The sequence below is a fragment of the Cydia pomonella genome, chromosome 3, assembly GCF_033807575.1.
Source record: "Cydia pomonella isolate Wapato2018A chromosome 3, ilCydPomo1, whole genome shotgun sequence".
NCBI lineage: Eukaryota > Metazoa > Arthropoda > Insecta > Lepidoptera > Tortricidae > Cydia > Cydia pomonella.
Genome location: NC_084705.1, coordinates 33,718,498 through 33,790,586, shown reverse-complemented (window position 1 = coordinate 33,790,586; position 72,089 = coordinate 33,718,498). Strand labels below are relative to the sequence as shown.

Below are 72,089 nucleotides of genomic sequence, written 5' to 3'. Positions count from 1 at the left end.
ATGGTAAGACCTATCATTTTGTACGGATGCCTGGCATGGTGGACAAGGACACTAAAGAGCACATGCAGGGAGAACCTTATGAAAATACAGAGAACAGCATGCATGGCTATTACCGGGGCGTTTAGAACAACGCCAACAGCGGCGATGGAGGTACTGCTAGACCTCCCGCCGCTACATCTGGTGATACAATCTGAGGCGCGGAAATCGCTACACAGGCTGGCTCTAACCGGCCTATGGAGCGATAGCAAGCCAAAGACTAAACACACAAACATGGAATGTGACAATTTCATGGAAAGGATAACGAATATGGGCTGCGATAAGATGCAACCCAAGTTTGTGTTCCGTAAGAATTTTGAAGTTAAAGTTCCAACAAGGGCTGAATGGACCGAAGGTCTTCAAGCACCAAATTCGGATGAAAACGACATCATATGGTACACAGACGGGTCCAAGACAGTATCTGGTACGGGGGCAGGCATTTATGCAAATGACTTTAGTTGTAGCATAAGCATGGGTAATTACGCTACTGTCTTCCAAGCCGAGACGTACGCTATAATTGCCTGTGTGCATGAGAATATAGTTAGGCAAACCCAAGGGAAGAATATCTATATACTCAGTGACAGTCAGGCTGCACTCAAGGCGCTCAGGGCGCCCAGAGTGGACTCTAGACTGGTGTACAATGGTGTCCAAGCTCTGAACGAGCTTGGAAGACAAAATAGAGTGCAACTGGTATGGATTCCAGGGCACGAGGGATTCATAGGCAATGAAAATGCAGATGAACTTGCCAGAGCCGGATCCGCAAGTAACCACATAGGTCCGGAACCATTCGTGGGGCTCTCACAGGGAACCATTATAACGGCTATTAAAGACCACACTAGGACGAGACACCAAAAAGAATGGGACAGTCTGACGGGTCTAAAGCACTCAAAGCTCTTCATACAAGAAGTAGACTCCGGTTGGAGCAAAAAGCTATGGAAACTTAGCAGGAGACAACTCCAAATTATAACAGGGGTGTTTACGGGCCATTATGGGGTCAAAGGGGTTTTGGCCAGGATGGGACACTCTGACAACACCGATTGTCGAATGTGTGGTGAAGAGGAAGAGACAGTAACACACCTAATGTGTGAATGTCACGCCCTCGCCAGACAAAGAATGAAAGACTTTGGAGCAGGCTATCTGGAACCAAAGGAATTCAAAAGGCTACCCATAAGCTCCATCATCCGACACATGGAAATGGTCAAAAAGGCTCTTGAGTAGCTAATGGGTCTTTCCTTAGGGGGTAACTACACAAAAGATCCCTATGGGTCGAAGTGTATCCGCAAGGGCCCCCGGTAATCAGAAGATAAGATAAGATAAGATGTATTCTATGAACCGCATTAAGATTTTTACACAAAAATAGAAAAAAAAAAACAATAAATTTTGGGGGTTCCCCATACTTAGAACTGAAACTCAAAAATCTTTTTTCATCAAACCCATACGTGTGGGGTATCTATGGATAGGTCTTTAAAAATGATATCTCTTTCTAATATAATTTTTTTCTAAACTGAATAGTTTGCGCGTGAGACTTCCAAAGTGGTAAAATGTGTCCCCCCTCCCCGTAACTTCTAAAATAACAGAATGAAAATCTAAAAAAAATGTATGATATACATTGCCATGCAAACTTCCACCGAAAATTGGTTTGAACGAGATCTACTAAGTAGTTTTTTTAATACGTCATAAAATTAAAAAAAAAATGTTTGTTTCATCAAACCCGTACGTGCGGGGTATCTATGGATAGGTCTTCAAAAATGATATTAAGGTTTTTAATATAATTTTTTTCTAAACTGAATAGTTTGCGCGAGAGACACTTCCAAAGTAAAAAAATGTGTGTCCCCCCCCTGTAACTTCTAAAATAACAATGAAAAATCTAAAAAAAATATATGATATACATTACCATGCAAACTTCCACCGAAAATTGGTTTGAACGAGATCTAGTAAGTACCATCGACTTAGATCTGGAGTACATTAGGAGTTATGTTGACCAACTCCTGACTCCATCATGAGACCCTGGACCTCATCTAGATCGATGGTGTTCGTTGGGGTAAATCTATTGAGCCTAAACGCGATGAAGTTACGATGAGTAGATTAGGAGTTCTGGTGACCAACTCCTGACTCCATCATGAGACCCTGAACCTCATCTAGATCTATGGTGCTCGTCATGGCAAATCTTTTGAGCCCAAACACGATGGAATTATAATGAGTAGATTAGGAGTTCTAGTGACCAACTCCTTACTCCATCATGAGACCCTGGACTTTATCTAGATTGATGGTGCTCGTCAGGGCATATCTATTGAGCCCAAACACGATGGAGTTATGATGAGTAGATTAAGAGTCCTGGTGACCAACTCCTGACTCCATCATGAGACCCTGGACCTCATCTAGATCGATGGTGTTCGTCAGGGCAAATATTTTGAGCCCAAACACGATGGGATTATAATGAGTAGATTAGGAGTTCTAGTGACCAACTCCTGACTCCATCATGAGACCCTGGACCTCATCTAGATCGATGGTACTCGTCTGGGCAAATCTATTGAGCCCAAACACGATGGAGTTATGATGAGTAGGATAGGAATTCTGGTGACCAACTCCTGACTCTATCATGAGACCCTGGACCTCATCTAGATCGATGGTGTTCGTCAGGGCAACTCTATTGAGCCCAAACACGATGGAGTTATGATGAGTAGATTAAGAGTCCTGGTGACCAACTCCTGACTCCATCATGAGACCCTGGACCTCATCTAGATCGATGGTGTTCGTCAGGGCAAATCTTTTGAGCCCAAACACGATGGGAACATAATGAGTAGATTAGGAGTTCTGGTGACCAACTCCTGACTCCATCATGAGAACTTGGACTTCATCCGGGTCAAAAATAATAATGCAAACCCTAACGTAATTTCAAGTAAAAGTGCGTTTTTCAGAAAATCGCAGCTAAATAACACTAGACCCTACTGATAGTTCCTGCCGGTGAGTAAGGTTGCCAGAGCTCAACGAGGGTGGGAGGGGTTAGGGTCGGCAACGCGCATGTAACTCCTCTGGAGTTGCAGGCGTACATAGGCTACGGATACTGCTTACCATCAGGCGGGCCGTATGCTTGTTTGCCACCGACGTAGTATAAAAAAAAAGTAACACTGAAAATCCATCAATAAGCGAGAGTCTGTTGTTAAGCATACTGTAAAAAATGAACTTTTTTAAGATTTTCTAATCGCAGTATATAGCACTTCTCGGAACGCCGTAGCTGATTACGAACGCAACGAATGCCTGACAATCGAGCACAGGTCCGTCCTCTAAGCGCGCTCCGCGCAGAATGAGAGCGTGGCGTCAGTGCTGCGTGATTTATATGTGTTTAAAAAAAATATAAATTTACGGCAATGTAGGTCCCATAGTTATAATTTTTTTTATAGGTTAACATAAAGTTACAGTTTGCTATAATTTTATTTTTAAAGCAAAATATGCGTACAATTTGCGTTAAAAAAAAAAATTAAAAAAACCCTGTTTTCGCCAAAAAAATGAAGAAAAGTCGGAAGGTATTTTATCAGTTTTTTCAAATGATTCTTCGATTGTTAATCATTCCAGCCCCTCGTACGAAATATGTTGAATCAAATTGTAGTCATTCATGTACCAAATGATTCTTGTTTACAGCAAAATTGAGAACCGAAACACCACATCTCACTGCAAAATTTGGAAAAGACTCCCAAAAAAACTCATTAAAAAAGAGGTTTAAAAGAGAAAACGAAAATTTGGACTGTTGGAGCCCCTAGTTTAGGAAACGATTATTTAAGTACGTTACCAGTTTTTGAATAAATACTAATAGTTACGTCGTAATCTTGAATGAAAAAGGAAGCATTTTACAAAATACGCTTGTCTGTAGGAATAAGGCCTCTTAAAAGGGATTTGGTTTTGGTCGTTAGATTTATTTGAATTGCTTGTATGACACACCATACAAAGCCAAATTAAGGGTTAAGAATTACATATCGCTCCTTGAACAACAAGGTGTTTAGAATAACACCAATATTTCATTTATTTCTCAAGGAGCGATATAACGACAGTTGTTTTACAATTAGTAATAGAAAATAACACAACCAAGCTTTTCCTACTCAAATAATGCGTTAAACATGAAACCTTAAGCTCCGGCTTCACGACACTCGGGCCGAGTGGCGCGGCAGACCACTCGCCGCAAATGTTGTTCATTGTGACATTAGAGGGCTCAAGTGAGTAAGTGGGCGATTTCCTTTAAATCGAACCGTTTACGGGAAATGGATGCGGGCTGTGAAACAATAAGACTCATTAACCTCTCGGGCGGTAATGCACTGCCACCCCCCTCCCCCCTCCTCCTGCCGAGGGCAGAGCACACCCCCGCCCGTCACGGATCAAACGCTCTCGAAGGCGCCACTCCAGTAATTGTTCGTCGATGGGCGCACGATTGGCAGCAGACCGAGAGCCGAATGAAGAATTTTATACGCCTGTGTATTTACTGATTGAAATGTTCTGTAAGTTCTACAGTCGAATTTTGAATTTGACTTTACATAGATACTCGAAGACCTGAGATATTCTCGTTTTTATCGTATACCGCTTACAAACAAAATGACGCGAGACCGAGAGTGACGCATGACATGATAGACAATAAACCCGAGACGAAAGAAAAATCTCTCGAATCAGAAACATCAACCAGATATTAACTGGGAATAGCATTTTGCCAATTTATCCCGACCAGCGGCAACCATCGGCAGGACGTGATTGTCTCCGGAGGGCGCCGTGGTCCGGAGGGCGCCGTGGTGAATGTCATCATCGATCCCAGTGCGCCCTCAAGAACGGCAAAGAGGGTGAAACGCCGGAGTGGGTTTAGTGGGTAGGGCTAAATTCTCCCCCCCTCTTGCCAGGAGAGGGGAAAGGAGTGGCGAGTCCCACACACCGTGCGTAAATGCATTCCCATTCCGTCAAAAAAAAAAAAAGACGTGATTGTCTACTATTGCAGGGGATTAAAAAACGTATTCCAGCTCCTATCCGGGAACCCAGTGTTCTCTTTCTAGTCTGTTCGTATATTCAATAAGCAAAGATGTTAGCGATGGCCGCTCGCAGTCGGTCGGCGCGGGTACCGGGCGCGCGTCGCTAAGCGGATAACGCGCGACGTAATGGCGACACATTATCGGCGCGACGTTTTCCTGCTGCGACACCGTGCGGCTGCGGCACAGTCTAGAAAAGGTGACATTCGGATGTCAACTGCAGCTGCATTACTGTTGCGGTATTACTGATGCGGCCTTGGGTCGAGCACTGTATCGGTCAATTTCCTTGAGTTTAGACGACCGGTTTGGCCTGTAGTGGCCAGTGATCCTGCCTACGAAGCCGATGGTCCCGGGTTCAAATTCTGGTAATTTGTGTGTTGAGCATGGATATTTGTTCCTGAATCATGGGTGTTTCCTATGTATTTAAGTATTTATAAATATTTATGTATTATATATATCGTTGTCTAAGTACCTATCCTCAATACAAACCTTATTGAGCTTACCGTGGGACTTAATTTGTGTAATAATGTCCTATAATATTTATTTATTATTATTTATAATGAGTAACTTATTGAACATCAATGCCGCTGTAGTAGTGTCGTAACAGTAGATTATGCAGCTGCAGTTGACATCCGAATGTCACCTTCACCTTACGCAGTGCGACGCTTTCCCAAAAGAATCACAAAAAGTCTACTGTAGTTGGTGTCCTCCACGATGACGCGCAGATTTGTCAAATTTAATGTTTATTAACATGCCAATACGAGTCAAGTGTCTTCGTGAACGACAGGTTCTATACTAGGAATTTATTTATTTAAACTTATATAGAACATGAACAAACAGGTATATATAACCAAGCCATATATGTTGACAAAGAACTAGAGTTTGTGAAGTTAGGGCTTGTAGAGTTAGAAGTTGGCTCTACAAGAGATCTGATCAGTTTTTGACAGTGCGAGCCTTATGGTCTCGTCTTGGCTACATTTTACATGAAATATTTTTGATGGGATACATTTTATTAAGATTCTTTACAATGCGTATGTAGGCAGAAAATGAACAGTTGTCATAACAGTTTCGCCTTTGGCTAGCTAACCTTATTCTTTAGCTTAGTGACAGACGTCAAACGCCGAAAATGGCGGACACAATTTGTTCTCGATAGCCTGTCTAGCACATATATGTCAGTGACTGCCAACATTAAAATTCAAACATTTAGTGTGCAAGTAGGCGTCACTAGGCTCTTTCACAGGTGAATACAACATCATGTGTCACACAGTGACACACACATATAGATACAGGTGAGTGAGTGATATACAGGGTGTACATTTAGTTACCTGCAATAATTTACGGTGTGAATATACACATAGGACATACTGAGCATCTTTTATTGGGGCCAACCACGAAATCGCGAAAATAATGGACTCTCCCGTAGAAAATGTGAACATCGGACCAGCTACAATCTATGGAACAGCGAAATTTTATTTTCATGATTTCGGGGTTGGTCCCATAGTAAAAGTTGCTCAGTGTCAATAAATAAATAAATATGAAAGGACATTTTTACACAAATCGACTAAGTCCCACAGTAAATTCAAGAAGGCTTGTGTTGTGGGTACTCAGACAACGATAACAGAAATATTTGTTTCTGAGTCATGTGTAATAGCAAAATCAGTTGTATGAAAAATGACCCCCAGGTATTGGCTGTAAAAAAATACATTATGTCCACACAAGAACATCACAGTTACAGTCAGATCATAGCGTTGTCGTGCATCAACGTCTTCTGAGCACCCGTGTGAGCAAACTTTAAATATAGGTATTCCATTGGTCTGAGCAACGTGCGACACAGTGGTACGATACGCCGCGACACCGCCCGACACGCACGGCACGACATATCGAGCTGCGGGGCGGCGGAGTAATCTCTTCGGTGTTGAGACTAAGTACTCGAGACCTAAATTTTAACAATACGGGGATCGACCGAGTATGGAGAAATCCTTTTTTGCGCGTTGAGTTCTTAAGGTAGGGTGAAGCGGAGTCCGTTTAAATATGAAACAGCTCTACTAGGGTGTTGCATCACTTGTAAGTGGGGGTTTTCAGAAAGAATGTACCCGTTTTGCCTTAATTATTTTTAAATACAACATTTTTTAGGCAGTTTTGTAACGGTCCATACAACATGTATGGTTAACTGCGTTACAAAACTGACAGAGAGAGACACTTCCAAAGTGGTTAAAATGTGTCCCCCCCCCCTCTGTAACTTCTAAAATAAGATAATGATAAACCTTAAAAAAAATATATGATGTACATTACCATGCAAACTTCCACCGAAAATTGGTTTGAACGAGATCTAGTAAGTAGTTCTTTTTAATACGTCATAAATGGTACGGAACCCTTCATAGGCGACTCCAACTCGCACTTGGCCGCTTTTTTGTTGTTGGCCTGATTCGATTATGGGTTCTATAAGTAGGTATCAATTAATGTATTGTTTTGGGATTAATGGCATTAAAGCGATAAAAAAAGTCAAAAATGAAAGTCCGACAACCGTGCTTGACGCCATGTCTATGTAGCAGTCCTCGTTCCATAATATCGCTACTTTGACCTTGAAATGTTGCGTTTATGTACGAGTAGTATAATGAAAGGGACTTTTTGCGAGTAATCAGGCCCTGGTGTACCAATAGAGAGCCTGAACTTATAGGCTACAGAGGCCTGCCATCGCATTTTAGCGGCCGGCTAGTGGGTTCTGTTTGTTCTGAGACTTCTGAGTTCCGCGATCTCAATCACCAGTGGTCAGCCACAGTAGTGATGGGTAGGACATCAATTTAAAATGAGTTTGTATGAGTACCTCATTCTCTAAAATGAGGTGTTACAATGTCTTACTTCAAATGAGGAGAGGTACTAGCACTTTTGCAGCATCGACTATTCCATCAACTCCAACGGCAGCAAACCATATTTAATGTAAATACATATTTAGGCATTGCTAAACTTCCTTTTAAATATTTACTTGGAGTGCAATTCTGGAGGTTTAAAACAGAACTTTTAACAACAGAAGACATACATTTAAGAATCAAACTAAGGAGTTAAAGTACATACATCCTATTGCAACTTAATATGATGCTTTTATGAAACTTGTTCTAATTTAGCAGTTTATTATTTTTATTGTTAGATTGTTCAGTATCAATCCTTGCTACTTGATATCATTTTAAGTTTAACATTCATATATTGAAATAAATACTAACCATAAACTGCCAGACAAACAATTAACAAACTAAGGAGAACAAATCCAATATTTTTTGTACCATTATTATATAGAAATTACTAACTTACCACCTCATAATTTAACAGTAATAATAGCATTGTAATATGATAACAAACGAAAGCCTCAATAACGTTCGCGCGGTAATGCCACCGGCGTGTAATATACACTTGATTTTTGTATGCAAAAGACACAAAGAAAGACCCACAGCTATATTTTATCGCGAAAACAATGTTAATATATTGTTATTTTGGTATAATTATAAGAATGGTCACTGATCACTATTTATAAAACACAACTAAAGATTACGAACAACTTTTTCGAGTTTCTCGTACTATAAATATGTCAAAATCATAAATGATCGAAATACTATACGAAGCACGTTAACAAAAAGTATTACAAATTCAAATCGTTAAAATGTACATGTTTATTTCACCTATACAAATTATATTTACTTTTTTATTAATAAACTAATGTAAAATATCATATTTTGTGTACGCCACTATATTATATTTCAATAATTTAAATAATATTTTGGTCTCTTAAACGATAACTGTTTCTAACTAAGCTAGCTTCGTAAATGCCCAGTGAGACTTGGTTGGCATTTCAATCGCTTATCAAGTAACCATTTCACTGTCCAGTCTAATTGATTCAGATTATACATGACACCAGCAATATGAGTCTTGAGGTCAGGTTATACTGGTATGCGCGTTAGTACAATAATAGCTAACAAATATGGAGGCCTACCGCGAACCACGAAGTTTTGCTTTGCTGTCGCACTTACGTATGAAATTACAAGTGCGACAGAGAGAAAAAACTTTCTTCGGTAGGTTCTTTGATGACTTAGATTTTTCGCTTTTGACAAGTAACTTAGCAATGCTAGGATCAAAATGACGTAATATGTATGTAAGCTTGCGGACGCTTACGCTTGTTTTCTTTCGTGTTTCATTTTTAACGTATTTTCGATGAGGTGTTATTGAAGCACGGCGCGTGTCTGTCTCACTCCCTCTTTCGGTAAATCTAATTCATTGTTTCATTTTGAAAGGATTTTTGAGGGATGTCACAGTGAGGCGAGTGAATAAACACAACGCATTTCTCGGTGGACCTTTTGTCCTTGCAATAAGGTTTGTAGTTGGGCAGTTGATAGTGTGAGCGATGAATGCGATGACGTCAATGACTCATTTCTTCATTTGAATGTCGGCGAGCACCGAGCGCCTCGCGACTCTCTTGCGAGTTGTGAGGAACGCGAGTGAGTTTGAAAGGCTGAGAGTTTTTTTTCAAATTTGAAGTGTTTGAATGGTTTGAGTGGTAAGAGCTGTGTGTGATGCGCGCGAGTAAATGAGTAAAATTAATTGAGGAGTGATGTATGACATTTATGCGGTGTGAAGTTCTGCGACAATTTAACTAAATGAGTGGTACAAATGAGGTGCCTCACGAGTGAGCAACTCAACACTAAGCCACAGCCACAAGTTGACCACTGGGTGGTTAATGTATTTAAATCAATTAAATTCAAAATAATGTAAATATTTGAAGGTGCTTCATTTAACGACTTACATATCATTTGAGAACAAAAAATGACTTCCTATCTAATAAATGGTCAGCCTCCAAACTTACGGACTTAGCATCACTTTTATGGGTATAATAACTATTGTCCATTTAATCGCGGTATGAGTCGGTACGAAATTTTGCAGTCGGCTGCTCTACTATAGTTTGTTTACAATTTGTAGAAAAAAAAAATTGAGGTCATGTATTTTTATTGTGTTTAAATTTCCTAATTATGCATTTTAAATATGCATACTCATAAAGTATGTTATACAACTCGATGTGCGCCATCATCCCTATTCCTTATCCAATTGTTTCAGCCGACGCTCGTCTGGAGCTGGAGTCGTCGCTCAAAGCGTCGCTAATGGCCGCAAACAATTACGAGGGAGAGCCGAGAGAGCTCTAATTTGGCGGCTTCCTTCCTTCCGGGCCTCCCCGGAAGCGAGCTGATCTGATCGCGACTTTCCTGCGTCTGTACCGCTACTGCAAAGTTACTGTAATTAACTATTCTTGAAATAGGGATATGGAAGAAATCTTGCGACATTTGAACACAGTCACCGACCTCTTCTTATTGGGCTTGCCCCATACAATATGTTTCGTTGCTATAGGATTAGCTTCCTTTAGGATAACTCACGCTAGAACGATCCGGGTCCAGACCGAGGCATCCGACACTTGTTTTCTATGGAAAGCATCCCGGGATCACTGATCACCCATCATCGAACTCGTGCAAAACGAAGTTATGGACGCCTCGACCCCGACCAGGACTGTTCTTGAGTGAGTCATTCTATTAGTCAGTTTGTATGTAGTGTGGTGGTTTGTAGAGAGAGTTGGCAGAGAAGCACCCAATGCGGTGTTTTTGTTTCAAAAGCGATTTTTTCTGAATTTTGAAGATGTGATTTCGTTAGCAAACGCCTTTGTCGACTGGCAGATAAGCCAGTGGTTCCTAACCTTTTCAGTCCTACCACCCCTATGACTAACTAGGGAACCCGATTTTACCTCTACTCCCAATAAATATCAATATTCTTTCTTATAGGTCTAATTTCTTTTATATTTAATTCAGCTTATTACCCCCGTAAAATACCAGTTTTACCCCTACGAGGGTAATTATCCCCAGGTTAGGAACCGCTGAGATAAGCGATTACTTACCATCGATTGAAACTGCAGTAGAAAGAAAACGACCTGATCTATCTGATGATACTAAGAACGAGATGATCAACATTTAACTATTTGTGCTCCTGAGCTATGTCCCGTGTTGGCGCGACTTTTTACACTCTCTAGCAACAAATGGCATGTTCCATCTTCGTGGAAGACGACCCAAAAAAGGCGATAGATCGGACCCATCGAATTACAGGCCTATCGCTATTACCTCCCTTCTCTCTAAGGTCATGGAGCGTATAATTAACGTAAAGCTCTTGAGATACCTATTAAAAGAACACGATCTGATCAGCAACCGCCATGGTTTTCGCCACGGTCTATTCGACTGGTGATCTTCTAGTGTATCTCACACTATAGGGACCGCTATGCGTTGTCAGCATTCCGCGCGCCTACGGAAGGTCCGAGCAGCATAGCTCGCTCCTCAGTTGTCTCCCGGTCGCGATTGTGGAAATACAAGTCGTAATAAGTACTCCTGCATTTCTTATTATACACTCCCAAACACACACACACACACACACACACACACACACATAGCTGTACACACATCGCTGGGCTTCGGCCATTGGGAGTCAAGGTGAAGCCACGGTGGTGAGCCTGTGCGCGCCCCCACGGTGTGTGCGGCGCCGGCGCCGACCGCCGCTGCTAGCCGAACGCGCGCGCTCACCGGCCTCCTGCGCGAGGTTCCGTGGACGAGAGCCCTGCGCACATGTTGCTACCCGGATTGTTGTATTCCATTGTTCTGAGAATGAATTCATTAAAGTCACTTTGTTTTATGTTATAGTTCTTAGAATTAATTATATTTTTGCACCTAGGCTAATATTTGCTACACTATCGCATTGGGCAACTGTCATGATAGCTGTAACGTTATTGTAAATAAATAAATGTGTTAATAACTTACGGTCAGTGTTAAAAACTGATTCGCTATGGTCGGCGGGGCGGCCAACAGTTCCTCCAAGTGCGAGACGCTCAGTAATCGCACAGATAATGACCACTTTGATGTCAGTCGCGGGGGGCGTCGTCGCACAAACGTCACTTCATTTCCGCCGATTAGGGAGCTCTGGGAGCAGGGCGAGAGGAGGGCAGGGGGGATAATGGTCGCTATTATTTTACGTTCCGGAGGGAGTTGCGGATACAATTGGCTTAATTCCCGCGAAGAGCGACAATGGAGCGCCGCGATCGAGTTAATTGGCTGGAAGAAGCGAGGCGGCGGCGGCGGTGGCGGTGGCGCTGCTGAACGAACAGATACCTATCGATACTTTACTTTCTCGGACGTATGTAGCTAAATACAAAACTGATGTAACATGTAGGAAGGTGCACGAGTTCAGCTTGGACAAAAATACTTTCGTCTCTCCGGGTGTTTTCCTCGACTGGTCGCATTTCTAAACTAATCCTTGTAAAATGTTTGAGAAGATTCGATAAATATAAATACATATATAGATTTTTTAGTCGATTCGGGTTTTGGATTTTTTTATAATGGCAGTGCCACGGTGACCTCTTTGGGGGTTGGCGAGGTCACCGGGCCACTAATCTTTTTTTTTATGCTCATGATCTTCATAGCTATTGCTATGGTTGCCATCCGTCCCGTAGGTATATACGGGACTGTCACCGTATTTAAGTATCGCGTATTGCGTCCCGTTTTGTTTACCCGAAAGATACAAAGCGCCACAACAGCAAAGCTATGTGAATATGTATTTGTACCCCCCCCCCCCACCCCTTCTCTCTCCCGTAACCCATAATGCCATTACTAACCCATTATCTTGTATCAGTTCCTTATCAGATATCTTTTTGGAGGTATTTAATCAGAGAACAATATGTATATATGTATTTGTATATAATAGATTGTAGAGTTAATTATTAGTATCTATCGACTAGGGGTCAAATAGCTAAGATGGCTGAAGTTAACTCATGTCTCCTTGCCCACAACATATATTATTTCCAAGTAGGTACCTGTGTAGGTGACCTACTGATCGGTCAAACTCGAGATAAACAATATCAACAGGAGATTCACGAGCCAGGAATAACAATAACTCCAACCCTAAACACCTCAGCCAAAAATGTTGAAATAATCTTGATTTTGACTTAAAAGGGTTTACCACTAGAGGACTTAAATATTGTAATTGTTAAACAATCACTTCTGGAAGTTGTTTTAAGCTTCTTATCTTTTTGTACACAATGGGTAAGCCGGAATGCAATTCGTTTTGTTTTTTAGGGCATTCAGTTTGTTTAAAATAGTATCATGACGTTTATCATTTCTGTTCTGATATCCACTGTCCGTACATCAATAACTAACAGTCTACCCACTCTTATGAGATGGAGGCCTATGTAGATAGTAACGGTAGGGGAGCCCAAGGGGATTTTTGTAGTTCCTCGAGCGTGTCAGGTTAAGATATGAATGATATCTTGCTACCTGTAGAGTCTACCTTAACCACTTTTAGCCTGTTCTCTTAGCTGTTAACAGGTGGTTCGAATCTTCAGATTTGTCAGTGTCAAATGTGACGTTTCTTCAAACAAAAACGTCACTTTTGCACTGGCATATCTCATCCATATTTTACGTATCTTAAAGTTCGGATCGGGCCGTATAGAAGGTAGTCTAATTTGATACTATTAGCTTAGTTTTATTTACGTACAATTAGTAGCAAATCTCCGAAACTTTAATTTAAATACATCTTAGTCAACTACGATCACTTGTAGCGTAACTTAACGTATCTTAAGTAGTATAGTAATACTTATAGTGAAATTCGGTAAGTTACTTATTTTAACCGGTCGTAATGAATAATTTACGAAGATATCACCGGTTATATTTATATCAAATGTAATGTCATACGTAATGATTCATAGTATTCATACATTGACTTTGATGCGCTATTATTAGATAAATAAACATACGATATCTATACTAGGAAATGATTTTATATTTACACCGCCATTCTCGTGGTGTATTCGAACGTCTTCATTTGTAAAATCCCTGATGCTAAAACTGCGAAGAGATGAATGCAAAAAAAAAAAAATATATAATCAATAATCGCTTCTCAGAGTCGTTTTAAGCCTTTTAACTCCTCCTCCATTGTTTCCATGGGCAGCTCGTAATGCAACGAGCACAAAGAGATTCAACAGAGTCGTAAGGACTTGCGAAGGATAAGTAAAAAGTGGGAAACAATGGGACTGATCAGAGATCAGGCGCCGCTCACGCAAATTGGAATATGAAAGGACGGAACAGGTAGCTAGGACTGTAATCTGTAGGTAGGTAGGTAAGACAGTGTCGTGAGGAATTGTGAAAGATGAGTGTGAGAGAAACAATAGTGGCCAGTGATCAGGCGTCGCGTGTTATGGTCTGGTGGAGAGACAGGGATATGAAGCAGGAAAGGAACAGGTAGCTAGGACAGAAGGCTCAAAATTCAAAATATTATTTTGCAAGTAGGCCTCAAGGGCTCTTTTACAAGTCAATACAACATTTATAGTAACATGAAAATAGTGACATGAAAAAATAAAAAATAAAAATAAATAAATACAACAGCCAATACCTGGGTAAACATTACATTATAATAATCTTTAAATAAATAATTACTACAATACAATAGAGATGTATAGTCTCCATGGTTATGGCTCTAAGCTTAGACAATATCGTAAGAATTTGTGAAGGGTGAGTGATTGGGAAACAATGATGACCAGTGATCGGGCGCCTTGAGAGTAGGATGGTGGAGAAGCCAGGATTTGAGAGGCGGGCAAGGAGTAATAGAGTTCATATAAATAAATAAATATTATAGGACATTATTACTATTTATTACACAAATTGACTAAGCCCCACAGTAAGCTCAATGAGGCTTCTGTTGAGGGTACTTAGACAACGATATATATGAATATTTATAAATACTTAAATACATAGAAAACATCCATGACTCAGTAACAAATATCCATGCTCTTCACACGAATAAATGCCCTGACCAGGATTTGAACCCGGGACCATCGGCTTCGTAGGCAGGGTCACTTCACTACCCACTAGGCCAGACCGGTATGGATAAATAAAATAATATATGCATTATTAAGGTGTTTCGTCGCTAGCTCTTGCGTTTTTACACACATAGGTACTCCACTTACAGGAGGTCGGTCGAGCAGAAGGAGCGAAGCTCTTCCTTTTTCTGTCTGAGCGGCGTACTCGTATAATACCAATGCGAGAGTTCATGCCCTATGTCTTCTCCACGTTGACCTTAATACATTCATCATCGTTAAAAGTCGATAAGCAATATTTTTCTATAAAAACTAATTTTTGGTATTTGTATTAGAAAGACTGAAATCTTTAAACTACCCAGAGAAAACAATGTTTCGGTCAAATACTGTAAGCAGTAACTATAATCTTATCTTAAAAGAACAAGTAACTTGCATCAATGTCATCATCATCATCAAGGTCATGTATGAAGGACCTGGGAGTCACCCATGATTCAAAGCTTTTATTTGATACTCATATAGATAATATAGTAACTGGTGCTACCAAGACTTTGGGATTCATAATGCGTAGTTCTTTACATTTTACCCAAATTAAAACTATAAAAGTTCTTTATTGTACATATGTCAGAAGTAAACTTGAATATGCGTCTCAAATTTGGAACCCCAGTTATAATATTTACATTAACAGAATAGAACGTATACAGAAAAAGTTTGTAAAATACCTCTGCTTTAAAATGAAAACTCCTTATAATTCATCCAATTATGAGAATATTTGTAAAAAACATCACCTTATCCCACTACATAAACGTCGACAGATTGCAGATATTACTTATATACTTAATATTTTAAATGGTAACATTGATTGTCCTGAATTGCTCGCTAAGCTCTCCTTCAATACTCCATCTAGGTCTAAAAGATACTTCCCTCCCCTCTCAATTCCTTTTTCATCACGTAATTACAGAAAGAATAGCTTTCTACTACGAGCTGGTAAAAGTCTAAATGAACTAACGAAGGAGCGGGATATAGACGTTTTTAATAGCAACATCACAACTATAAGACGGATTCTAACAGACAAATTACTTGAGTGAGCGAGTCGTATGTGTTGGCATATTATTGTATCGATTAACGTATTAAGATTACTAATAAGTTTTGGTTTCTTTGTTCAGTATATAATATAATAAGTATTAATATTTAAAAATATTAGTGGTAACACGTTGTAAAAAAAAAAAAAAATCTAGTGCTAACCACCAATTATCTGTTAACCTGTTGCTACCGGTGGGAACCTATAATTGGCTCTTTGTTATCTATATATATAACTATAGCTACAATCTATAGCTGTTGGTTCTCCGAACAATAAATAATAAATAATAAATAAATAATCAATATCATACACAATGAAGCCATTAAAAATACATATGAGTCCGAGTATCTATGCACGTTCTTATGACTCTACAAATAAGATCGTGTCACATATTTTTGCACGGTTTGAGGTGCACTTGCGAAACTAGTAAGTTAATTATGGTACCTATTAACAAGGATTGACCAATGACCGACTTCAAAAAGTTTTGTAAGTTTAAAATAAGTTGTGAGTGCAAGTTGTGAGAGCCGGCCGTAGGCTGGAACGGGTCTAGCGCGACAACGCGGCGGGGAGTAGAGTCCCTCGCTCCGCTCGCGCGCTCCAATCAAACGCTAGGGGCGGCGATAAGAGTAGGACGTGCGATGACTGGCCTTAAAGTGCGAGGAGGACGGGTGCGAAGGCGGGCGCGCCTAGCCACGCCGTCGTCATCAGTCAGTGACAGTTGCGTGGCGCGCGGCGTAGCCTGCGAGTGACGGTGAACGAATGGTTGAGTGTTGTCGCGAGTGAGTGAGTGTCGCCATCGACATCGACATGTCGTCGCCGCGGCGGGCCGTCTACAGCATCGACCACATCCTGGGCCGGCGGCCGCGCGGTACATATCATGTGACTCAACATACGACACCACCCACACTACTTGTGGACGATAACTATGCCTAAGTCGTGATTCGTGAGTAGTGGAGCCGACAGCGAGGAGTCAATGTAACCTTAATAGGGCAGAGGTCGACGTCAGTTGATCGCTTTTCCATACAAACTTACAAACGTAGTCTCCATATCCTCTCCGGACATTAACATGATCAAATGCCCCTTCGTTACAGCTACGGTTAATATACAATCAATTGTGGAAAATATTTTCCATATTGTCAATAACCAGGGAGGAAAATGGAGAGCACGTTTGTATGGAGAAGCGATATCGTATATCATTATCGTTTTAATGCTTGCATCAAGTATACAAGGTTTACATTGGGTCTCTTGTGCCCACGGGCAATTTTGCATGGTCTAGGCGTGCGAGGTACGGATTGTTATAGGCAGGTGTGCATTATATTACCATGATAATGATTATGAGAGAGTTATTGGGCTTATATCCAAATTTAATTATCGGCAGCTCGTAACAGGCGTATTTAAATATAGGCACATAGGTGTTTAGCATAATACGATCGATTATTATTTGTTTTTATTCTACTTACGCTTAGTATTAAATCTTAAATGTTGCTAACTATTATGTACTAATGTTGTCTATTGGTATAAAAAAAAATGTTATTCGAAGTACATTCTGTCATTAACTGATAAAGTTAGTATTGTAATGTACCATCGCGGTCCGTTTCTACTGAAGTTTAATAAGCGAATTGGTACTCCGCGAACTGCATCTCCCTCTCGCACGTTACTTCGCCGTCGAAGTCGTATTGACGAAATGACGGCAGCAAAGACAAAGCGCGGGATACATTTTATTAAATTACGTAAGTGTATGTGCTCAGTGATACAACAAGTTACTGTTTACTTAAGGTCCGCATACAATAAGTCGGCGGTCCTGATCCGGACCGCTGAGATGTAGACTTAATTCATTGATAAATATAATAATTTCAATTAATAATTGCTCGTGATGTTAATCCGATTCATTTATTCTCTACTACTATTATTGTCTATAAATTTATATTTATTTATTTCATAAGATTAAATTAACGTATAAATTATTTTAAGCTAATCCATATTAATTTATTGACTAAGGTCAGGTCATAAGTTCGGTCACAAAGATTTGTACTGATAAAAAAGCTATAGGTACAGAATACAGATTTCTTACTATCCACATACATATATAGGTTGACAGCTTATTTAATGCTGAATTATTTAATAAATTAATTTCAAGTAATTTGCTGTCTCAGATTTGCATAATAGGCATGATAACAGTAATTGAAAATCACTAAAATATGGTATTTTGTTATTGAAATTTTAATCATAGAATTCTAAAAATGCTTATAATTTTGTATTAAGTAAGAGATTATTATTTATTTTGAAAAAAAATAACTGAAAAATACGGACGCGCGCCATGATATGTTAAACACCAATCAGAGCGCATGACGTCACACTTGTGTAAACAAATACCCATAACGGCCATTACCCAAATAAAGTGATTCTTTGCGTTTTTATTTTACGTCGTTCGGTTACGATAGTCATATAAGTCATGGAACAAGTGAAATAAATACTCACGTCGAAATGATCTTCACAAAAATAAAGATTAGTACTGGGTGATATTGATGTTGCATTTCGCATAACAAGTTTAAGCCACTTGTCACGAATTGTTTTCTGTTGTGGGACGAACACGAACAACTTATCAGGTGCTTTAGTTGATGTGTCACGTCACCACAGCACACTGAGGGCCCGCGCAGGACTTGTAAACTTTTGAATTCATGTTTATTCAATGAACAATCGAGCATCTAGGTATCAAACGTAACGTCAAAGGGCTGCGTTCTGTTTTTACAAACGTGACGTCACTCGGGACGCCATGACACTGACAAGCGTTTTAGCGCCAATTCTAAAATTAAAAACTAAAATGCATTTTTTTTCCTACTTAACTGTTATTTTCTCTAGAAAAATCTTATTGGTTGTACATAATAAATGTTTCTAAACATTATAGAACAGTTTTTCAAAATGTTTCATCCTGCTTATTCTAGAAAAGCATCTATTATAGAAGAGCATGAAAAAAATACTCGACGCGACAAGGTGATTTTGATCCCTATTTATTTATTTTCCATTTTTACATCGTGAGGCATTCTTATATTAAACTAATTCTATACACTCACGTATTTAAATACATATATGTGATGTATTTAGATGTGATGTGTATGTAAATACGTGAGTGTAAACCGTAGGAATAGTTTAATGGTTGAATATTACATAAAACATAAGCTGGATCTTTTACCTCTCTTAAAATATATAATTCATGTTTATTAGACTGGACTCCCAAAATGACAACTGTACGTGTTTTCCCAAACCTACTCGTTGAATCTTCTTCTTCCTCGCGTTGCCCCGGCATTTGCCACGGCTCATGGGAGCTTGGGGTCCGCTTGACAACTAATCCCAAGATTTGGCGTAGGCACTAGTTTTTGCGAAAGCGACTGCCATCTGACCTTCCAACCCAGAGGGTAAACTAGGCCTTGTTGGGATTAGTCCGGTTTCCTCACGATGTTTTCCTTCACCGAAAAGCGACTGGTAAATATCAAATGATATTTCGTACATAAGTTCCGAAAAACTCATTGGTACGAGAGCCGGGGTTTGAACCCGCGACCTCCGGATTGCAAGTCGCACGTTCTTACCGCTAGGCCACCAGCGCTTTTTTGAACCTACTCGTTGAATGGCAATCTGAAACCTACTCGTTGAATGGCAGTCAAAAATTAGCGTGTCACTGAAAAGTACCCAAACGGCCCGATTCGAAGAATGAGATACGATAACTCTTTTAGATATTGTTTGTTTGTCGTATAATTGACAGAAGCGATTCGGGCAACTAATGTTACTTTGACGTTAGAAATATCGTAGATAGATCTTACTGGGATCACAGCGGTATCGAAATAAACGTCAATTTTGACATGTCGTTTAGTTATCAATCTTTCCAAGATCTTAAACGTGTCTTAATCATTCTACGAATCGAGCCGTAAGTTTGAAGAGTATTAGCTGAAGTATAGACTTGTCGGAGAACTAAATGCTGGTGAACGATCTAATAAATAGGTTAATACAAATAATTACCTAATTGTAACTATTTTATTAATGTGACACTGATTTTTAGGGTTCCGTAGCCAAATGGCAAAAAACGTAACCCTTATAGATTCGTCATGTCCGTCTGTCTGTCCGATTATGTCACAGCCACTTTTTTTCGAAACTATAAGAGCTATACTGTTCAAACTTGGTAAGTAGATGTATTCTATGAACCGCATTAAGATTTTTACACAAAAATAGAAAAAAAAACAATACATTTTGGGGGTTCCCCATACTTAGAACTGAAACTCAAAAAATCATTTTTCATCAAACCCATACGTGTGGGGTATCTATGGATAGGTCTTTAAAAATGATATTGAGGTTTCTAATATCATTTTTTTCTAAACTGAATAGTTTGCGCGAGAGACACTTCCAAAGTGGTAAAATGTGTCCCCCCCCCCCGTAACTTCTAAAATAACAGAATGAAAAATCTAAAAAAAATATATGATATACATTGGCATGCAAACTTCCACCGAAAATTGGTTTGAACGAGATCTAGTAAGTAGTTTTTTTTTAATACGTCATAAAATTAAAAAAAAAGTGCGATGAAGGGTTCCGTACCATTTATAAATGTCATATTCGCTTATCAACGTTATTTCTAATATTATACAAACGCATATCTAGTATCTACCTAGGTTAATTCATCAATGTCAAAGTTAATACTAATGGTTGTGCTTTATGCCAATCCGAAACTCAATCAACGATTTAATGTCACATTTTTCTACAATTATTCACATTATAAAATAACAAAAGATGAAAGAGGTCATATATTATTGAGGTTAGGTATTTCTTCCTGCTCTTAGCAATTAGGGCAAGTTACCTATATGTAATTTATATATTTTTTTATACTACGTCGGTGGCAAACAAGCATACGGCCTGCCTGATGGTAAGCAGTCTCCGTAGCCTATGTACACCTGCAACTCCAAAGGAGTTACATGCGCGTTGCCGACCCTAACCCCACCCCCCTCGTTGAGCTAATTGATTTAATTAAGCTGATTGATTTATGATAATTTTGCTGCCTTAAAATTGAACCTTACACGATATATCTAACTAGTTTTCTGTGAACGGAATGTTCCTCAATATTGAGAAAACAAATGTAGTAAACTCCAACTTAGGGGTCATCCATTAATTACATCACACGATACAAATTTTGGATATTTTTACTCCATACTAATCTTTGGAGTGGACCTCTGGAATACTGCTGTATATAGCGATAAAATATTCGAGTTATAAAAACGTGCAATCCGCATAATGGCACCGAAAACTCTTGACCACCCGGCGAAGGAATTGATCATTAACCTTAAAATATGAAAATTACCTGGTATGTATATATACTTGAAGCGTGTAAATATACAAGACAGAACCTGGCCTGGCTGCCTACCAACGGGCAGTTGACAGGAAGTGAGACGCGGAGAAGGCGACCAACTGCGGGTGCCCCCGCGCCCGCGCCCGCGCCCGCGCCGCCGGCTCGCCATGTCAACAAAACCCCTTGACGTGCTCGGAATAAAACTATATAACTTATTTAACGATGATATAAAACTAACACCGACCGATAAATTGTTTGCAATGAAATTAAAGACGATATTAATACAAACAACTTGCTACAAAGTTGAAGATTTTTTTCTTCGACTACAAGTAATTGGCCAAGTAACTACTAGGTCTAGTAAATGTATTATTGTCGAATAATTCATTTATTAATCATTATTCATGATGCCATTTTTATTAGAAAGTTGTTTACATGGATGTCGGGCTTGGCGGCCAGTAATCGAATCGCTCATTTTTGGAGTATTAAAACTCGCTTTGCATCACTAGAATTTCCCCAAATCAATGAACTGTACCATATGATATTAAGGAAAGGAGATAGGAAAAATATACAGCGTTTAATGCTTTTTTCGATATAAGTGGCTGCTGTTTTATAATGACAGAGACAGCTCTGCTCAACTTATTACATAATTATGTATGTTGACCAATTGGTGAACATGACACTTCCAGCCAAGGTTCGAGTCAACTGTAAAAGCCAAGATTTGCTCACAGCACACACTGGCATTGAGCCGTCGGTAATGCACGAAGGTACCGTAGTATTACGACCCAAAAAAATTACATTATGGAAAAATCATATAATGTCAAAAACTCAAACAATTAATCAGAAAATAGGCCATAGGGTCAGTATTACATGACTCATTTTTACAAGCAAATAAAATAAGGATAAATTATAAAATAAGCTTACAAATGTGGAATCAATAAGATAAATATATTAGATAATTTATTAGATGTATACAGTGTCTAAATGTCATTCGATAAAAATAAAACTACGTACAACAGACAAATACTAAAATTATTTAAAGTGTTGAGGATGCGAGCTTGCGGTGGTTGTTAAAAGTCCAGAAAATATGCCAGAATGTTTATTACACTGTTATGCTACATGAATTATGTTAAGTACAAATGTTACAATGTTAATGTTTAAAATTGTTAGGAATGCATCCGGTCGCGACGGTTCCGAAAAGTGCATTGACTTGTGCAAACGGCCGCATCGCCAAACTAAACTGGGTCGCGGGCGCCTGTCACGTGTTCACGTGTTCGGTGCATGTGCACTGAACATCTTGCCGAGGGCAAAAGATAGAAAATACGATATAAATTTAAATTATAAAAATCATAAAATGGAAGTATGTCAATAAAACGTGTACAAATGTTGTATAAAATCACAAATAAAAATGTATAAAACTTAAAGTCCTATAAAGAATTGTTATGTTCACATAGAATCGTCACTAAACGCTATTTTTCTTAACACTGGGGTCGTGCCCCTCTCTGTATAGAGAACACTCTCGCGGTCATTTATTTGCACTCGCGCACTTTCACTAGGCTCACTAGATTCAACACAGTCGATGTTGCGCCTGGAGGGCTGCGGCTGCGTCCCAGCTTCCCGGCTGGGGACCTCCTCGGCCGCTTGTCTTGACGTTGCTGCTACAGCCTCTCGTTGCGACTGCATCCTTCGCCAGCCGAGGAAAAGGATTATTATCGCTCCAACTATCAAAATACCGTAGATGAGGGTATAGTGGTGTATATCATGAATGGATACCCCATTTGATAAGGGTTGTTCTTCTTTCATCATCTTAATTTTCTGCTCTATGCTTTCCCTTAATAACGCAGTGCCATCATCTTTGCCATCTGTGGTCGTTTCCATCTCCATATTCTGAACTGTTATGTTAATTACGTGATTAATTGGGGCAATATTCGGAACTTCTACATCAGGGCTTATGTTGAGTGTGCTCTCCTTCTTGTTGTGGGTGTATACAGTCAAGTTTTCCATTTTTACTATGCAACCTTCGGGAATGTTTATAATGTTTGCGCCAGTCAGCTGATGTGCGGTAACTTGATCTTTACACAAATTTCGTAAGTTACACTTGTCACAGCAAAAGGATAGGTATTGGTTTATCCTTGACAAGCTTATCCATTTGTTTTGGCAGGTAATAATATTAGTTTTACACCTATCTACGGTGTTCACTTCTCTTACACAAAAGTCGAGGTCGCTCTTCATTTTATAGATAGGGCTGGTCAATTGACATAAATATGTTGTTGAGTCACGTGACATACAACGTTCTAACTCGTTTGTTGTCATAGGTAAGTAGGAGTCTTTTGGAAGGTTCATTGCGATATGTTTTTCTATAGGTATCGCCACTAACATGTTTTTTCCTACTTGTCTAGGTATGGCTTGAATGTTATATAAATCGAAGTTGTCTCTGCTAATTAATGGGACGCGTACTTCCAAAAGGATGTATCGTTTTGTCATGACACATTTAATTCGCAGTAGATGGTAAATGTTTGTTAAGTCAAGTTGAATGTTATTAATAGGTAGTGTTAGTTCTTTATCCAGCTGTCCCGATATGATGCTTAATTCATTTTGTAGTTGTTGCGGGCTTATCAAGTTGACGTTCATATGCCCATTGTGTATATCGGTAATTGTATCCAGTAGTGATATTTGAATACCTTTTAAATGTGTCAGTATGTTAGTCGCGGCCATGGCTACTATCATAAATTCTGCTGTGACATCAAGTTCATTGACTTGTTTTGTTATGGCGAATGAATTCATTTCGAGACGTGTTAAGTGGTTGTTTATAATCTTATGTTGTTTTTGTATGGTGTTTTCCGTTCTTTGTAGCAAATTATACTCTGCTTCAACCACAGAGGTTTGATTTTTCCATAACTGGGCCAAATGTCTTTGATTTTCTCGTACTAACGCAATGTCTCGTTCATACTGTTCCGCGAATCGACTGTCTAATACTCCGAACAGAGTGTTCGCGATATTCCCGACGCCGTTTACGAAGCCGCGCCTCCTTCGGGCTCGAGTGTGTAATTGTTGTTTCAGCAAAACTTTGTTGTTTTATTCAAGCTCCTCGAAACCGTGACGTAACTGTAACATGATGATTTCACAATGCGACATAGGTTTTATTTGATTGCAAATACTATCTAAATGTTGGAAATATTTCGTAAACGCAATAGCGCCTTCCCAGTAAGGGTCTAGGTTGTAGTAGGCTATTATCTTCCATTCGTCTCTGATTATCTGCATGTTGGCAACTTTGTCAAAGTAAAGCGCTTGATTTTTTGTTAATTGGGTTGTTTGCATGCACGTCACGTGGGTAGCTAGGCTTATTATGTAAAGAAACATCATAAGTAGTGATAGTACATAAGGTTGTTGTTTGTTTGTGTATGTGCGCTGTTTCTTATTGTTTTTCTGTTCTGAGGCCTCAGTGCTCACTGGCGATTGTTTGTCGATAGGGAGAAGGGATAATTTTGTTACGGGCCGTTTTAACTCGCCGTTTTTTGTTTTTAGGGTAACCACTCTGACATGGCCGTCCTTGCCGGGATGTATATCGATCACTCGTCCCATAGCCCATTTTCCGGGTGGAAGGTTGTCTTCGTGGATTATAACCATATTTCCTATCTCAATGTTTTGTTGTGGTTCTTGCCATTTTGTTCGCGCTGTCAGTTGTGCTAAATATTCTGTTTTCCACCTTTTAAAAATGTCTTGAAATATTTTTTGGCTCAAATGCCATCGGGTGCGGGCGTCTTCTGCTGTTTCTATTACTGTTACACCGGGCCTTCCCGGCGTTAGGAAATGATTTGGCGTTAAGAAGTCGAGGTTGTCAATGTCGTCGTTAAGTGCGCACAATGGCCGAGTGTTAAGGCAACCTTCTATTAAAGTCAAAATTGTTGAGTACTCTTCAAATGTTAATTTTTGTTCTCCTACTACACGTTTTAAATGATGTTTCAGGCTTCGTACAGCTCGCTCCCATATGCCGCCCGCGCTTGGCCACGAAGGTGCATTAAAGTGCCATTCAATGTTCATTCCGGTAATTTCGGATAAAAAGTTGTTATCAGTTGCATGTTGTAAATGTTGATATCCTTCTTGAAGTTTCCTGTTTCCCCCAACAAAGTTCTTTCCATTGTCGCTATACATGTGCGCCGGTGCTCCTCTTCTAGCTGCCATTCTCCGGAGGGCTGCCAAAAACGCTGAGCTTGTTAAGTCGCTTACCAATTCCAGATGTACAGCCTTCGTCACCATACATATAAAAATGGCTATGTACCCTTTTAATGTTCTTGCTCCTCGCCCTTTACTTGCTTTTATGTCTACTGCTCCCGTATAATCCACCCCCGTATGATAGAAGGGTTTGGCGGGGTTGCACCTGGCCGCGGGTAAATCCCCCATGAGTTGGTGTTGTTTCTTTCCCCCTTGTTTCCGGCATGTTACGCATTTAAGTAGTTCTCTTTTCACGGTATTATATCCTCCTGTTATCCAGTATTCCTGACGCAGGGCGCTCAAAGTCAACGTAGCTCCCCCGTGCAATGTTAGTTTATGTGCCTGGTCTATAAGTAGAGTTGCCAAACGAGACTCTCTTGGTATAATTTTTGGATGTTTCATCTCTTCGCTCATCCAGGCTTGATCTAGACGTCCTTTAACTCTTAAAATTTGTTGTTGATCAAGAAAAGGATTTAATTGTTTTAACTTACTCTGTTTTTGTACACATTTGTGCTTGCGTAAGTGATCTAATTCCTCTCCAAACTCACGTTGCTGTACATGTTTTATTATTGCTAATTTCGCTTTCCGTATTTCTTGCAGTGTCAGATAGCTTGGCCGATATTTACGTTTAGGTGTCAATGCTCTCTGTATCCATGCTAATATGTGTATTATTTTTTCTAATGATCTATGTTTTTGTAATAATTGTTCTATAATGTTTTGGTCATTATCTAAATGTTGTATGACATTAGAATGAAATGTTTTCTCCTCGTGATCGGTTAAGAATGGTTTTTGTTCAATGTTTTCTGGCCGGAATGTAGTTAACCACGTAGGCCCAGATTTCCATAAGGATTGATCGCTTAGCAGTTGAGAGGCGTACCATCCTCTACTTGCTGCGTCCGCTGGATTCTCTTTCGTGTTTACATAATGCCATTGTTTTGAGGGCATGACGGCTGTGATCTGTTTGACTCTGTTCGCTACGAAGGGTTTCCAGCGATCTGGTTCTCCTTGAAGCCATCCTAACGCCACCTTTGAGTCGGCCCACCCGTAGGCATTTATTTCATTATTTTCGAAGGCTCGTTTAACTTTACTCATAAGTTTCGCTAGTAAATGCGCACTGCTCAATTCGAGTTTCGGTAATGTTATTTTTGATTTCAGTGGTACTAGTTTTGTTTTGGCTGCCACTAGCACTACCTTTTCCTGGTTCTTGACGCGTGCATATATGACTCCTGCGTACGCGGCTTGAGATGCGTCGCAGAATCCATGTAGTTCGATGACGTCATGTTTGCGGCTATTCAGCCATCTCGGAATCTCGTATTCGTTAAGCTTATGGAGGTCGGTTTGCACCTTGTTCCATTCCTTATAAATGTCTTCGGGCACTTCTGCGTTCCATTCCATCTTTGATTTCCACACACTTTGGAAAAGTAATTTCATTTTTGTTACTACTGGAGCTACCCACCCTAATGGGTCGAATATTTTCGAAATTTCCGACAGAAGGGTCCTCTTTGTTAGTTTGTTGTGTTTGGTCATTTCATATCGAAAGGTAAATGTATCTTTTGTGGGATTCCAACATATCCCTAGAGTTTTGGGAACGACATCTGATTTAAAATTAAAAATAACGCTGTTTTGTTGACCTGTCATATCTGTTAATAACTCTGTACTGTTGGCTGACCACTTGCGTAAGTTGAACCCTCCAGTTTTCAATAACTGGTCTAGGTCTTTAATTACGTTCTTTCCTTGTTCTATAGAGTGTACTCCGTGGACTAAGTCGTCCATGTAGAAGGATTGTTCTAATATTTTTGAGGCTTCCGGGAAGTTATCCCGTTCGTCCTGCGCCAGCTTCTTTAATGTCATCATGGCAAGAAATGGACCTGCTTTCATACCATATGTAATTGTTTTCAGTTCAAATGTTTGTAGGGGTTGTTTAGGGGATTCCCGCCAGATTATTCTTTGTAGACATGCATCGTCTTCGTGAATCAAAATCTGCCTGTACATCTTCTCTATGTCGGCTGTGAATGCATACTTATATTGTCTCCATCTGAGTAGTAAAAATTGTAAGTCTTGTTGTAAGTTAGGACCTTTGTACATTAGGTCGTTAAGAGAATACCCTGTTGACGTTTTTGCCGACGCATTAAATACGACTCTATAACGTGTAGTTGACGACTCAACTCTCTCAATTCCATGATGTCCTAAGTAACATTCCACAGTCTTGTTACCGTCAGCTGGCATCATATGTTGCAGCTCGGCATATTCATTCATAAATGTTTTATAATCCGATGCTAACTTTGGTTGTTTCTCAAACTTTTGTTCTAAATTTCGAAATTGAGCTATGGCTTTTTGTTTAGATTCTCCGAGGTCGTTCTCGAAATTGGGTTTCATGGGGAGCCGCACCTGGTATCTCCCATCTTGTTGCCTAACTGTTGTTTCCTGAAAATATTGAATGCATGTTACTTCTTCCGCAGATAAATCTTCCTCTTCGGTTACATCTTCTACCTCCCAAAATTGTTGTAAGTCCTCTAGGTTGTCTATCACCACGTTACAGTAGAATGTGTTTCCTTCTTGTTTTGGCTTCCCACTCAAAAGCCATCCGATCCGAGATTGTTGTGCCAGAGGCTGGGTAGCATCCTTGCCTCCACAATTCTTAATACCTTCCAAAATAATGTTAGCGTAAACTTCTGCTCCAAATATCATGTCCACCTTTCGACTAATGTTGAACTCCGGATCCGCCAATTCAATATTGTTAATTATGGGCCATGAAGGTTTACTAAATGTTTTGTTAGGTAGCTCCTTAATAAGATTGTTTACAATTATTACCTCTGCAATAAATGTGTCATCGCTGTAGTTCGACTTGCATGTTATGTTTATTTTGCCTTTAAATTTATTTTCCCTCTCACATACTCCGAAGAGCGTTCCTCTATGTTTTTCTCTCTTGATTCTCAGTAATTGAGCGGCTTGTTCTGTTATTAAAGAAAGCTGACTCCCTGGGTCCACCATCACCCTCATGTTGTGATACGATCCGTCAGCACCCATCACTTTTAACTCAGCTGTAGCAAGAAGAGTTTCTAAGTGTTCATTTTGTGTTTGTGCCACATGCGCGTTGCTACTTACTTGCTCCTTATTTGCTGACGTCGTGGCTGTGTTGCTCTTTGACTTACTCAATGCATCATGTAAAATAGTGCTGTGCGCAGCTTGACAGTTACGACATCTTTTTGTCGAGTTACACGTTTTTCCATTATGCGAAAACAAGCAATTAATGCATAATGATAACCTATTTACAGCATTTAATTTTTTGTCATTTGGCATCTGTAGAAAAAATTTGCAATTATAGATTCCGTGATCTCCTTTGCACAATGGGCACCTGAAACCCGATCCTATTGGTTTCGCAATCGCGGCGTAATTCCCATTGCTTTTGTAATTGTTGGTTGTATATTGTACTGGTTTTCGATAAGATGAAGAATGCTGTTGAATGTTTGTTGAATGTTGTGCGTTAGGTTTTTGTTGTCCGTCTTGCCTTCTCCTAGCTGACGTTTCCAGTGTTGTAAATTTGCTCTCTAGGAAGTCCAAAAGTTCTTGTAATATTGGCATATCTCTTGTATTTTTCAAGGATTCTAAATAATCCGTATAAGTTTCCGAGTCTAACTTCTGTCCCAAGATATGCACCAAAATTGGATCCCAGGTTGCTGTATCGATCCCCAGATTCTTGATGGCATTAAAAGTTTCTATAGATACATCATGCAGCCTCTTAATTTGCGCCATAGAATGTTGTTGAATGTTTGGTAAACCGAATAGAATGTTCATGTGCGAGGTAAAAATCATTCTCTTGTTATTATAGCGATGATTGAGTATCTCCCAGCACGTCACATAGTTGTCAGATGTTATTGGTAAATGTTGTATGAGTCTTTCAGCCTCGCCTCTGAGTTTAGCCTTTAAAAATTGCATTTTTTGCGCATTGGACAATGCGGGATTCGCGTGTATAGCCTCTACAAATAAGTCTTTAAACGATACCCACTGGTTGTAATTTCCGCTGAAAATTGGTATTTCCAGCTTAGGGGTCGTCTTCTCCCTGTGCGATACTGACCACATCTTAGTGTTAATTGTTTTCTTTAAGGTATTATATTGTTTTTCGTAGGAAGCAAAATTCTCGTCGTATGTTATGTTTTCACCATTTAACTCACTATCGATTTCTAAGTGAAGTGTGTCGATCGCTTCCCATCTAGAGTTTAATGTTTTAAGAGCATCTTCATACTCCCATTTTGCAGTCAAAGCTTCTATGTCAATGTTAGCCACTGTTCGTTGAAATGCCCTAAAGTTTGCCTCCTGCTTACGTAGCGTCTCATCTATCCGACTGTATACCCCATGACTCACGTACTCTTGTTCGACGGGTTCCCTAGACGAATCTTTGTTTCGTGAGTCTAGCAGTTTTTTACCAGTGCCCGCTATCCCCGTTATCTCCTTCGGTTGCTCCGCCCTTAGGGGTACCTTAGGAGTCCCCCCAGCAGTAGTGGGCTTGTTCTTCACCAACTCTTCGGTCATCGCGTTTTTACACTCTTTATATTGTTCTTCAGTTCTTTCATACAGTTGTTCCGTAAAATAGGGATCCGTCCTAGGTGTTTCCGTAACCACCCGATCGTGGTTAAATTGAAATTCTTTCCACAATTCTTCCAGCTTTTTTAATTTCCGCCTAACATACTCCGCGTTGCTTTTTCTGTCTGCCCCATCTTTTTTAAAGTTTGTTAAAACAGTCCTAATTTCCTCTGCTAAAATGAACTGGTTGTTCACGTCCGTCATGTTTCTTCAGTAATATCGCCCAAAGATGAAATATGGAAAGATCTTACTTGTATTTATCCTGTTGTTAGCGTCACCTGGCCGAATGCTACTGCTGCAATTCGGCTTCCTCTGCTGTTGCTGTTTCCACTGCAAACTGCACCACTCAAATGTTTTGCTAGTTCTTTGCACTTCACTCGCGTACACGTAGCCCGATGGACAAGTACTGACGCGCGCGAAGTACTTTTCTCGAAGGACCAATGTTGAGGATGCGAGCTTGCGGTGGTTGTTAAAAGTCCAGAAAATATGCCAGAATGTTTATTACACTGTTATGCTACATGAATTATGTTAAGTACAAATGTTACAATGTTAATGTTTAAAATTGTTAGGAATGCATCCGGTCGCGACGGTTCCGAAAAGTGCATTGACTTGTGCAAACGGCCGCATCGCCAAACTAAACTGGGTCGCGGGCGCCTGTCACGTGTTCACGTGTTCGGTGCATGTGCACTGAACATAAAGAATTTGAATTTTTATTATTTATAAGCCTCCATAAGTGTCAGAGCTAATATATATATATATTTTTCGATTATAAAATTATCGTTACAGATGTAAAAGGTCTCCAAGAATTGAATTCCTATATAGGTAATTAAAAGATAAGAAATGAAATCATACAAACAGACAAGAAGCGAATGAAGTGTCTCGCATTAATGGCACTTTTTAAAATTCAAAATTCAAAAGTAAAGTTACATACTTATAACATAACATGTAGCCGTGTAAGCTTAAACAGACCGGTCTCCACAAACAGCACCCGTTCACGGTATGACGCGTATACTCACAGTGTTCCTACAGTTGTATTGTAGTATAGGCACGTGTAATTTAATAAATTGTAATACAATTATACTAGTAGTTTATCGCGACTTTTTATATTATGCACGGAAGTTTTAATAAAACTGGTTTCCAAACTTTGACCTCTCTTTTTTACCTTCTAAGTAATGATCTTATTATCATTATCTTTGTCATCATGATATACTATTGGTATTGAAATAAAAACCACGCTTACTGAATGTTTTTATTATTATACTGGGATTAGGTGAGGCGGCCGATTGCCTTTAAGTATTTGCTAATTTGTATTACTTTGAGGTGTTATATTAATATAAGTTTTACTATCTGTTCCCCTTAACTATGTGTAATATTACGGGCGACTCAGTAATCGTAGTCTTCTTGCAAAAGCATTAGATCTTTGTATGTTGGTGATATGGATAAATTCATAGTTATTTATTGAAAGATTTCAAATTATTTATTATGTATTTACTATAGTTTAAAAAGGAGCCGAGGGCTTCTTCTTTTTCCGTAAGCTTAGTTATATTAAACGGGTCTATGTTGTGCTTGCTGCATATTGTGTCGTGAATCGTTCTTGCGTAAAGGGACCTTGGGGAAGTTTTAATAAGATGTTCCATTGTTTGCTGTGTGACGTCGTCACAGGGACAAGCGTCATTGAGAATTTTATGAAAACGTTTTAAGTAGAATTTGTTATAGTCAACGGTTAGAATTTGTGTCAGCTGAAATATGATGGTTGTGTGTTTGCGTAACATGTTTATATCGTCCAATGTGGGTAGCCAGTATTTTACGTGTTTACCTGTTTTGCTGTCAATATATGTTTTATTATGGTGTGTGTGCATTTTTTTCTTAATTTGGGCTTTATGATACGAGAGTGACAAGTGTACATAGTCCGGTTGCTTGTGAAGTGCGGCCGTATGCTTGGCTGCGACGTCCGCCCTCTCATTGCCATCGAGGCCAGCATGTACCTTAATCCAACAAAATTGGATCTCCATCTCCCCAGACTCCCTGATGTTGTTTATTATTTTGTGAATAGCATTTATATTCCGGTTAGACAGGTCCATCAGGACTGCTTTAGAGTCTGAGGAGATGGTGACTTTCCTCAGTTTCTGGGTGTAGGATCTTAGACATGCCTGTTCGACGGCCGGGCACTCAGCCTGAAATACGGTGCAGCTACTGTGTAATGTGAGCTTTTTTATATAGCTCCTACAGTCAGGGTATTAGTCAATGATGTAGGCTGCACCGATCAGGACGTCGTGCCTGTTGCCGTCGGTGTATAGACGATGCATTTCGGGGTCCTCATAGTATGCCTCCAGATCATCACGTGTTACCTCGGGTTACCTTGGCGCCCAACGTGGGACCACATTTAAAACTTTCGCGTTTTGAACTCATTTCAAAACATGTTTCAAACCAGGTCTATCGCGAATTCATATTTTTACCTTTATTTTCAACACCACGCCAGTGAAATCTTTATTTCCAGCACCACGCCAGTGAAACCTTTATTTCCAACACCACGCCAATGAAACCTTTATTTCCAGCACCACGCTAGTGAAACCTTTATTTCAACACCACGCCAGTGAAGTCTTTATTTCCAACACCGCGCCAGTGAAGTCTTTATTTCCAACACCGCGCCAGTGAAACCTTTATTTCCAACACCGCGCCAGTGAAACCTACGTTGAAACGTCGGAAATAAAGGTTACAAAATATATTCACGATAAATCCGGTTTTAAAAAGTATTAGCATAATTTAGACACAAAATAACTATGCATTTTGAGTGTTGGATCTTTTTTGGCTTTGGGTTGGCTACATTATCTTATGTTGTGTCATAAATGAACTTTAAAATATGCTTTATCAGCATTAACATAACATCTGATATATTTTACTGTATGTTCTTTTTTCTTTCGAACTTTGAGACCTCAATTATTCTGGGCACTAATGAACTAAGTGTTTCCGAACCTAGGGCCTATTTTAATGGCTTCTATGTATTTTCATTTTCAGTTGTGTGTTTGTTTTTTTTCTCACTTTGTACGCATGTGTGTGTGCGTCACTGTTAGCATTTTTTTTATATACTTTGTAATTACTTGTGAGTTCCTGTAATTGGCTCTCTGTATTAATCTTGTTGTCCTATTGTAAGTTTAAAGCTGTTGGTTCTCCTGAACATAAATAAATAAATAAATAAATTATGTTTCACAAAGCTATTTTAAAAGATTTATGCTTTCAACAACAACGTAACGAATTCAGTATTGATTTACTTATTTATAAAATGTGAATCAAATTACTGAAATGTGAAAGTACTTACTGATATTTGGAACAATCCTTCGTACTTATGCATTATAACGCTACATCAAAGCAAGCAGATCACAAGTCGTTAGGTATCATTATTTGAACGGATTGGATGCATTGAATCCATTATGATTGGGTAAATCCCCACTCGAGCGCTCTATACAGAGCGCACGCAGCCCAAGCGGGGATATGGACGTTATTGCCATTTAGCCCACAGGTAAGGTCACAGGGAACAAGCATGTTGACAAGGTTTTTTGTGGTATTAGCCTTCTTCTTCTTTAGGTACCATATCCTCTACGGGTGTCGGCTACCGTAGTCCGGAACTCTTCTTTATTCGCAGTCTTTCTGCCAAGCGTGGCAGCGTCCATTCCCGTCCAACTCCTAAGGTTATCCATCCAGATAGTTTTTCTTTTGGTATTAGTCTACTTAAACATATTTATGAGAACTACTGCACCGAAGCAATTCTAAAATCAGTCGTAAGATTAAGTAAATGACTAATGATGAATAAAAATTAGGAGATTTATATTTGTTTCGTGAAATATTCCGTTACCCACTTAGGTAGTCGCCCACACTGTTAACTATACATCGGTGGACTTTATTACAAAAGACATCAGGTCCACCGATGGACGGTTAAAAGTGTTGCTGTATGTTGTACTTACCTACAACATAACAGTCGCCCACTCTGGGTGCACATTTTTTCTGACTGACGAAAGTACTTTTTGTTTTAGATGCAATGGTTGCAAGTGTCTCTAATGATTTTACAACGCAAGCCATGTTATTTTAGCTTCTTATTCACTGGCAGGTCACGACGTAGCACCGGTACTACAATAATCAGCATACGTACCTATTTTCCAAGTTAAATGCCGATAGATAATAACATATCGGGCATCGACGCGCGGAGCCGCGACATCAAACGAATACCAGCGCGGCGAGAATCTCATTACTCATTGTGTCGCCGCCGGGAGCTCCGGCATCGTCACCGCCGCTCGAAACTAATAATTGTGTATAAATGTGCAGAAACGTAATTATTACAATAACGATTTATGATACTTCGATACACTAAACGTAAACAAGGTATGTCATACAGAATACATATACGGCGCCTATTGTAAAGTGCGAGGAAACGTGAAAGAAAAGAAGTTATGACAATAATACCTAAGTAAGTTAAAACATGCGCCTTAGGTCCGCTCGGAAATCTGATCCCAAGAATTAGGCTCTTTAGTTTCAACAAATAAATAATTTGAAAGAAAACTAGTCTTATTGGGTTTCCGGATTTCTGACAATGTTTTCCTTCGCAAAAAACCTAAATTAATTAATCAAATCACTGAGTGCAGAGAGCTTTCCATCGTTAAATTATACTTATGGACGAAATACGTATCACAGTAATGTGTATCTTTGTGAAGAAAAATATATAAGTAACTGTTTGATGTCAGAATCAGTGACTCTAAGAGGGACCTGAGGGACACATATACTATATAGGATTAAGTTAAACTTACCGAAAACCGATCTAGCGTTATCTCGGCTAAATTCATACTGTATGGCTATTAAGATAGATAATATTCTCTCCGATACATTTAAAGAAATGCCTTTGATTATTTTTAAGAAGTTATTTAATTGAACATTTTTAATATTCTGTCAATTAATTCATGAACAAACGTAAATTGTAACATTAAATTTAATATTAATAAATAATACTAATAAATATTCTTTATTTGCTTAAAATATGGTACAATGTATGGTATGGTGGTATTTCTATCACCTATTCGAATATAATTGTAAAAGAATATATGTCCGCCATTTGTATTGAATTGAATGGAATTGAAATATTTATTTCGAACTTGACGTCCATAGGGTTAGGTAACAATGACTTATGTATCTAGAGTTAGTATTACAGTTAATTAGACAAAACAAACAATTGGACAAAACAAACAAAACAAATTGTATTGTATTACTTATTTATTAATTTTATTTAAAATCGAATTGATAAATCATTATAATAATTATGTAAATGTAATTGCATGAAATTATAAATTTAAATCGTAGCATGTAAGTTTAGGTTTACATCTAGTGCGAGTACATAGTTAATGTAGTTAGTATAAAAACAATATTTGTACGCCAGTCATGGTAAAACAAGGATCGTTCAAAAAACAAATATGCAACACCTGTGTATATACGCCTGTTTGATACAAATAAACATTCATTTATTCATTCATTCATACGAAATACAATAAGTACCTATGTACCTATTAGATATGCCACGAATAGTGGTTCTGGTCGAATAGTAGCCGAATATTCGTGGCATCTTTACTACCCGTTACGATTATTAAGAACTTAAACCTTTACTTGATTCGATCTAATGTGCTTTTATCTTGTTGTCTCTTAAGAATCATAATGCTTTTTTTCACGAGTTCTTAATAATCTTTTTGTTTCTTATTTTAAACATTTATTATTAAAATTAAATGGCCTCGTTTCTGTCACTCCTTCGGTGGCTGTTTTAATGAGAGTTTTGATGAGTTGTAATAGTAAATAACAGTACCAAATTTTAACCCATGAGTCCCATTACAATAAGATCTTTACTCAGATAAGAATAAGATAGTGCGTAAGTAGACCACAGCAATGGATTTATTGATAATTAAAATTATTTTTTTTCGATAGTTCTATTGTTAGCACTGATTTGCTCTGTAATGTCTGTTAAGTTTCAATTTGTACTTGTTACTAAAAAATCTTCTAAACTGGTCAACACATGTAAATCAATTATAATGGCAGCGAAGTGATTAATATTGCCGGTAACAAAACAGTAACATTATGAGCATTAACGTCGCACAATGCTGAGCCCTTCGCTTTGTGCCTTAATCGCGCAACAATTACAAAGCCGCTGTAAAAATAGAATTACTACAAATAAATAGTGCTCTTAAACCGAGTGACGTGAAGTGATTTGTAAAAAGCGTTCTTAGGGGTGCTGCTGGGTGCACCCTAAAGCGAGGGGATAGGGAAGGGAATGGAGTGCACACAGATGTAATTAGTCTGGTGGTAGTTCTCAGGGATGTAATTTGCTATTTATTCGGCGCAGTCACCGTGATGCTCCAGGTTCAACTTCAATACGTTCATAATGTGTGATATTTCATTTCAATTATAATTATATTTTGATCTCAGTTCAGTAGTTGCTAATAGCATTGCTTGTTACTTGTGTACCTTATTTTATTTACCTTTGTGTTTTGGGTCATTATTTGTTTGACAGACAGACATTTGACGACCTTTAAAAATGATTTTGTACTCAGTATCTTACTATTAATTTTAAAGTTAGATTCTAGAAGACGCAACATCTCTTGCGTGGATCGCAGAATCTGAATGGTTTAACTTTTGAGAAAGAGATAGATGCTCCACTGAAGTTTTTTCACATAGGTAACTGTAGTCTTGGTTTCTCTTTAATTTCAAGGGTTTCTCCAAATTCTTCGTAGATACTTAATTAGGTTAGTTTAAGCACGGGCTAGATGGACCAAATTAAAAATCAAACATAGTTTTAAAGATTTGCATTTTCTGTTCTGTAGGTACCGAATGTATACCTATTGAAACCAATTCTCAAAATTCCGATTCAGATAAAGTACTTCGCGGGGCCAATATAAGTCACTACCCAGAATTGCTATCCAGCATCCTCAACTTTTGGGAACAGAAGATACTATAACTTTTATATTTCAGTGTGTATGACCCAGATAGATATCGTAACAGTAACAAGTAGACGATTGAGAGCGGTGGGAAACTGTTCACGGGAGCCGGGACTCGTGTTTACTCGATGTCGAACATTGTTTGCGCATTAAGCTGGCTTACACGTTAAGCCCAGATAGTTCACATTTAATTTAATACCGTTACTATTAAATTGTATTTATTGTAATTTATTTACATGGATTGTTCTCCCCTCAGTAAAAAGTGGAGAGGCGCTTAACTGCGAGTGTGTGCTCTTTTAAGTTGGCGATCAATATACGCATTGTACGCGACCGTTGACTGCTTTTGTGTTTGGCGCATTATTGTTGATCTTGTCAGTCATGATCACGGCGGCTCGGGGTCGAAGTCGATTCTGTCTTACGAGGTCAAATATAAAGGATGTTTGTAATGTATATAGTTTCGACCACGTTTCTATACTTTCTACTATTTTAACTAGGTCAAACACAAAACTGTGTTCACGTAATTTCTGTAGATATACCCAAAATAATTGATGTGTTGTCTGAATAAATATAATTCTATTCTATTCTATTCAAAAGGCTATAAAGGTATATTTTCTTATTTAACACTTATCTGCTGGTAAAAGGTACTCCTTTTATGTGGATAAGTATGATAAAATCATTACCTACACCTACCTACCCCACCTACCTACCTTACCTATTGTCCCCAGCTACTAACTATTGTCCACTGGAGAGAAAACTTGGGTATTCATAAGAACTGTACAGTTTTCAGGTTGTAGGCATGTAGGTAATTTTATCATACCTATCCAAACAGTATCGTGTTTGACCCAACTATTCAAACAACCGTAGAAACAAATATCTATTTAAACGCCTGTGCATTCCAATCTATTTCCTCACGTTCCATGAAGGTCTATTTTCGTATTTTTTTTAAATAACTGAATGCTCCTGTATTTCGTATTAGTATATAGCTAGTCATTGCACTTTTTTCTAGGTAGGTGAAAGTTATTATAATTTTCATAATAAAGGATGACTCACTCAATATATGTCCGACATCTGGAGCACGGTAGTGCTCCCGCCAAGACGAGCCAAGCGAAGCGCGAGAGGGCACTACCTCCTTTTTTTTGAAGCGCTTCGTCGTTTTTTTGATCCTTTATCACTTGCCATTAACCAAATTCTCGGAATATGATTTCAATAGTGGACTTATTAGGCATAAAAAGATTCAATTGCATAGCTCTTATACCTACTTGAGATTTTATTATTGATCCCTCAGTATCTAAAAAAAATCTGATTTCGTCACTCACTCACTGAAGATCATCAAAATTTTTCCTGAGCTATAGAAATTTACTGAAATTTAATATGTAAGCTAGTTGATACTAGCGCGAAGCGCGAGTTACTCTTGAACTGCACAAGAAACTTGTCAATTTCATAATACGTATTTTTTTACATAATAGAATTAGAAACACTTTATTGCCAAACTTAGTTTTTACAAGAACAGGTTGCTACTCAACAGAGGCGTAATAATGGTTACTGCTTTCTATGTACCTAATAATAACTATAATCACTATAGCGTGGAAGTGGAAACTACTTTTATTGTTCATATTCATAATATATCTATACATAATACTGAATAGCTACAAAACAGTATAGTTTCAGTGCAACTGACTCAATTGTTGAAGGGCCCGTGCCCCGTACGAAGGTTAATATCGGGAAATAAGTCGACTTTTCTTTCTTCTAGTTTTCAGTCGGTGACTTTCAACAATCGTCTTTGAAAACTTCTATTGTCAATATTGTTTTAACAAACACTAACATTTCCGTTATACCGACACTATTGTGGTCATTATACGAGATTTGCTTTTGAACTTCCAATTTTTTTTTTCGTGCTTTCTTAGTTCATTGATAACATTATCTTGGCTCCACTCAAGTACACTAACTTGGCATACTTACACTATACACGTACCTTCTATCTTGTATCACACACCAACTCACTCCTCTCTCCATCCACAGACCACGTGGAACTCAAGACCGAGAGCCGAGCGCACACGCCGTCCGACTCGGAGCTGGAGCTCGAGCACGAGCACGAGCACGAGCATGAGCACGAGCATGAGCGCGAGCACGAGCAGGAGCACGAGCACGAACGGGAGCAAGACTCAGCACGGGAGCCGCTGGAGCTGGACTCATTAGACACCGGACGACCGAGAAAGGTAATTTGCTACCGACGCACGAGTATCTACTTATTTTCTAGTCCAAAAGAGAAGATGCATATAGGTGAAAAAGAATTGCACCATTGTCAATATCTCTATTCAGCAAGTCAAATGAGGAAATTACTCGACAAACTGAACTTAAGACGGTCCGTCCCCGCACCACCCGCTACCCCGCTCACTGCCGTCGTACAACGTGAATTTTGTTTCGTTGCACCGCAACGAGGTTCAAAGAATAAGATACAGCCCAGAGGCGCCTGGTTGGCGCGATACTCGTATTTGTGTAATTTTGCATGCATTTAGTGGAGGTCGTAAATTATAATAAAAATAACTATATACACAAAAATAAAATACATCTGGTGTTGCAGGTGTCCATGGGCGGCGGTAATCGCTTAACATCAGGTGATCCGTCTGCTCGTTTGCCTCCTCTATCATAAAAAAAAATACTCTTGCGCATTATATTTTACAAGCCTCAATTAGCTAATTTATATTTTATCCGATTGTTACAAGTAAATAACGAAATCAAAACCACAGATAAAGATTAATAGCTAGAGCTAGGTACTACATTAGGCGTTTAGTGCGTTTACTGCGTTTACAGACAGTTTTTATCTCCTTAATAAATGAACTTATAGATTAAGTATTACATTTTTGGAATTGTTATGTAACTATCAAACTAGTGATATATTTGGACTTTGGAGTAACTACTGATATATTTGGAGTAATTGATTACAAGCTATTAGTTTCAGTCGAAACTATTTTTTCTTGTGACTTACAGTTTCTCCGTAAAAAACACTACGATATGCCGTTTTGCTACTAGTTATTTTGCGTATTTGTTCTAAACGGCAATTTAATTAAAATTATCTTTAAACTAAAAAAAATAAGCAAAGTGATCCGCAGAATGGCCTGGCGTACGTATTATTATTTTTACGGTGAAACTATAAATTTCAGGAAAAAAGCGTATATATTTTTTCCATAATTTTTGTTGACCTATTTAGAAGAAACAGGCTCTAGAAAGTAACAGTTTTTCGCCAAAAACGGCGATTACCGCCATAAAAAAAAATATAAAGAATACAGGATGACTCACGTTACAACGGTCTGGATCGAGGCCGGGGCGTCCGACACGCCAGTATATAGAAACCGTCACGTGACCACCGATGACCTGTCAAATAAAACGAAGTGTCTGAAACCCCGGCCCTGACCCGAACCGTTCTAACGTGAGTCATCCTTAATGCCATGTGATTATTGACGCGATAATCTTTCACTTTTTCTTAAGCCTAATTTGAACAAAATCTTTTTACAATGAATATAGGTTATTGCATCTTTAATTTGGTAATTTCCCCTGACTAGTTGTAAATAATTAGGTAAGTTTTTTTAATTTATAGCATGTGAGTAACGTGTGCGTTCTCAAGCAGGTGCGCCGCAGCCGGACCACGTTCACCACATACCAGCTGCACGAGCTGGAGCGCGCCTTCGACGCCACACAGTACCCCGACGTGTTCACGAGGGAAGAGCTGGCTCTCAGGCTAGAGCTCAGTGAAGCGCGTGTTCAGGTAAACAAGCTTCGTCATCTTTAACCCTGACGATTGAGTACCTACATTTCACAGTTAAATCAACGCGCATGCGCACATCATGCGCTGCGTTGCGAGACCCCTCTGTGGTGATATGACTTCGCGGTGCCAGTATCTCCTGCCTTCCACGAAGCTTGAACTACCAGACGTTTAGAAGTAGTCTGTCATATCACATATGTATACTTACTCGTTTTTGTTTATTTCTCTACTACGAGTATTTTGCATTCAAAGATTCATGGTTTCAAATAATTGATAAAGGTAGATTGACGAAGAACTATTCCAACCTAGCATATCTCTCAAAGCGAAGAGTTGCGGCCACCTGATTAAGACACAGAATCACCGCCAACATTTATAAAGAGTGGCCAATGAAAAGTAGATACTTAAGTAAACCAATTCAGCAATGACTTTCACAATTATTTAGGTACCTATATTGCATATCTTCTTTATCTTCATTATATTCTTTAGTCTGCTATTGTAATGTTGCGCGATATTTTTGGCGTGTATATACTATATTCCTTTATATACCTACATACTTACATAGGACAAAATTTTAGGAGTGTCGACCACGAATAGGAGATATACAGGGAAATTAGTTTCTAGGTAATTAGCATTAGCGCTATTCTCCGCGCACAATACGCGCCGATTGCGGCGCCTCGCGAAATAAATGTGCTTCACACTGCAGCTGTGTCACCTGCGAAATATTACTACTGGTATACTGTACCTAACCAGTCTAGTAATAACTAACTAATTTGATATTAGGACCTACTAATTAATTAATTATTAATTAAATATAACTTTTTCGGTATGTCGGTAACATATTTTCATCATCATCATCATCATATCAGCCCTTTATCACCCACTGCTGAGCATAGGCCCCTCTTCCAGTACGCCACTTGTCCCGGCGGTCCTGAGCTATTCTCAGGATATTTTGCATTATGAAAAGTAATTAATAATTATAGGTATGTTAAAATGTTGTCCCTCAACATTTTAAGGTAGAATAATGTGATATGTTAACAGACACAAATCTGCTCTTGACTCGCGTAGCATCAAACAGGCTTTACTTGCAAATGGCTACGGCGTAGCGCTTTATAGTAAGTAAGTCAGCATTTTGAAAGAATTGTGCTGACAGGATGTCGGCAGGTCGGCACTGGGTAAATTAGCAATGCAGAATACATCGGATTAATCATTTCGAATTAGGTTAACAAAGGGAAATTAAGTTGGAGTCTACGCCATATGTAGATTGAGATATATTGTAAATGCAGATTTAGTAACAAGAGCCCAGGTTATGGTTGTGGCCATTAGGCTCGATTAAGGCTGTGGCTTGCGGTGGGTGCGGTGTCGCGGGCGAAGGCGTCGCCCGCGCTAATGCCGCTCATTACTTGCCATTACGCACTCGCTCCACTCCACCGCCTCGCTCCACTCGCTCATCAGCGCCATTCTGCGCCGGATTAACATTTAGCCGCGCATTGTGACGGTGTACCGAGCACCCATTATTGCGAGAGGCGGTTACGTTTCAATTCAGCTTGTTACACACTTCGGCTTCTTTCATTTAGACGTACGACGGCATAGTTTAATATCGCGTCTATAACAAACTCATAATTGCAGATTTCTTTGGTCATTTGTTATTATATTTAACCACGAACCAAATATCATCACTATTATTGACATAGTATCTAATGAATTATCCCAAGTTTCACAATAAATGATTCGGTATCGTTTTTTTGTTATTATAAACATCAGTAATGATCGTTGTAGTATGGAGGTATAGTCATATCTTAGCAGTAAGGATTAAGAATGATAAACCTACCCATGTATGTCAGTTGGACGTCCGAGAATAAGGAAATTTGAAACTCAAAACGTTATTTAATTAGATCTAAGCGTTTCCAATCGTCAGTAACAAACTTCATATCATCTTAACTTATATGAAATAAAGTCGTCTCATTTCAATTTCAGCACACAATATCTGTATAATGCGGTAGGTAGAACATCGATAGGCAAGCGACTCAACAACGTTGTTCAAAAATCTATTTGCCATATGCGAATTGTGCGAGTTATGTACCGCACGGTCAATGACGTCAGAATGATATGTATATTGTCATTAATCTGTCACTGCATTGCCAAATACATCCGTAGGGGATCTAATGAAGGCGTCTTGGCACATGCAATTCTATTTACTCGTAGCATTTAATATCAGCGGACTTTAAGCCACTCAGGCCATACAGAGCGCGACTTTAATCTGTAAATGATTAACCTCTCGAGTCGAGCGCGCGCGCACTGTACGCCGAGTGACGCCATCTGTCATCCCCCCCCCCCCGCCACCCCCGCCACCCCCGCCACCCCTGCCACCCCCTCGTTAGCGCGCTTGTCTCAGCTTTAATCACGCTAATTATGAATCATTATGTCATATGCAGCTGAAGGAACTACGACTTTACAAATTCCAGGTTTTTTAATTAAAAATTAACATCCTATGTTCTGAGTGAAATCGATGCTACTCAAGGCCCCTGCTCTCAATTAATTATGAGAATTGATCGCTCGATCATTTACACTATTTACATCATGGCTCGCAGCGGTACCCACAAATTGCTCTAATCCACTCGATGGAGAGCGCCTTTATAGACCGCTTTCACTCTAAAAGGTACCTTAAACACTTGTTACAAGGTTTAGTTTAGATCAGGGGTTGGCGAAGTGAAGATCTGGTGCTAGAGTCGTGAGAATGGGTGTGGAGTGGGCTGGAGTGGGCCGGAGTGGGCCGCGTGTCGCCGCGACTTTAATTGCGCGTCGAGAGCGATTTCATTGATTCCGGTTATGCGTCAGAACGCACCTATTGAGCGATACATTTCACTCTGATCAATTTTTCTAGAAATTACTTCGGTCCAATCTTAAAAGAAACTTGTAAGCAGCCCGTAAATGAATTAGGAAATTTCTTCCTCATGTATATGTACCTATCAAGACAATCTTTAACTTAAACTTTCTGTTTGTAATCGTGTTACCATTTACATAGTATTGTAATAAGTTGAAAATTACTACTATCGGAACCACATTCTGTTTACACAATTGTATTTTATTATTATATAGCATAGTTAACCTAAAATGTATGCCACATAATTCATGCGGTAGTGACATATATGCGTGGAGGGCTAAAATCATACATACGTAGAGAGAGAGGTACCTGTTTTAATTGAATAAAACACTGAAGTAGGTAAAGCTCTCATGAGTAAATTAATAAATTAACGGGAAAGAAATTGGGCAGCAAATTAAGTCACATTAAACACTTACTCGTAAATGAATGGCGCGCGCATTAGGTGCAAATGAACGCAATCAGCCGCAATTACACGAGTTATGAAATTACACCACTCTTTCTCACAATGTCTTTTATTAGCGCAATGCTCCGGACTAGCTCAATTTGATTCTATTCTCTTTAATCCCGAGCAAAACTGCACCTTGCGCCGCGACTTTAAAGTTTTATTTAGATCGGAAGAGTGTCGGCGTGGAAACCACGTATGCGTAATTGCTTTTCATTACGGGTCTATTGTCGTGGCCGGTGTGGGGGTGAGGGGAGGGCGGGGGAGGCAATTGCCGACAGTTGCACAATAAAAGAATTAAAAAGTGAGCCGCAGCATTGTCCGAGATGCAGATCGCGCGGTTCAGGTCCAGTTCCCTTTGCGAACTTGATTGCTTCGGGATGTGGTTGTACCTGCGACCGAAATGTGTCGGACATGTCTGACATTTTCGGGAAAGTAATTTTACCCCAAAAGAATAGAACACACTACGGTTACACAAGAATCAAGCTACATATGTTATCACATCATCAATTGATTACAAAGTCACAGATCATAGCTATTTAAGAAACGCTATCAAAATATAAGCACACCATTAAATAAATTGGCATTAATTGTTAATCGGCTGACAAAAAGGGAATTAATTAGACCAAATGTTGCGATGCAGTCCATCCCTAGTCTTTATATGTCAAATCTTGAATGCAGGTTGCCATGGTATGTCATCCAGTTATGCTGCTGCTACTGCGTTTACGTTACTGATGTTTAAGTGTATTCGTACTTCGAAAGTTAGCTCTTATGTGCAACGGGGTCTAATGAAGTGTTTTAATTTAAATAATAAATTTAATAAATTTAAAAAATAAATTTAATCTGTTATTTAACTCAGTAAACTCAGGTAGCTATGGTCCACATCATATCACTATGATCCAAATTTACGTGCATATGAAAGATTTTAGGTGTGCGATTTAGAATTTTGACTCTTGGAAATCCTAGACATGTCTTAGGATAATTTGATAAACTATATAATCATTTAGTTCTGACACTTAGAAATATCTACACCTACACCTCTAAATAATTTTAGTTTTTTTTTGTATCTGTTTATGATTTTTTTTTTGTATATCGACATTCGACTCTAAGCAATAATAATACTTATTTTCAGTTAATTGTATTCTATAATTGTTGATGTGCTTGTTTTTACAAGCTTTTATTTAACTTGCCCTGTTAGTATGTATGGGACAAATCTTGCAAGTTAAATTTGACCCACTTCCCGGTTTCCAATGAAGCCGGGTGACAATGTAATATTATGGTACCATCAAGCTGATCTGTTGATGGAGACAGGAGGAGGAGGAGGCCATAGGAACTCTGTGATAAATCAACGCAACCTAATTATATTTGGGGTTTTTAGAATTGTCTCGATGAGTATTAGTTGCCTGTGGAAAAAATAAATAAAGTCAGCGATAAAAGCTTGTATACCAAAAATGAAATTTTTGCCAAAAACTTGCTGCCCTTGTGGCCTATTTGCTGAATAAATGTTGAAGTTGAAGAAACAGCAATAGTTAATTTACCTAAGTCATTCTAATACGCTCATTAATGGATTATTGTTGCAGTATTCGGCTACAGTTACCTGAGTTTATGGAATGTACGCTAGTGTTAATGTAGTAGTTATGTGCAGGATCTGATGTGTTGTTTGTCGCAGGTGTGGTTCCAGAACCGGCGAGCAAAGTGGCGCAAGCGCGAGAAGGCGCTGGGCCGCGAGCACGCTCCCTTCCTCCACCACGACCACGGTAAGCCCACGCTGACGCTTACTGCGACACTAACGCAGAGTTCGCTTGATCTGACTCTTGAGCTTACGCTGATATCATTTTTACGATCAATAATATAAATAATATCAAACAAATGTCTCTTTATTGCAATGCTCAGTACAAAAACAATACAGAGGTATAGCAAAAAAAATAGCAGAGAGCGTGCTAAATAGAGAAAGCGTTTGATTTCGTCAAATTATCTATACATTGCTAACAACAAAGGTAAAATAAGCTGAGGCACATAATGCAACGACGCAAAGGTTTTAATGTTTCTTTAACAAACGTTTCAAGGACTGTAAACTATAATGGCCACCATTTAAATCAGTCAAAAATATTTGGAATCCCTCAAGGAACAACTTTAAGTTATTTTTTGATAATACACGTTAGGTAGGTACGCCTTATTTGATCCTAGTGCTTGGCTTGGCTGCAAATACGATGTTCACGAAGTAATTCATGCCCTCTCAATCTAGGCCTGGGATCATTAGAAGCAATCAGTTGGAAATTTAAACGTCAGCGTCTGTATTTAATATTGTTCAAATAAATATTTTTTGATATTTAGTAGGCATCAACTAAATGTCAGAAAATATTTATTTGAACAATATTAAACACAGACGCTGGCGTTAAAATTTCCAACTGATTGCTTCTAATGACCCAAATACTTACCGTACCTACTTATGGATGATTTGAATATATTAAAACACATTTTATATGTCACCCTCATGTATCGTTAGTGTAATTACATGCTTTGCTTCCTGTACATGATACCATTTTTACTAGTTAATGTTGTCAACTGAAACAAGACGAGCTCGCTGGCAAAAAGGCATAGCATATGCAACTAATATGGTTGTTACAACCTTTTAGAAAGCCGTTGAGAACAATTTCGTAGATATTAGTGTCGGTAAACTCGTTAAGTCGATACGACAGCAATGGTAAATGGTTTATCTGTGCATTTATCATCGGTTAGCGCTCGTTAGACATCGCTTCCGAAGCCGCGATTAGAGACACGGAGCGGTGATTAAGCGGAGCGATAGCGGATAGCGATAAACGCACGTCTACGTATTCCCATAACTAACGGATTCCCATAGCTAACTGACTCTGGAGTCTCATCAACCACCTGTCTCATCGACCAATATAAGTCTGACTTCCGATTGCTCATACTTGTTTCGATTAAGAGGTCAAATTAATCTACTTGTGTAAGAACACGTTTTTGAATTGATAAGTTTTGACAACATAAATACTTTATGTAAACTGCTTTATTATATATTACTATTTATTTCGATATGAAATCGAAGATATTTACGAGTATCTGTGTTGGTTTCATTATTAATGTTTAGTGCGATTTCATGCAAACTTTTTCAATAGGTATATAAGTAAGTCATGTAGGTATCTTGATAGTGACAATGATGTGGGTAAGCTAAGCGATTGGTGAATAAAGTAGTCTATGCTCGGTAAAGGTCGTTTCAATATCTCCTGACATGGCGCAGTCGGTAGGATATCTATTGACGAAGTATGTTTAACTTACGTATCTATTCTTTAAATAATTTAGTGGTGGAAAAATAGACCATTTTATTAGGTTTTAAAGTTACAAATAAACTATTGATATGTGTAATACCTATTGTTTTCGGGGATGTTTTAAATTACCTGTACGCGATATACGTACCTATTAAGTTTAAATAATTGTATTTCCTTAATATTTTTAGTAAGGTAAAAATATTAATCGTTTTATTTGATGTTGTCAAAGCTATGACGGCGTTTCGATTTAAAAGTCCACAAATAGTATTTTTATCGAGGTTGTCACCGTCACCCCAAATTAGAGCGATCCAATCGCCGACCCCTCGTTGTTGTCGATACGCAAATGACAATTTATTATCACAAATACGTCATTATGGGCTCAATTATCGCTGGAAGCGTGTACGTTGCGTGTTGGGGAACGCTTGCCGTTCACACTGTTTATGTGTATCATCTTATCACTTTACCTACTCGTATAACTCTCACATGTACGAGGTAAATAGGTGTTTAATATTGTTATATTGAGTTCGGAAACAACAGACTTTAAGACTTGACGTTTTTGATATAATAATTATCAGGACGCAGACGGATTATCTTTACACACAAATGGTTTGATGATTTTCTTTAATCCTATTATTTTCCACTGATATGATTTAAAAAGTTGACAACAGAGGCAGAGGCTTTCTTGTAGGTATTACATGTTAGACTTCAAAAGACTTAAAGAGACTCCACTCGCGAAGGATTCGGAAACCTTTCAAGGGCAGAGACTCAACAAAACTCATCTTGCCAATCGTAGTATTCGTAGTAACGGAGCAGCAATGGACAGCGTGCATGAGGCGCCACGCGCGGGAAGGGTGCTAATGCTTGTATAATAGCCCGGCAACGACACGACACGCGACAATTTGCCCAGATTTATTTTGTCACCCATCACTTTCCATGGAATTACATCCGATTACATTTTTGAGCAGCTTTTAATAATGTTTCGACTCACATTTGGGAATGACATTATGTCATCCTTTCTTTACCATATGTTTAATGAAATTGAGTCATAATATAAAGCCATAACAAGTTCACTTCGAATCCATTCTTTGGAGCTACAATGTCTATATCCTATTTATGTTCCTAGACTTACGCACCACGCTATTAACAGTCCGCACTCGAAGTCCAAGGACTTGTAAGGGAGCACCCCCGGCATCTTTAAGCTCTTTCAGAACCACAAATGTTTATGGGGGGGGGGGGCACGGGAGTGCCCCGCCAAGGCGAGCAAAGCGAAGCGCAAGGGCACTACCTACCTTTTCTCGAAGAGCTTCGTCGTTTTTTGAACCCTCATCCTGGGTTTGGATTATACTAGATGAACAAAATACTCCGATATAGGTAATGTCAATAGTGGACTTAATAACCATAAAAAAATTCAGTTCCATAGCTCTCATACTTTAGATTTTATTCATATCTAAAAAACCTCGATTCGTCACTGACTCACTCACTCACTTAGGGTAGTTCCTGAAGTCCTAGGAAGCTTAAATTTGGTATGTAGGATAGTATTAATACAAAAAAAAAAAAAAAAAATTAAAACATTAAAATATAAAAAAATTGATGAAAAGGGATACAATAACCGCTGAACCGATTCAGTAGAAATTTGGTATGTAGATAGTTTTAGTTATGGGTAAGGATATAGATATAGAATAAGTAGTTTTCAATCCCAAATTCACCCCGTAAAGGGCACTAGGGCAAAAAAAGTTTTGAAGTGTGTATGGGGATCAGTAAAAAACCAGTTCCTATATAAGACGCCCCCAGATACGTATTTCAGGATGCTTAATAGTAAATAACTCCCAACCCTATAAATTAGGGGATGTAAGATTGTCATAAGCAACATACAAAAAAAGTGAAGTACAGTCGAGTTCATAAACATGTATACATTGTCATTTTTTCACTTTATTCCAATGGATTAATGTTAAGAAATGTATACATACTTATGAACTCGACTGTACCATCAAAAACATTTTCATGTAAAATGTTGCCAAGACGAAACCATAAGGCTCGCACTGTCAAAAAGTTATCAGATCTCATGTAGAGCCAAGCTTCTAACTCTACAAGCCTTAGGGCTTAATACGTTGTACGTAGTTTAATAAGTTGTAGAGTTTGTGAAGTTAGTTCACAAACTCTACAACTTATTAAACTTTATAACTGCGAGCCTTATGGTTTCGTCTTGGCAACATTTTACATGAAAATGTTTTTGATGGGATAAAACTAACACAAATACAAAGAAAATTCGTTAGCGCCGGTTCTCATTTTATTTTTGTTAAACTTTCATCAAATCACGCACCGTTTACACCAAAGGACAACAATTTGATTGATCGGGATAGATAAGTGCTATATTTGCCGGCAGGACGGAAAGCGACCCCTTCACGCGACGGTAACGAAGTGCGCCGACAGGTGGCGCTGCCACCTGCGTGCGGCGATAAGTGAGCGGTTACCTAGTTTACCTACCCGATAGTCTGTTACGCGATGAATGAGCTCACTATGAGACCGTGTTCTTTCCTACCACGCTGGGAATATGCAGCTTTCAGGCCAGCTGCGATCATTACAATGTTGTCATTGACATTGTGTTTTATTTGACATACCTATCATTTCACATTTCTGTTAAATTGGAAATTTTAGTTTGGCCGTTTATTACAATCGTTTGGGGGACTGAACTTGGGGATATCGCATCGGTGAAGGGTAATCTTCAATCAATTGTAGTATCAGATGGATCATACCCATCTTGGAGGTCGGCGCGGCGCGGCGCGGCGGCGGTCTAATGGCCGTATATATGAATCTTAGTCGTGCAAGTCTGTTCTTCCATGTTGTCGGCCTCTCACAAGTCTTTAAATAGGTACTAAACACTCGTAATCGTAATTAATCGTGGTAAGACGACAAAGTAATGTTGCGGCGATCGTTAGAGTCGACAATATTTCGTAGTTTTTTAGGGTTCCGTACCAAAAAAGGTACCAAAACCCTTATCGTGTGACTCTGTCCGTCAGTCCGTCTATATGTCTGTCTGTCACATCGCTAAATATCTCGAGACACTTAAGCTATCGTTTGAAATTTGGAATAGTTATGAAATTGGCTAACCCAGACGAATTGAAAATATTTTTTTATTTATTTTATTTTTGATAACTATCGGAAACAGCTCAACCTAGACCTCGACCTAGTGTGAGGGTTATTGTTTGCTCTAAGAAGCGGTTGTACATACTTCATAGTTAATTTTAATTTAATTACTAATGATTCATGTCATGTCAATTTGGAAAATAAATGTATTTGTATTTGTAAATGCCCAATATGAAGAGGGGGCAAAATTTCAGTCTAGTGACTTTTTTATCATTTTTTAGTAGTGGAAAAAAAAAGATTTATGAAGGAAAATTTAATTAAATTTAGTTTACAATTTAACCAACTTTAAGTTTTTTTATACTACGTCGGTGGCTAACAAGCATACGGTCCGCCTGATGGTAAGCAGTCTCCGTAGCCTGTGTACGCCTGAAACTCCAGAGGTGTTACATGCGCGTTGCCGACCCTAACACCCCTCCCTCCCCTCGATGAGCTCTGACAACCTTACTCACCGGCAGAAACACAACACTATGAGTGTACAGTGTTATTTGGCTGTGGTTTTCTGTAAGGTGGAGGTACTTCCCCAGTTGGGCTCTGCTTTAGATCTGGAATGACATCCGCTGTGCTGTGCCCTACCACACAAGGCGTGTTACGTGTGTTTATTGCACTTGAAATTTATATGAGATTACATTAAATACACCTTTTTTCAAATAAAAGAACAATTTTTTAAAATATGTTTACGTGATAGATAATTATCGTCGAAAAACCAACATACGTGCATTACATCGCGCAAATTAGTTAAACAATTTGGCGATAGATGGCGCTGTACACAATTATACTTAGTATAGGTACTTCTGATCAAAAGTCTTTCGCCTTTATAGTCACGAGATGATTAAAATTTTGTACGGAACCCTCGGTGAGCGAGTAAAACGAACTCGCGCTTGACCGGCATTTTTAACATTGTAATATGCCTAAATTGATTTTGATATTCATTTTCAATATAATATTATGACAGTTTTTGAGGCATGGCAGGGTTCAGTTATCCGTGTTAGATAGTAGTAGGAAGATAGTAATGTACATATGTGTTTGTTGCAGTGGTGAGCGAATGGAACGGCGCGGGCGCCGGCGGCGAGTGGTGGGCGCTGGGACTCGGCGCTCTCGGCGTGGCCCCACCTTTATGGCCAGCTGAACCGACTGCCTTCCGAGCCTTGTTACACAGGTACCAAAACACTCTGTAGCAAACATTGGGGACGGACATCGAAGGTTGGAGGTCTACCAGCCTCCAAGTCTTGTTACCCCTGCGCAGAGTTATTCTGCAACAAGGTTCAAAGTTTTTTTATGTCACCCTGGCATCCATTTGACTATAAACGTTTAAAAATAGGCAAGGAAGTTATTTCAATCTAGATACTTGCAAAACTATAGGTAATATTTATGGGACTCCCTATTCCAACTTGAGGCTCAAACGCTAATTCTAGAAGTGCGACCATATGTAGCAAATGCGACGAAAGTGTGTGTTCTGTAGATTGAGCGTTTTAATTAAGCCTTGCATGAGTTGCACTAATTAGGAGCGCAATTCATGAGCATTCTAGGTCTAGACGTCATATCTTAAGATGTTGATAATGAATCAGTAAAGAAACCAGGCTCATCGCCCCCAGGTATGTGCTATCGCTCCCGCCGGCGCTGGGCCCGCTGGCGCCGCCGCCGCGCTCGCCGTCGCCCGGCGCGGCCCGCGCGCCCGCCGCCGCGCCCGCCGACCTGCGCCTGCGCCTCGAGCTGCCCGAGCGGGCGCTCGCGCTGCACGCCGGCAGCAAGATGCACACGTAGCACGACTGAGTGACACTTACACTATAGTTTGTTTTTTTAGCATTAGAAAAAAGGTAAACAATTTTGACGTGTCTATTTATTGAAAATTCTTGAAAAACGCTTTTAAAAATTAGTTAATACTTATTACTTATAGAAGTAAAAGAATATAACAAATCGTTTATAATTTATAATTAATTTTCTATGATGTGACTTATTTAAAAAAAATTTTTTTTCAATAAAAAGACACGTCACCAGACCTTCATTCTAATGCAAAAAAAATGTAAATGTTAAGACTCCTTTTAGGTGGAAATAACCCTCATTTTATGAGTCACTGTTATCATCTGGCCTCATAATACTGGCGCCCAACATGGGCCACAATAATAGTCTTATTCTGATTGGCAGTTTAGCACCCGTGCGTTAAGTGAAGACTTGTTTACTAAGTTTAAGACGCCTTTGTTTCTGACGAGGAGATCTTGTCCTCCTGATTTATGTCACACCTGGGCTCCCCGTAATATTGGCGCCCAGCGTGGGGGCTTAGTCTTGGAATTAGGTTTCAAGTTGACTGATCCTATCCTGATATTCAGCAGCCATGCGTTAATATACAGAAAATGTTTCGAGTGATAGGCAAGGGGGCGTCCATTAATCGCGTCATATTGTATAGGGGGGGGGGGGGGGGAGGGGGTCAGCAAAAAATCACCAATGATCACCACAGGGGACGGGGGGGTATGGACACGTATCACGTGTATTTTTTTTTTCATCTGTGCTATACTGTATTATAGTCAATAAAATAAAAATAATAGTTTTCCGCCCTTATTATCCTTCACGTGTACTTAGGTTCATTTGTTAGAAAACTGTTCTTTAGTTATCGAAAAAAATACACGTCATATTGGATGGGGGGGGGGGGGGGGTCCTGAAAATATCACCAAAGATCACCATGGGGGGGGGGGGGGTCTAAAACAAGCCAAAAACGTATGACGCGATTAATGGACGCCCCCCAAGTGAATACATAGGTTTTGATACAAGGATTTGTAGGGCCAACATGACAGAGCAGGTGGAGTAAAAAGGCTTAAAAATAATGTAAATTATCATAAAATAATGTACCTAATTTTGAATTCATGTATTATTACGTAGGCATGCTGAAAAGAAAGGAGCCCACCGGAACCTATTTCTTGATTCCTCCGTATATACCGACATTTTCGAGACTTTTGTTATACCATTCATCAAGGTTTGAAAATGACCAATTGACTGTATCCGCAATGGTAGGTGGAGGTGTTTTTTTTTTGTAATATTAAGTACAAAAATATTACTTGAACAAGTAGAATATTTGATTTTGAATACGGTGATGTAAATTGAAGCCAGCGAGGAATCAATTAAAGGATTCCACAATTCTTACAAAATCTACCAAATTGACTGGTTTCTTGGGGATGTTACATATTTATAATAATTATATTTAACTATAAATTAAGTTTAATCTTAAGACCTCTGATCTCGTTGCACCCGCGGTGCTCTTGTTGTGTGTGAAACGTCGATAGCACTCCTTCCTTGTTGCACCGGGTGAAAATGTATCATTGTATGTGTACAGTCGGGGACAGAATGGCCAACACTACGCGATAGTGTTACTGGGACCGGCGGTTTAGTCAGTGTATCACAGTAAATATACAGTCAGCAATAGAATTAACTAAGCGGATGATGTGTCATTTTCATTTAATTGATTTATTTGTTTGCCATCACTTTTATGGTGGTCAAAGAAATCTTCACGCGCTCTAAAGATAGTTTATTTTTCAAGTCGGCATATTAGAATGCGCTTATGAATGTCAAATAAAGCATATTCTATAGAGGCTGAATTTGAGCTTACATAAATTTGTTTAGTAACTTCTGCTGCTGCCTTCTGCTTATGTCTGATTATAATACGCTAAGGGTTCGTTTCACAATGTCTAAATAAAGTCCTGATTAAACTACTTGCCACTTATTTGACGAATAAAGTCATCGTTGGCGTTTCACAATCATCAAATAAGCTTAACTGGTAGATAAAGTGCTGAGTTTTGAAGGAAGTTTTATCTGGCAGTTAATTTATTTGTTAATTAGCTATCCAATACTTGGTGAAATAGACCCTAAGTGCTCACGTAGTTTTGCCCATTCGGCGTGTATATATTAGTGACCTCGGCTGTGCAGTAGCAGTTAGATTTGTGTGACAAGCCGCGTGCCTTACATGTGTAACTTCACTCGGTTCTAAATAAAGATAGAAATCATAGTCTATATGCATCCTTTGGCCTAGAGCATATAGAACCATTTATCCATACCCATTTATTTACTGTACCCGTCGAATAGAATTGAACAATAGCATAAGAACCGAATGGTTTTAAGGTTAATGAGTGTCAAAGTATCAGGTCATATTGTCCAAGAGCGTTTTCACTTTGTATGATTCGACCTCGGATGTCGGACGTCCCTTGGAGAAAAACAGCTGAAGAGTGCCCTGCGGCAACAAGTCCTTTTATTTATGCATTATCGTTTTTTTTAACAACTAAAAATTATTCAATTTTATTATTCAATTAATAAATAAAAGTAAAAAGGCACTTTTTTACATTTTATTTCTTTGCGGTGGTATCCGACATACGATATCGGATCAGACAATATGAAAACGTTGTCATGCGATTTTTTCTTTCATACCATGGGGCAACCTTATATGTATGCATAAAATAAAGTCTATAAAAGATAGCTAAAATAATCACTTAGACTTAAACGAATGGGGATATACATGTACCTAAATATACATGTATAGTTGCTACAACCTAAATCTCCTCAAGAGTTTCAAGACCAATGAAAACGGTACACTTTATATTGAAATTTCGATAATGTAAACTCTTATTAATTGGTATTGAGGCTCCAAGTCATTCCAATGAGTTGAGAACATTCCATGAGATCTCATCATAGATACTTATAGCTGTAAATGTGCCTAGCATAAGCCGCAAAGCCCGTGTGTAGCTGTAGGTACTACTAGGTACTCCGCAGCAGGCGCGTATCTACAACCTAATTGCGAAACGATGCTATTGACGTCGGTCTATTTAATTTGAAAAAGGAATATAGGGCATCAAAAGTAACGCAATTACCTATGTCTACCATTCTCTAATAGCTTAACAAAATGAGATGTACTAATCGTACCCATATTACCTAAGTAGAACAATTAGATTATGGCAGACACTTTCGAATTCAAACTGTAGAGATGTCATCACTATTTGGAAAAGTATTCGAGGGTGGCATATATTTTTAGAGCGTTGTCTCATCCGCTATTATTGAAGCTGACTAGACAAAAAATGTTAGAATCGATTTGCAATTCGGTTACGAGCGTTGAACAAACGTAATTAATAAAAACTGTGTTAGGTTATGTATTATATTAGATTTGTTTGGTTAAGCAGAGATATAAGTGTAAATAGTAGCCGTGTACATAGTGTAAAGGTAGCGATAGCCGTAGCGTAGCGAGTTGCAATATGTCGGTTTGTGTAGTGCTCGGTACAATATATCACGTGAGGACTGCAGAGAGACTTTTATTTGTGTACCTAAAACTTGACTTAGGTACCTATGCCTCCTTGCCCTATTTCTCCTAGATCACCTAGATGCGACAGAAAGTATCCACGCTGTGTACAGTCTTGAGCTTCGACGCTATCTTGCCTGTATAAGCTCACAGGCCCGCGATTTCCTCTGTGTACAATCCCTTAAAAACATGGATTATTTCTTAATACGTATAGGCGTAGGATCAACTTAAACAATCCTTAACAACAAAATGGCTCACTCCTTAATCATTCAATTGAATTCAATGAATAGTTGGTGCTTACATTCATTATATTTCTTAAAATATAACCTATCTACTTATTGGCTTAGGACCGCATCACCGCACTGACTGCTGACTGCAGTAAATAATATATCTACGTCTCTTTTCGAATACTTCATAAATGTTACGGATGAGAGGAGGAGATATAATATAAAACATAATGATTAATAATTCATCCTTACAAATAGCATCGTTTAGTAAATTAAAATGATTGGTCCCATAATTTTCGTAGAAAAAGTAACAGAGTAGGTATAGTTAGCTATATTGAGTCGGCTGCCAGTTTTTTGCGTCGGCTCCAAATATGAAATCAATCGGCACTCCCCAACAAAGAGCTGGAGTGTTTGAAGAAGGATTAATTTGGGAATTCGGGGCTGCGCTCAACTTGCCTGTAATGTAATAACGTCTGGAACTGTTTGGCCAAGTATTTTGCAATTAAGTTGTGAACCGAGCCAAGTTTAACGTAATGCTACTTATATATATGCATCAATCTTTCATTTATCATTTTAAGTATATACCAAGAGGTACAGTATCATTATATGATATGAAGTAAACTATATTTAAATACTTAGGTAAGTATATTTTTTTGACACTATACTCAATAACTATTGTATATATATTCTCAACGTATTGAATGCTCCATTATTATTAGTAGGGGCATAATTAGGCTTCATACGGTATAATTTGGTACGGGGATAGTTTGAGTCCCGGGAAAGATCATAGTATGGTTTACACCCCAAAAATTAGCCCTCAAAAGTGAAAAGGGAGGTGGAAGTTGGTATGGGGAATTAATATTTTTTCTTGAATGTTGGAGACGTAAGCTTCTGAGTCGTGCAGATTTTGACTACTTTACTTAACCAGTTTTGCTGTTGATTGTAATCCGTAAAGTTAATCACATCACCCTACTTACCAAGTGTTATAGCGCCTAAGCTCGTTGGCTGAATCATACGACGTAGTGCTGGAACAAAAGCCGGTCAACTCAAAATTCTTCATAGCCACTCTTGCCGCTGACTGTACTCTGTAATGTTAATCACATCGCTCTTCTTTTTATCGGTCCTAAGCTCGTTGGCTGTCTAATGCAATGCGGCTTAGCGGCTGTAAGTCCGCCTGAACAAAAGCCGGTCAACTCGCTGGGGATTCCCGAGCACTTCGCAAACTTACTTAAGTCGAATTGTTCACCATTGATGAATTTATTGTCGTTTAGATTTTCAACTACATACGTAGGTAGATTAAAGTCTATCTGAATTATACACATACTCGTATATAGTGCACTTATTTGTCTTTCTATTCTCAGATGGTAAGAAGAGGTTATACAGAAGCACACAAAATTTAAGTTCCATAATTTGTTTTACTCGTACCGTATGTTATACCGTAGGGGCCAAGGTCGGCCAAATAACAGATGGCAGCATGTAATAGTCTCAATAGCGGTTCCAAATTGGATAAATACGGCGAAAAACAGAAACAAATGAAATTCTTTGGAGGAGGCTTTTACTCGAAGGGGGGCCATATAATATTAGTTGCTTAGCTATTTATTTATATTAAATAAAGTTTCTCCGAAGAGGTCCCCGAATCGTAAGCAGTTCACCGAAGCGAGCAGGTCCACGTCGGGTCCCATGAGGGCCTAGTTGAACCGCCCGTGTAGTACCTTCATCTCCCATGCCGCTTTGCGATCCGCAGTACTTAGTACCACAGGTTTGCGCCAGTTCTCGTTTGCCAAGGAGAGCGGCATGAGGTTCTTGTCAACTGCCACCCGATGCTCCTGCTAATCACGATGCGTCCCACACTCGTTTTTATCCAAATGTATTAAAGGGTCCAACAGTGTTGTCTAACAACTATACCTCTCGCGTCGAATGAGGCTCCCTATGACATTGACAGTTCCTTCAAGTCTTTTTTGTTTGGGCTTAATTTAAAAATAATTGAATAAATATGTTTTTACCGTATTTTTATATAAAAATGAACTATAAAGAAGTGAATACTATCTGAATTAAATTGTGTCTATGAAAGTAGGCTTCATAACGTTTTTTTTTGCAACACCAACTCTTTTAGATTAATTGTTTTGTTTCCGCTACCAAAGGTTGTCTGGATCTGTTGTCGGCCTCTATCATTAATCAATTGTTTTCTTTAAGCTGTATCTTTTACTGAGGTGGGCCAATAAAGAGTATTCTATCTAGGTATCTAAGTTGGCACTTTCAAGTTGTCATCTTATTTCATAATAATTTTGTTGCCAGGCAAGGGTCTTCGATTTACTGCTTTTTTTTGTGACACGGCTCGCTGGCCAGACCCAGCATGCACATTGCACAGATTCTCTCCTAGAATCTGACCACGCTAACCTTGCACGGACTTGGCATTATGAATTTGGTATCCATATATCCCTATACGCTCCGGCACTTGGCATGAAAATTTAGCGTTCGTCGTAATATTGTTGATGTCTTGTCATCTCGCTGTCACTATGTAGCTTTGACTTGTATCATCGTGTCGTACGGCTTAGGGCCGCGACCAATTAGCGGCGGGGGCGTGGCGGCTCCGCCTTGCGTCTTGCGTCGTTCGCTCCATTTGATGGGCTCCGTGATCAACACCTTCATTCAATTAAGTTATTGTTGGCATCAACTGATCAAATAGTTTATCTATCTATCATCAACTGCCCAGCGGGGTAAAAGCTAAGCAGTGTCTATTTGGTTGACTTGTTTTAGTCTTTTATAGTTGGATTCCCATCGGGTTGCCTTATTGAAAGGATGTTACCTTATTTTACTAGTTTTACAGAAATGCAGGCCAACTTAGCTCCGGCTTGCCTGACGGCTATGTTTGACGCAGCACCACTGGTAAACATATATGAGATCAATTGAGACTTCTGAACCGGTTCGTTGGAATTACAATTACGCGTATACCCCATTTCATTTACCATGGCGGGATTCCAATTGAGACTGCACAAAGAGAACCATAATGTTGATCTATTGTTTATTACGGCGACCCCAAATAAACACATTATGGACGTTGTCTAGCATGAGCCCTAATGTGGCTGGCCAGGCCGAACTTGCTCTTAAATACTCTATTGCACGCGTGACAATAAAGTTGGCCAGCTGCGTTGAACGTGTACACGTAAGAGGGCTTAGGTCTCTCTTTCCGTAACTGGCGTTTTATGTCTAGGCTAGTGAGGCGGTTATCTTCGAATGTTTTGACACCGTTATGGATGGTAGAACGCCAAGAAGACCTCCTTCCAGCAAGCTTCTCCCAACGCTCAGGGTCGATGGCGCAAGCGCTCAGATGCCGTTTGAGCACGTCCTTGTAGCGCAGGTGCTGACCACCGTGCTTCCGCTTACCCACCGCCAACTCAGAGTAGAGCACAGCTTTAGGCAAGCGGTGGTCATCCATTTGAAGGACGTGCCCGCACCATCTAAAAATCATCTAAGTATGGTAAAACGTATTATTAATAACTTTTAAGCTTGCTTAAAACTTAATACCTAGTTATTCATCTCTGTAAGCAACTGCTGTTAAATTTAAAAGCGCCACAACAAACGCGCAATTTCATTTATCTTCAGAGCGAATAAATAGAAGCATGTTTTCTAATCAGCGGGGATCGGATCAGAGGGTGTCAGCCGCAGGGCTCATTAGCGAGCAATTACCGCGGCCCGGCCAGAAACAATGCGCACGCACAATGCCTGCCGCGCGCACTGCACTTTCTTTATAATCTTTATTCATTGCCGGGATCGGGTGGCGTTGCAGACGCTTGTACCTATAGGGTAAGCGAGTCCAGTATAAAATTACCTCGACGTTCGTAACCAGGATTTATTTAACAATTGGTAATTATTTTAAACTGAACTGGTTTTAATGCGACTTTGAAGATCGCACACCCACAAAAATGGCACATGCAAAATGAAGTGAAAGTCGTGCATGAGATGCACTCCTGTCACCAAGAAAGTCATGTCAAAACCAATTCAAAAATAGAACAAATTAATAAACCTGAATCGGGCTCAAGGTGCCTGTGGTCTGTGGTCTGTGCTGCCGTCCAGAGCAACTTGGTACCTAAGGAATTAGAATAACTAACAAGTGTAGTTTCACTTTGTATCTATCACCGTTCTTGCGTGTTTTACTGTAAGATAATATTATTTGTATCTCAATTTTGGATTTCATGGGCCTATAAATTCCGGTCTTTTGATATAGATCCAATACGTAGAGGCCCTTTGGAGACCTTTTTTCACGTAGAACACCTGCAGGAACTCGTTGGCAGGCGCAACAATAGGTGTCTATTGAATGAACTGGTCTCAGCAGGCATTGTATTGTAGAAAAACTGAACAGTATACCGGTTTATGGCTTGAAGTTTGGGTGGACAACGAGACTGGGTTATTGCAAATACGTCCGAACACCTGTCAGAACAATGTTTTCAGTAGTTATCGAGGCAGGCGGTGACTGCCGCCCACTAGATGGGCCCCAAACTGCCGTCGTGATGACAACCAGGAGCAACACCGGTGTGAGCGGCTCCCGCTTTCTACCCAGTGGCTGATAACTCTGTGCTAACTGCGTGCGTAAGGAAATTAATGTTACTTTTTGTGGTAAGAAGCTTCAGCATAACTTTACCCCGAAATACCTGGGAATTACTCTGGACCGGTCACTTACCTACAAGCCCCACCTAGATAGCTTAAGCCAGAAAGTGAAAAGTAGGGTAAACCTAATAAACAAACTCGCGGGAACGTCATGGGGTGCACGAGGAGGTGTACTGCGTACTTCCAGCTTGGCCCTCGTCTATTCTGCAGCGGAGTACGGTGCTCCGGTGTGGTACAAAAGCGCACATACGAGCAAAATCGACGTACACCTCAATAGAGCTATGCGTACAATAACTGGTAACCTAATGCCCACACCTTCTCAATGGCTGCCAGTATTGTCCCACATTGCGCCACCAGAATTAAGAAGAACTTACGCCGCCTCTAGAGAGTGGGTGAAAGCACAAAAACCGTCGCTCCCCATAAGGAGAACGTTAGACAATCTCCCTAATATGAGGCTGCCATCTCGCAGACCATTCTGGTCTAACCGCAAGTTTCAGGGTCCCGAAACGTACAGTATTTCCACAGAATGGAAAGACCAATGGGATGCACAGAACTTAGGCAACGCTGTCCTGGATCCAACTAAAGAGCCACCAGGATTCAATGAGCAACGGAAGATCTTTGTGTCTCTCAACCGCATCAGGACGGGAGTTGGCCGATGCAATCATACTCTGCACAAGTGGGGCTACAAGACCTCGCCTGGTTGCGACTGCGGTGCGCCGGACCAAACAATTGCGCATATAGTAGAAGAGTGCCCTCGGAGACGGTATGCTGGAAGAGTTGAAGAACTCTATGAACTTACAGCGGGTGCCAGGGATTGGCTATTAAACTTAGATATAGATTTATGATATAAAAACTATAATGTAAAATACTTATAAAGGATAAAGCCATACGATAATAATAATACGGGTGTCGAGAGGTGTGCGCCGCTTTCTACCCAGTGGCTGATAACTCTGTGCTAACTGCGTGCATCTTATGCATAAGATAATATTATTATTACGGTTTTTTCACGTATTTTTAGCCAATACCGCAACATGATTTGAAAGAGCCTAGTTCTGGCATGTGCTAATAATGTGCCCCTTTTAATAAGTGTATTTCCCTGTTAAATAAGTGTGTCATTGTTAGAGGTCGGAAAGGGTGCTTCCCGCACCGTATTTGTCTCAGAATATGACTTAAGGCATGTCAAATTATAAGGTAAATAGCTCACCCTGTCCAACCTGTGCTTATTGGTGGGCAAGTTCCGTTGCTCTAGTTACCAAAAATCTGGGGGCACGGGAGTGCCCCCACCAAGTCGAGCAAAAAAGCACGGCCGTACCATCCTTTTCTCGAAGCAATTCAGACCATTTTCGACCCCCTGTAACTTCGTTGTGGATAAAACTAGAAGACTGAAATTTTCAGTAACCATGCAGGCATTGTAAAGACACGGTATATTTCAAATTTCATTCAATTTGAACCAGTATTTTAAGAATTATAACGGGTCAAATTTCTTAATTTTGTCACTCACTGACTCACCGATCATCAAAATTCTAAGGCACTTCTAGCAGACCTAGAAGCTTCAAATTTGGAATATAAGTAGTGTTTGGTGTATGAATCAAGGAAAAACTAAAAAATCTAGAAAAGACCGCAAAGAAAATTAAGCCCATACAGCCAAGTCTTCAGTTATTAAATTTTTCAATATTGGCTTTATTCGTAACGATGTTTTATGTTTTATTTATACATATGTACAATAAGTAGAAGGTACCGAAAAGGAAAAAAGTAGAACTGTCTACAAAATACAAAAAGAAATGAGATCCCATCAAAAACAATACTTGTCAAAAAAACCAAGTCTCGCAACTCAGTTGTTCTGCGGTGAAAAGTTGTGAGATCCATGTAATACCAAGTCGGTTATTAATTTATTCAGTCTCTACTTAAGCGACTTTCTGTCTTAAGGCGCCTGTCGCCTGAAAACACATGTAAATTCAATTATTTAGTGCGATGGCCAAGTCTCAATATATTTATATAAAACATTAAAGAATTTTAATATTGATATGCGTCACTATAAGATGCTGTTAATTATTACGTAACAACTTAATGCTTCGAGTACGGAGATTCCAGACACAATTGATTTTCAATTGTTATGGACCACGATCGTGGTCTTAGAAACTGGACGTATTAAGACAGAAAGTCGCTTAAGTAGAGACTGAATAAATTAATAACCGACTTGGTATTACATGGATCTCACAACTTTTTACCGCAGAACAACTGAGTTGCGAGACTTGGTTTTTTGACAAGTATTGTTTTTGATGGGATAAATTTAAACTGCCGTAGTATATTCCTCCGAATCCACCGGTCAACGCAAAACCACAATTTACCTCGACTTACCCATTGTCGGTTGGTTAGTATTAATTACGTAACTGACTGACTGCAGCCCCCCCCCCCACCCCCGTTGAGCATCCACCCCCGCCCGGGGGGCGCGATATTGCGTTTATCCAGCGATTTGCGCCCTCGGCCCGACCGTGATGGTTTAATCCGTGTCATTCCTTTATATTACAGCTAATAAAACTCGTAATAAAACATTTATTGAGTTCAGAGCGCGGCTCGAGGAGGTACAGAGAGGGTAGGGGTGGGGAGACGGAGGGGTGTGATGATGTCAAAACGATGTCACATTCGTTCTTTGTGTTTGATACTGGTTATTTGAATGGGATAGACTTATTGGTTAGATGCTTTAATAAATTTCAATTATTTTTTACAATTATAAAGAAGTCGCAGAATATTGAGATCGAATGCAGCGATGAATGGATTCAAATAAAAGAAAATGGGAATATATCTTTTCATGTCTTAAGTCGGTAACTAAGTATAAGATAAAATAGAATACTGGCAAATATCTTTAATTTGATTCGTTGGTCTAATTACGAATTATTTACAGCGAATTATTTTTATTTAAATACCAGCTTGTGGCGCTCGAGTCAGTCGCGAGGAGGGCCAAGAGAATTATTAATGACGACGATCTGACGAATGCTCGACTTCAAAGTCTGGAGCATCGACGCAAGGTTGCCAGCCTAACGATCTTTTATAGGATACATTTCGGAGAGTGTGCGGAGGAATTGCACAACCTTATTCCTCCGTCCCCATTTCACCATCGGACTACCAGACAATCGGCACTTCGGCATCGCTTCATGGTAGGTACTCCACAAATACGCACGAAGCGTTTCGCTTCAACATTCCTTATGCGAACTGCCAAGGAGTGGAATGCCCTGCCCGAGTCTGTGTTTCCGTATGAGTACAATCTGAATCTCTTCAAGGCTAGAGTAAATAGGTATCTCATAGGTAAGCGTGCTCCACCGTAGACCGCATCATCACTTACCATCAGGTGTGATCGTGGTCAAACGCCTGCCTATCCTCCATAAAAAAAAAAAAATATTTTTAATAATAACTATATAATAGCATGTAATCAATCACGAGAAGTCAATCTGCCAAGCATTATACCAAAGAAAGAGACCTATTTAAACAAATTGCAAATATTCCCACAAATTTGAATATACCAACTTGCTAATAAAGTCCTTTCTTCAAGTGCGCACGCTTCCACTCGATTATACACTGACTTCATCAACTAATCAACATTATTCAGGACAATATCGCCCTTAACTCGACTATGTTATGGCTATATCCTCTCAGCGGAGTAGTGCTGTGGTTTCTCATGAAGGCATTCAAGTGTGAAGGCGAGCCAATAATAGCGTTGATTGAGTTTCGTGAAGTAATTTGCGTCAAATGTGGGAATGTGCTCGGGTTAGTCGTGTTAGGTTGATTTGTGTCACTCGAGTGGTCATAAGTGAACATGAATATGGTTATTAGTAGAATAATTAAAAATAATACGCATTCATTATTATAGTAAATGTGAGAGAGTGGGGAAATGCACTACCTACATAAAAAAAATTGGCTAAAAAACATAGGTTGACCAAATGTAAATAATTCAATCTCATTATACAGGGCATGTTGTTTAGATACCTATTCTTTTAACATTTTGACCACTGCAGAAAATGTAGCTTCATTATGACCACAAACTATAATAGTTTCGTTGTAGTCCCTTTGTGTAAAATTTAGTATTAAGTTCAGTTTTTAATTTTGTTTAAGTACTAACAATGACATGGACCTGTAAGTTGTCTGAAAATAAACACTTTTTTATAATGACTTCTAAGAAATTGGTCTTTCCATCAGAGACACACGCCACGGGCCTTGTGAGGGGGAAAAGAGACCAGTTGGAATATTCAGGTTACTTTGCCAAAATATCGCCGACTCTAGGGCACAGATTGCAGGACATGTTTTCTGCGTATACTTTTGATTATTTAAATCTAACAAAACCTTCCCAACGTATTTTGGGTTACTCTGACACCTCACCATATCCGAATATTTCTAAAGGGGCGTGTAGTTTGCTGTACTCGTAGATATTGCAGTCAGTAATTAAAGTGAACTGAACTTCGAACTGTTCCAAGTAAATAAGCGCATTAAAGGATTATTGAGGAACATTCTGCCAGATGTAATTAGAGTGGAGGCACTCCAGCTCGTCAATATAAGTGATTAGGCATTAGCGCTATCGGCGCTTATGAGGACAGTCCGTCACAACAAAACATATGTATTTACTGAGCCGTCAATATTCATAATAGGGATGTTGACTGCTGTATTTAAAATTATTTATTTTATACCGTGCACCAAAAACAGCACTTGAACAACGTAGACCGCAGATATTTTTAACATTATTTCTGTTTAATAAGAATTACAAGGAGGAGGTAACTTGATCGTGACGCCACATATTTGTGTTTTATGTAACAAACTCGACACTCTCCATAGTGGCTAATCACTATTTCACTTGACAGTCAGACACACCATTGTTGTTGCTTTGGGTTGTTTATAATTGTCAAAACAGTTAAATTGATCTAGGTCTGCAAGTTGGTCACAATTATATAAGTCTTTATTATTATTTTCTTCTCCAAACGTGACCAGCATAGAGAGGATGGAACCTGGAGTCTCCGTAGAAACCAGAGAATTTAGAGAAATGAACGCCGCCAGATTCCGATGGCTCATGCACAAAGTCCAGATGAGTGACGATCGGGACCCTGACGTACAAAATGGCCGAAGATATTCTGGAAATCCTAGGTACCGCTGGAATGACGAAGTGCAAAAAGACTTTAGCGAGCTTGGCACCTTCGATTGGACAGGAACGGCTTTGGACAGACAAGCATGGCGGTGTTTGGTGTCGGTCAATATCCACTACGAGTCGTCGCGCCACCGCAGTAGGTAAGTAAGTAAACCAAGACCAAAAAAATTGAATATAGAAAACCACAGAGTAATTTTACATTGCAGTTATTGGCAGGGACATAAGATTTAAGATACTTTTTAGCAAGGAAAAATAAATTGACCTGTTTAGCCAATTTTAGTACCGTACAGTCAAGGGCAATGAAATATTCGGTAAGAGTGTACCAATCCGTCTGGATATTGGGCAGTGGCGATAAGCAAAGTGGCCAATGAATTGATACAGTACATAATGGATAATGATCGACGGCCCGATAGCCGATACCTGAGTAATGAGAGTGTTTTCGTGTACTGATAGGACACTGTCAAAATATAATCAAGTCTCGTTATCTAGAATTGGTATTATCAAGAAAGTATTAGTATTATAGGATTGTACAAGTTTTGAAAGCTTCATTAGCTTTAAGAATTGCAAAGCTTATTTATGCATTTGACGGCATCAAATCATGGTAGTTATGACATGTTTGTATGTTCAAAATAAATGCTTGGTCTACAGGTACTTGTAGATATCAGCTGGAAACAGGCGCGCTGTCATTAATTCAGCCCAATTCCCTGGACAGAATATCTACCTACTTAGATGACGATGAAAAAAGAATAACGCAGACAATGTTGCGAGAGCTAGTTGCAATCAAATCACTTTCCATATAACATGCAACTGGGAGCAAATTACGTGATAGGGCTGTATGCTGTTAAGCAATAATGTGTCAACCCACATTAATTTTACAATAAGATGTCTACCCAAAAAATTTACGCTTCAAGTTGACATCTCATTGCAAAATGAATGTGGGTTGACACATTTTTGCTGAACAGTATTCTGCTTTCTCTGATGTTGTGCCAAAGTATCTACGACGGCCATGACGGCTTTTCACCTACCAAAATCCCGGCCTTGTAATGTTCGTTGTAACAAGGACCAACTGCCAGTTATTGGACAGATTTTAAATAAAATAACTAATTACTCATAGTTAAATAAGATAATAGTGTTGTCTGCGAAGTGTAGCACCTGCTCGGCGCTGGGACGGGGCCGGGGGGGGGGGGGGGGGGAGAAGACACCTGAAACAATACACACGTGTCAGTATTTGCTGTTCGATAACTAATCTTTATTATCGGTTAATAATGTACCTATGATATGATATAGATTATCCCTGTTTATTAATTAAAAAAACCGTACAAGTGGGAGTCGAACTCACCCACCGAGGGTTCTGTACAAATTTCAAATTTATTACAAATATATAGTTTTGGTATTTTTCCCTGTATTTGTAGTGGAAGAAGATATTACTTGCCAAAGGAGATCGTCCATTTTCTTAAGCGTTTAGGCTCCCTCGTCAAATTGAACGGATACATGTAATATATATATATATGATTGAGAAATCATGCAATAAAAACTTAAATATGATAAGGAAAACTTTTATACACAAAATCGTATATTACTCAGACCATTCTGTAAAAGTATTATGGCTTTTTAAAACAAAATAGACAAATTCTGACATGTAGATGAAACTGAAATCGAATGCTTGTACAATAAAAAGTTTTATTTTGATCTTGTTCGGAAGTTCATTGTTACTTCTAAGGTGATGGATATCTGACCATTTTAATATCATTATTATTTTTTTAATTTACCTTGTTAACTTGTTTAACAGTTATGTCTGAAATAAACGTATTGAATTGAATTGAATTTAACACTTCTTTCAACGAAATAAGGTTTATTTAAGGTTGGCGTTACTTACTAGGGCCGAATTTAGGGGAGGGCAACCGGGGCTACAGCTGCCTTCACAAAAGAGGTAACACCCACAAAGGCCCCCACAATAGAGACTTCAGAAAATTTACCATTTTATTTGGACAATAATTTGGGGCCAGGGGGCCTCCACTCCTTAATTGCCCGAGGCCTCCAGACCTCTAAATCCGGCATTGTTACTTACAAATATTTGACTTTGACAGATTGAAAAAATGGTTGCGTTTCAGTAAATAAAAGTAGCATGATATTGTCGTATTCCGAATTCGTTTAAATCTCCAAACTTTGAACCTAAATATAAAATGAAATAAGTATATTTCTTAACTACTTATATTAATCATTTTTATAGTCGATTTGTAATTAAAAAGTAGGTATATATTAATACAATTTGATCAATAGTATGCTATATAAATTAAATTAAAAATTTAAATTGTATTGAATAATGGTCATACTAATTAAAAAATAATTCACCATTTAAATTATACTGACATTTGTCTAATCACTAACAGTCATAATTTACAAAGCTGGAGTGCAGATCGATCCATCTAACTACGCATCATTGGTGAGTCCCACCCCCACCCCCACCCCCCAGCAAACACTTTCACTTTTATTTCTATTTCGTTATATAATGTCTTTTTGTTATGTATTTCTAATTTCCGTTTCATTCACACCCAATATTATATCTTTTTCCGCAATAAAATATGTATATAATTACTGAAATAGGCTGTACCGTACCATTGCCCCGGGCCCAAAATCAACTACTCATCTCCTTTCATAGTTCAACCATATCATACCAATTTTACTGCTGAGTATATGGTTTGAATTAAACTCGATACCTCCACGCGTTCCCGTGATAAAGGGTCTTGACAAACAGAAAGACAGACAGACGGACGGACGGACGGACAGACGGACAGACGGACAGACGGACATACGGACATACGGACATTCGGACATACGGACATACGGACATACGGACATACGGACATACGGACAGACGGACGGACAGACGGACGGAAAACAAAGTAGGATTACTATTATTTAGTTATATAAGGGTTCCGATTTTTCCATTTCAAGTATGGGACTAGAAAGGATCTAGAAAGGTCCCATACTACTCATACTTGAGGGTTATCAACTCACCGTCAAGATCACAAGTCATAACACTAAACATACATATACATAGCCAGTGAATACTTATAGCTGAAACACCTCCCCCCCTCTCGACTCTAAATGGGGTCCAGGTTCGAGTTACACAAAATTTCGCCGTGTCCTTCTCTTCCATGCGTATTGCGTACTTACTTATTGTTACTCACTTTGCTTCAGTAATAACACAGTCCATTATTGATATCTCGCTCGTTAAGGATAACAGGTACGTGCAGTAAGTAGGTAACCCAATATGTTTGATGGTGATCGATGGTATGATAAGGAGTGATAGTGCGAAGTGACGTCACTCCCCAGCTGCTCGTACGTTGCGTTGTGAATGTCTGTGCTAACCTAGTGAGTGAGAGAGACACTATTTTTATGGAAACATACTAACTGATGCCAATTTTGTTTCATTTTGACATCCTGTACAAGATATGTTCAAAAGGCGGACTTAATGCTACTAGGCATTCTCTACAGTCAACCTTCGGGCAAAGGAGAGCATTTGTAGGCGGTGCAACATGTTGTAATTACTAATTACAAAACAAATTAAGTAGGTACTTTTACATGACTCATACGAGTAATATAAATAAGACATGGGTGTAATAAATACACATATAAATAAATAACATACCTAAATAATTTAATTTAATTTTTGTTTATTTTATTCTTTCAATAAGACAACAATGGTCCATATTGGTAATAAAAATACATATACATACACAATAAATCAGATGAAACTAATAAAATAGCGACGCTAAGGGCCTGTTTCACAATGGTAATGGTGGTATTGGTTAGCTAATTAACAATAATAATAAATTAACTGACAAAAAAAACTTTCTGCAAAACTTAGCACTTTATCTACCAGCCCGCGTAGCCAACGTGCATATCGTTCACGCGAACGAAACGCAACTGTCACAGTCGCACTAATATGGAAGAGTGATAGAGAGAGATGGCTTCGCTACGCTACGGAGCGTGAACGAGACGAACGTATTTGTAACATGTGGATCCTGGTTATCTAAATAAAGAACTTTTATTAATAATATTTTACGATGACAATGACCATATGTAACCCCCCCCCCCCCCCCTCTCCTACGCTAAAAGAAGGAAAGCTATATTTCCTTTGCGCTACGACATGGGATTCGGTTCTCAAGGGTCGGCAACGCTTAAGTGGTGTGATGTTGCTTATGTCCATGGGCGACGATGACCGCTTTCCATGAGCCGGCTCGTCTGCTCGTATGCTGACTATGACATAAAAAATAACTATGGGAATCACAAAACAATTGGCTGTTTCATACATTTTAACTGGTCTGATGTTGATATTTTATTATGGGAGAAATTTTTTTAATGGTAAAAGTGGCTCAGTATGACCTATATATTCACAACGCAAAATATTTCAGGTTAATAAAAGACAACCTGTATGTTGTTGTGAGCGACTTGCCAGTACGCTAGTACTCGTGTACTGCGTGTAGCGGTCGTTAAAATAGTGATATCATTTTTCACCTTTTTCAGGATCTGAATCGTATTTTACTATTATCGCAAGTATCCCGGCTTTATCAGCAGTAAATCTTATTAAGTATTTAGTGTCATCCTAATGTAGGTGGACCTATGTATCTTAACAAGCAATTAAGTTAAACTGAAAGATAGAATAAGAAACAGGTTTATTCGATCCAAAACACGTGTGGAAGACGTAACAATTAAAGTTAAAACACTCAAATGGAGGTGGACAGGACATATGATCAGGGGCAAAGAGAAATGGAGTAAGAGAATTATATGGTGGTTTCTAAAAGATAGAAAAAGAAAACATGGACCACCAAAAATGAGATGGGAAGACGAGATCGTAAAATTCGCAGGGAGACACTGGACCAGACTGGCGAGAGATAGGAAAAAATGGAAAGGGATGGAAGAGGCCTTTGCCAAATGGCATACAGACCAAACCGATGTTGTCTGAAATAGTAAATTTTATGTCAAACTAAATATACAATAAGAAATGTACAATTTAAACTTGTAAATGTAAAAATTGTCTGAATAAAAGGCTTATATTAAAATTATTATTATTTAAGTTGAACACCCGCACAGGATAAGCCAATCAGCGTGTAGGCGCATCAATTACTGACCCCCACCTCCCTTTGGCTTTCCGATCCGGGCTGGATGTTTTGATTCCACTAACGAGACAAATTGAATGGGCATAAAAAAGGGATTACTTTAACATGTTTCCTCACTGATTGGTCTGTGGATAAGCAATTAAAGGGATCGTTATTTTATTCGATAAGGATGAAGGCTAATTGGGCAATCAAGTGTGGCAGCTAGATGCATTTCCCCGCTGGCGTTGGGTGCAGTTGCAATGGCGCGTTCTTTGGTGGCCTGGAGTATTTTGGTGGTGGTGGGGCTGACGGCGGCGTCTATGGACTGTGAGTATGGAGTGCGTATCGTTAGTCAAGTAGCTGATCAATGCTTAGTTTATTGTGGTTTTCTAGGCCCGCGGCGCATGAAAAATATTTTTTATGAAAAATGGATATTTTGCGTTATTGATTGATGTTGATCAATTTAAAGTGCACATGATTTTTTCGAATCAACAAAAGGTATTTTAAATATTTGAGCGTCCCTGGATTTGAGTCTTTTAAGAAATTACCTACTGCTTATTAACATTTTTATTATGTCAAAAACTTACATCTTCAAGAAAATTGTTTTGAAAAATTAAGAGACAGGATGGAAGTAGGTTAGTATTTTAAACAGATATTAGGTAAACGTCTGAGAGACGTTAATAACTAAACCACAAGAATTGCTTTTGGGTGATGGTCATGTTTTATCATTTTGCAGCAGAGGGCAACGACCGCCTGGGCCGCATCCGTAACGCCCCCATGCCCGGCACGCTAAGCAGCGTAGGCGACGTAGAAAGTTCACCCCCTATCTACCGCCCCGGCAGCCAGGCCTACGTGGTCTCTCAGTTCGTGAAGCCCAAGCCTCCCCACCAGTACTGGGAGGAGGAGACCTCCTTGACCATGGTCCCGGAGAACAAGAACTGCCTGTTGTGTGAGACTATAGACACGGGCGCGTGTCGGTCCATGCCCTCGTGTGTGTACTGTGAGCCGACTGTCACCGCGCTGTGTGAGCGATCCACACCTTGTCTGCGCTGTACAGGTGAATATGTATAGATATAGAACAACAACTGCCTGTTGTGTGAGACTAATATAGACACGGGCGCGTGTCGGTCCATGCCCTCGTGTGTGTACTGTGAGCCGACTGTCACCGCGCTGTG

At 39.2% G+C, this 72,089-nt stretch overlaps 3 protein-coding genes across 5 annotated transcripts in view; 2 read left to right on the top strand and 1 right to left on the bottom strand.

Moving 5' to 3' along the window:
- The first annotated feature begins 16,294 nt into the window (after positions 1–16,294).
- Positions 16,295–52,965, top strand: LOC133516608 (retina and anterior neural fold homeobox protein 2-like). Of its 3 annotated transcripts, none has more exons than XM_061849621.1 (6): positions 16,295–16,859; positions 39,089–39,285; positions 40,695–40,832; positions 45,822–45,909; positions 51,616–51,739; positions 52,176–52,965. In XM_061849621.1, exons 1-6 carry the CDS (start codon positions 16,799–16,801, stop codon positions 52,342–52,344), a joined length of 777 nt encoding a protein of 258 aa, XP_061705605.1. In that variant the 5' UTR covers positions 16,295–16,798; the 3' UTR covers positions 52,345–52,965. The 3 variants fall into 3 exon arrangements, with proteins under 3 accessions (XP_061705605.1, XP_061705603.1, XP_061705606.1); XM_061849619.1 differs by having other exon boundaries at positions 40,692–40,832; XM_061849622.1 differs by having other exon boundaries at positions 40,692–40,832; positions 51,616–52,254.
- LOC133516607 (uncharacterized) lies at positions 22,399–24,098 on the bottom strand. The gene has a single exon (XM_061849618.1). The coding sequence runs from the start codon at positions 24,096–24,098 to the stop codon at positions 22,761–22,763; it is 1,338 nt and encodes a 445-aa protein (XP_061705602.1). The 3' UTR covers positions 22,399–22,760.
- Positions 52,966–71,052: 18,087 nt separating the features above from the next.
- The window catches only part of LOC133516606 (uncharacterized), a 1,903-nt gene continuing 866 nt past the window's right edge, over positions 71,053–72,089 (top strand). The window contains exons 1-2 of the mRNA XM_061849617.1: positions 71,053–71,241; positions 71,651–71,971. Coding sequence (XP_061705601.1) covers positions 71,175–71,241; positions 71,651–71,971 — 388 coding nt within the window. The 5' untranslated portion in view covers positions 71,053–71,174. The remainder of the gene's footprint in view (positions 71,242–71,650; positions 71,972–72,089) is intronic.

What these genes read in the sequence shown, in the direction of transcription:
- LOC133516607 (XM_061849618.1), bottom strand. Translation starts at nt 24,098, where the DNA reads ATGAATTCATTCGCCATAACAAAACAAGTCAATGAACTTGATGTCACA.
- LOC133516608 (XM_061849619.1), top strand. Translation starts at nt 16,799, where the DNA reads ATGTCGTCGCCGCGGCGGGCCGTCTACAGCATCGACCACATCCTGGGC. An exon ending in CCTGGGCCGGCGGCCGCGCG is followed by an intron (nt 16,860 to 39,088) that starts GTACATATCATG and finishes CTCCATCCACAG; the next exon opens with ACCACGTGGAACTCAAGACC. An exon ending in TTCCGAGCCTTGTTACACAG is followed by an intron (nt 51,740 to 52,175) that starts GTACCAAAACAC and finishes CATCGCCCCCAG; the next exon opens with GTATGTGCTATCGCTCCCGC.